Below are 71,281 nucleotides of genomic sequence, written 5' to 3'. Positions count from 1 at the left end.
TTTTTCCTGAGTAGATCTAATGACGATCTACATTTTTTACACACACAAAATTGTCGTGGGATTAACCCCCAGGGTGCTACGGTATCGTTCACTTTATTAGGTACACCCGTTTTCCCTCATATGCGCCGTGTTAAATACGGCGTTTTCAAAAATATACAAAAAATACTAAATATCAAGCTAAAATCTTTTTCTTGGTGCCAAAAGATGCAGAATTTTTCAATCTTTATGAATTTAAAGAATGATTTACAATAAAATCAACTCAGAGAACCCTTCCCTATACCTCAAGGTTTTCCACTTCAAAATTTTTCGAAATTTCTAATGCCTATGGTGGCGACAGTGCAAGTGTGTAGTAAAAAGTACAAATTTTGAAGTAGAAAACTTTAACTGGTCTAACTGTACTATTTTCGCATATTTCTGACTTACTGCTACAAGTTCCTCAAAAGAAAAGACTTTTTGTAGCGTACAATATGTTGTAGCTCATACTCTAGGCCCCTTGCAAGAATTTATGACGGATAAAACGTAGCTGAGTCGCTTTTTCTTCCACCGACTCAAGTTTGTTTGAAGGATAAGCGCGTTGATATATTGTTTTTAAACGAAACGCGTAGTTTAAAATATTTTCTTTAGGCTTTCTTTGTATTTCATCGAACTTATTCTGATAATAGTCGGAATCTTCGTCGCCATGAAAGTTTTCTTGGAAAAGGGATTTGATACTACTATATTCTTGGTTGCCACTTTCCATTATATTCTGTAATAGGTCGTATGCTTCTCCTGACATTTTAGTCCATAGCATATTGACTATATCTGCGTTATTCCAATTTAACATTGCGACTATCTTGTCAAATGATTTAATCCAGCGATTAAAACGAACAGCTGGACTTCCAGTATAATTGTGATTCAACATGGTCATAGCTCCTCTTCCTTTATGAGTATCCGAAAAATTTTGGCTTGATCTATTGGGACTACTAGCTTTTTTGGGAGAAGGGCTTCTTATTGAAGAAGAATTATTATTGCCTTTTGGTTTGAGGCTTTTAATATCGTCACGAGATGGCTGATATTCAACGGAGAAGGTTGATTCGTCGGTATCAGATGATTGTGTGTCAGACTCTCTTGGTCTATAATAATTACTTCCTCTACCTGCCCATCCGCTGGGATTTCTTTCGTCGCTTCTTCTTTCATAGTCTCCTTCCTTTCTAGACCTACGGGGAGGTTCATCGACTGTTTGATGTTGCTCGAAAAAACTGGGTTTTGGGCGAGTGGAATCGGCAGCCATTTTCTCTGAGCTATATTTCCCTTTATTGATTCTTTCTTCCCCCCCCCCCCCGTAACTTGTCTTTTTGATACCAGTTTTACTGGGCTTTGTTGGTCTATTTGTTTGCTCTGTGTTGCAATTCCTCTCAACAAAGTCTCTATCCGTATTTGGATTTCTGCTCTCTGTTTGTGCAGCGAAAGAGTCGAATCTGCCGATATTGTTGCAGAAATTAAATACTTTTTCTGAAACTGTATCTTCGTCTGGGGATTTTTGATTAACTTCGCTTGTCGCGCAAGCGCCTGATAGATAATTGGGAGTGTCGATGTCGGAAGAATGCACTCCTGATCTTGGATAATTAGGCTGAAAAGGCGCAGTAAATTCGCTCCCAAAAACGACGGAAGAATACGGCAATCGCTCAGATTTATTGTGTTGATTGTCAGATTGTAACGCAAAATTAACTTTTCTTTCGGTGCGTGGTGGTATCGACGATAGCCGTTTGAGTGGGTGGTAAAGAGAGAAAATTCCCTGCTGTTTCGGGACCCAAACACGACTGATCGTTTCTATTTTGGTATTGAATATCCTCACTTCCTGTAGGAATTCCCAAGTCGCGTTGATGAATTCGATTATCGTTATAAGCTCGGTCACTGCACGATTCGCATATAATGCTAAATGGGCTGTCGTGTCTAACGCTTGAGTCAAAAGCCCCGTCGGCTGGTCGTTTAAACGGATTAATCTCGGAAGGATTTGGAAAACCGGAAGAGGAAGAGGGAAATGGGAAAATCGGTCGAATCGATTCCTGATAGCTGTTTTGAAAAATTCCCGAAGTGGGGAAATATCTGTTACTACTGGCCCCTTCTTCAAGATAACCGTAATTGACTTTATTATCTCTAAGCTCGTCGTGTAATTTTGGCGGGGCTTTTTCAGCTCGTTCGTCACCAAATATTCGTATTTGCTGCGAATTGATTGTATTTCGGCCGTCCTCTTTTCCATTGGAAATTGTTTGTTCAATGGGAAATTTGATAATATCCTCAACTGATTTTTCCTCTCCCCCTACAGCGATACTATGCTTTCCCAGTTCACTTATAACGTTATCGAAATGAATATATACGGTGTGTAAGTTATCGGGTTATGAATGGCCTCGATAGTTGAATTATTAAACGCTAGTGGTGTGGTCAAAATTGTGGGGGGGGGGAGATTGCGTATTAATCCACTAATACGATTAAGAAAGACAAAAAAAGAATCTTCTTCTTCGACAGCTGATTGACAATCGATGCCGTTGGCCGTCGTGATTAAATTGTGATTAGTTACTGAAATCTCCGCGTTATTTTGAATAAAAAAGGTCTTATTTTCAGTATTTTTAACAGGAAAATTTGAAATTTCGTTTACAGTTAGATCTTCTGGTATTTCAATAATAGTATCAGTTGCGCCAGAAGATTTTTTAATTATATTAATTTGCCCCATACTAGTATGATTAGACTGAACGGTCTCTGGTGATTTAATTACTGAAGGAACAGAAATAATCGGCTCAATTTCTTTTTGAGAAATGGAACAGTCAAACGCAAGCTTCTTAATCGGAGAAATAGTCGATTCAACTTTAGATTTTTTCGGCGACGGGGAAAAAAAACTAACGAATTTTTCCGCAAAAGATTTTGAAGTTCCCTTATTTACGTTTCGTTTAAACAAATATTCAGGATCGGGAATACTTTTTAGTTGGACATAATTCTTATTTGATCGAGTAGGTCTATTAAAAACACGAGTGTCTATTGTTTGGCGCTTCTGAACGGTAGATGCGAGCGGAGTGAAAGTAATTTGGGACAGAAAGAGCAAGTTTAGTTAGAAGAATCGGTATCAGTAGAAATATCGTTTAAATCTTCCAAGTTTATACGAAAAATACTTTTAGTCTTAGGCCTAGCACCGTACGATGACATTGTAAGTGAGTTCAAAAATCGCTGCCACCAGATGTAAAGGTCGACACAACGGAATCATTGTGTCACCGATACGAAGAACTTAAATACTATGAGGCGACTTTACTTACAATGTCGAAGTGAAGTGTCTAAGACCAACGGGAATAATTAAGGCTAAACAATGTATTGATAACGGACAGATCATACAATAAGGTGAACTAATAATATTAAATAGTGAGACGATAAATAAGTGAGACAATACTACTTGTATGGAGAAAATGTGGTAGCGGGCTGAGCGGTTAGGCTTGTCGAGAAACGGCAAGTTTCGAGGTACAGTTGGAAATGGCACTTAGCTTAAATAACAGGCACTTAGCACAAGGGAAAATATAACTAATACAATACCAAAAAGGAGAGTGCGACTGGAACACAATGTGTGCGGCGGCACTAAATGCGCGTCGCTAGAGTTTTAGATTTTAAATGAAAAATAGATTCGCCACTAAATCGCTTCAAAGGTTTTTATTGTCGACAAGACAGAGAGTGACTTTTGCCAAGTTGCCAGCAAGGCGAGATACAATTAACTGTTTCGCGAGAAAACAAATGATGAAACAAGAAAAGGATTGTGGAATACGGGCCTCAGGTATAAGGGAGGTATTAGGGGGCAAGATAAGGGACGATGGCGGGGATCATTTTGCGGAAGCCCCATCTGACCCGGCGGGGAGAATCGGGCTGTCCGTCACACAATGGTAGTGTGAATGCCGTGGGAGAATGCAGTCCAGAATAATATTTACATACAGTTTTTATACTAATTTTGGCTGCACGGTTAGCATAGACCTAGAGAGGAAGTATAGGGAGCAGACATGTTTAGGCCTAGAGAGGATAGTATAGGGAAACGTGAGCAGACACGTTAAGACATGGGCAGAGCGGAGTTGGACGAAAAGGGAATTTGTTATTGAAAAGCGTTGAAGGAAAAAGGAAAATATATTTAGATAGTGTCATAAAAGATAAAAGTACGCCTAAAGTTAATATAGCAAAAAGGGAAAGGGGATAGTAAAAAGGGAAAGGGATGGGGCGAGTTGGCGGCAGAGACGGGGCGAGTTGGCGGCAGATGGGGCAAGTTGGTGGCAGAGATGGGCGAGTTGGCGGCAGATTCAAATGGTAGCAGCCTCCTCTGGTATGAGATGGAGTAAAGCGGAAGCGACATCTAGTCGTCGACGTTAGAGATTGTCTTGTAGAAAGGGAAAGTAACAATGGAAATGGATGGGGCAAGTTGGCGGAAGAGATGGGGCGAGTTGGCGGAAGATTCAAATGGTAGCAGCCTCCTCTGGTATGAGATAGAGTATAGCGGAAGCGTCATCTAGTAGTCGACGTTAGAGATTGTCTTGTAGAAAGGGAAAGTAACAGAAAAACGGGAGTCGAACGAGCGTTCTGTTACAGTACTCTATTTAGTCAACATACTTTATTTTAATTAAGATACTTATTATGAAAAGAAACTTTTCATTAAGTACTTTTACCTACTTTTTTCATGTTCTTGCGTATGCTATATGTATACGTAAATGTCTAAACATACGCTAACATGCATAGCACAGTGCGTGGAATGGCATATACATTTGGTTTCTCCGTCGATATATAGTTAGCTAAGAATATATATGTATCGAGAGGGTCGCCAAATGGCTCACATCATGTTTTTTAATTCATTTGTGTGGTGTTTGTGATGGGTGGTAGGAAGCGAATTGGAAGTGATGTTCTGACATTCAGAAAAATGTCTAAGTCCCAACGCCCATTGTCTAATACCATAGGATTGTGAAGACATTAAAATATATCTAGAATGGCGCAGTGGATGAGTATCCGAATGCGACCCGGGAGTCCCGTGTTTAATAGGGGAGAGTGGGGCGACTGGCTCACATTTTTTCTCTTAGCTCCCATTCCCTTATTTTCCAACGTATTTAGATCCACTAAACCTTAAAAGAAAGAGAATCCTCCCTGCTTTAAATGGTGATTTTTTCAATCCGATCTAAATAAATTAAGACTAGGTTATTACCGATCTAAAAAAAAAAAAAAAAAAAGCAAACCCGCCTCTGATACGGGATCACTTGCTCACACCGCCGGGGTGTCTCGGCCCCTGTAATTCTTACGGAAAAAACGTTGACTGACATTAGAAATTAAAAATTTTAAAAAATAACCCAATAATGCAACCCACCAACGGAATATCAATAAGAAAGCTTAAATAAGTATGGTAGTTGACTAAAAACACGAAAAAAGTTGACCAAAAATAATTTTAATGCTATCATATGCAATTTTATGTAAGCCAAAAAGCCCCGACGCTGTGTGGCCAATGCGCCCCCAACAAAGGGGTCTTGGTATATTATTGAATATATCTTATTTAAACTATTGTAAATATAAAACAAACTAAACAGGACTAAAGAGGAGATAACGTAGAATATTTTCCATATTTTTTTATAATTTTAAAGTAATCGGGAAAGCCGATATTTGATTCAAAAGTCAAGGTAGGACGACCCAATTTTAAGACGAAAAATTTATTTCATTTCTCAACCGTTCGTCGTACTGCCATGAAATTTGGTTTTAAGATGCGCATTACTAACATCTACATCTCCTGATTTTTTCAATATCTTATTGCAATTCTAACCCATCAAGAAATCAATTGAGCCATCCGACCCGAACGCCAGATCACCCCACTCTCCCCTACCCATAGCAGCCTTATCTTATATTTCAGAAATAGGTAGGTATGTTAACCTACTTATCTGCACAGAATACTGATCTGTAAATTACAGATAAGTAGGAACAAAATTTAAGTGCTATAGAAAAATAAGTGTAACTGGCCTTTTATTAAGTAGCCTATGTTGAATAAGTACTCTACCGCCGCTGTGTGACATTACAGTCAAATTTCTCCACAATACAATGAATTTCGATAGGTTCTAACCGTTCTATCTCAATGAAAGAAGGAAGTCGCGATCGGCATGAAATTGGTTTTCCAATAACTCAACTAAGCTAACCATGGGTGACGTCATTCCGAGTGACAGCGAGTCCTACTTCACCTCATTAAATGATTAAAATGTCTATAAATTAAGAAACAAAATGTCTACGTCCAGTGACGACAAAACCTTGGAAGTGTGCCATTTACTGCCATGCACGGCGAATTGAGCTTAATTTGGAGGTAGAGAGCAGACGTTTTCAATCTTATTGGGAAAGTCATGGTGGGGGGGGGGATAGGATTCCCCGGGATTCCGGTTCTTGGTGAAACTTTTTGTAAATTTATTTTACGTCTGGTCGAAAACGCCAAACTTGGCCAAGTTAACAATAAATCCACATCCGGCGGTACAACTTACATCCAGGAATGGCAACACAGAACAAAGTAAAATATTCACAGTGCATTCCAGCCGCAGAGTAACTACTATAATACGACAATTAACCGCCGTATAAACTCGCTAATAAGCATAACTCACCAAATATTTGGGATAATCCAAATCTGTCACCCATGCAGTCTGAGTCAGAAGGGTCAATCACTGGGCTACATGTACAGAACAAGTCAAGCTTTTCAGCAGCAGCCATCATGGATATACTTTCCTATATTATAGTCATTATGGGACGACTCCATCTTGTTCAGATTTGCATTGACGCCGCTTTCGCACAAACAACACAAATATTTTTTGAAACTTTTATACGGAATTCCTTGGTATTTTAGACCAGTATGATCGATCACGTATTTTCTTCACAGATACAAAAAGCAACTTTCTAATGCATCACTGTGCATCTCCGACAAGTAGTTAATTGCTTGCCAAAGATAGACGAACTGCGGGGATTTTTTAGTCATTTGGCTATTGCGTGAAATTGTTTTTGTTAGATCTTTTAAACTTAAAAGACGTCACTTTTTCCCCCCTCTCCTTTCTCTTATGTTTAGAAAGCATCATCAAACCGTAAAGATGAATCGATTTTGCCAACACAAACAAAAAAGGAGCAGAATTAACACTTTGTGACAAGGCAATCTGAGAAAGTTGCGCTCAGCTGGCACTGTCGGCTCAGCAGCTCCAGGGTCGCAGATGAAACCTGTTGAGAAAACCAAACTCCTATATAAAGGATATGAAACTGTTGAATCTAGCAAGCCAGTTCTTGGACAGAGTTTGCCTCACAGTCACCTGTTGCACGCGTACTAGACTAAACCAACTTCGCTTTGTAAGTTCAACACATATGTTTGGGGGTCCTTTGCATTTTCAAGCACGTCAATCGTTCAAGTTTATTTAGTCGTCGTCATAACACATATTTCAAGGCATTTTTTACAGGAGGGGGAAGAGCTGATGTTTAGAACTCTTATTTAATTAGTGATGGGATTATGGGAATTTGGTTCTTGATTTAAAATTTTTTTTACTTCAAAGTAAAAAAAAAATTGTAATGTGAATTGTAAAGTGTAATTGTGTGACTGCATTTACCGTGTGGGTATATCGTCAAGCATTCTTTCAGATCACTATATGCAAAATGGATAGTGATCACTTCTTTGAGGGGACGTAGAAGGGCAATCAGAAAATACTAATTCACTTAGTCCAAAAATCAACGAACGAACATCATTCCTAATTTATTATCGCTTCCCTGCTTTTATTTATTTATTTTAGTTTGATAAAAATGGCTGACCAAAAAACAAATAATGGACTGGCCATTTCCATCGCACAGCAATGCACCGATTTCAGACACGAGAATCAGATGAAGTTGTGCACATTACCATTGGAAAATACCTCCAACTTTTCAGAGGCATCCAACATAGTCAAGCGATACTCTTTTGGCAAACCCAACCAATTGAAATGTAATACGAGCAAAACGATTTTGGTGATGGGAGCCACGGGGTCGGGAAAAACGACGTGGATCAACGCCATGGTCAATTATGTCCTGGGAGTCCAATGGGACAATCCTTTCCGCTTTATTCTCGTCGAAGAAAATCTCAGAGGAGGCTCACAAGCCAACAGCCAGACTCAAGAAGTCACAGCCTACGACCTCCATTACCAAGATGGATTCCGCATTCCATTTTCGCTGACGATCGTCGACACGCCGGGATTCGGAGACACCGGCGGAATTGCGCGAGACAAGGAAATTACTACGGCCATCGAAAAACTCTTCAGAGACGAAAACGGCATTGTGGTATACATTTTTATTAAACCTTAATCTATTCAATCTATTAAATATCATTGGGGAAAGAGATAATTAAATTGAAAATAATTGAAAATATTTATCATTCAAGGAATTGAACGCGGTTGGATTCGTGGTCCAATCCGCACTCGTCCGTTTAACCGTTTCTCAAAAATACATTTTCAATTCGGTTTTGGGAATTTTTGGCAAGGACGTCAAAGAAAATATCCGATTCCTCGTCACCTTTTGCGATGGAAGAAAACCGCCAGTCTTGGAGGCCATCAAAGAAGCCGAGCTTCCTTGTCGGATCGACACGAAGGGGCTGCCATGCCACCAGAAATTCAACAACGGCGCCATTTATGTGGATAACCAAGATGAAGAGGACAGGATGTCACCCATCGAATGGAAAGACGGATTGACGAATTTCAAGTCGTTTTTCGTCGGCTTGTCAGAAATGTCGATTTCATCGCTGCAAATGACCAAAGAAGTCTTGGCAAATAGACACCAATTGGAAATGAAACTCAAGTGGATGCAGGGCGTCATCCCGCAACATTTGACACAAATGGAGGAGTTGCAGAAGAAAGAAGAAATCGTCAGGATGCAAAACGTGGCAATCGACGCCAATCAAAACTTTGAGATTAAAGTGAAAGTCGCCAAGAACGTCAAAGACCCAATCAATTTGTACGCGCTGAGCTGCAAAAGTTGCGAGAGGACTTGCCAGGACCACTGCAACGCCAGTACTGAAATCGCTCATTGTGAAGCCTTCTGTGCAATTACGGAACAGTGCGCTGCCTTTCCGTTTTGGGGTTGGTTCGCGCTTGCTGCTCAACATCTGGTAAATGCGACCACCGATCCGTTATGCAAAATCTGCAAGTGCGTGAGCTCAAAGCACGAAAAAGGACAATTCCGCTGGATCTGCAAAGACGTGGAGGAGACTCAGACGCTGGAGGAGATGCGGAAAAAATACGAAAAGGCCAAAGGAAAGAAGATGGACGCCGAAGGGCTGGTGACAGCCCTAAAAAACGATGTCGAGATCCAGAAAAAGAACATCGTTGAAAGCATTGACATAATCAAAGAAATTAACAATTGTCTGAAAAGGAACGCGCTGCGCGGCAATCCCCTCACGACTCCCGAGTACATCAGGATGATGATCGATAATGAGAAGAACGAACGTAAAGACGGTTTTGCAATTAGAATCAAGAGCTTGGAGGAACTGTTACCGCTGGCCAAGATGACCAAAGACATAGTGGAAAATGCAACCGAATTTCTTAAGGATAAGTTGAGAGTCTGATTCTTGCGGAATAAACAAACATGTCTTATCTTCAATTATTATATGTTGGAACCCTATTTTTCTGAATACAATGTGAAATCGCTCTGCTTGCGAACGCTGCAATTGGAAAATAAACACCATTTTACAGTTATTTGACACCATTCGAGGTTCACTGACTCTTCTCTCCATGTTGTCCATGTCCATACTCATCAAGTTTATCATAAACAATTAAATAAGTTATTAGCAAAGTAAAGATACCCAATCTTTAGCCCGGCATGTGAAAATCAGTTCATTAGTCTTTTTTGGAATTTTGGAATTTTTCAACCACTTAACTCTTAGCAGGAATTTCAATTTCAAGTTATTGAATGCATTTCATTGAGAAGGGATAAGAGAGAACTTGATTTCTGATTGCAGACGATGCGACGAGATTGAGCCAACATCTCCTATTTCGCTTGATTGTGCTGCAATGCAAAAATGTGACAACTTTTACGAGATCAAATCGGGATCAACTAACTAGAAATACCGGGGTACTTCAACTGATTTTTTAACTCTAAAATGAGAATGGGAGGTGGAAGGGGGGAGGGGAATGGGATTCCCCGAGGATCCGGGTTCTTGGTGAATGTTGTTTTCTTTGGGACGGACGATAGGTATTGCCAAGTATAGTTGTAAATATTCCCTTTTTTCATCCTCGCGTCAATGGAAATCACAAACGTTGTATATATATGGTCAGTAATACCAATTTGGAACACTGAATTTTAAAAGCTTGGCAAACTAACGTCACTGGCAAAAGCTGCCGCCTACCCCTCCCCCCCCCCCCCCCCAGTTAAATAACTCGTTCACCGGCTTCGGGATCCCGCGATCCCGATGATGAAACCTGTTTCAGTCAAATCTAGTATATATATATGTAAAACTCTTTTAGCGTTTCGTCGGTCTATAAAAGTTAGTCGCAAGTCGATTTAGGCCACAGTCGCGAGTCGCCATCGTCTCCTACCGTACACTGCCAACTGGACTACTGCAATTTCACTGCCGAAATACTTTCACCGCGCACGCGTGCAGGTAGAAAATGAATGGCTGGAAAGAGCATCACGTCGAGCATCTGGAAAAACTCTTTCAAGACGCAAGTGTCGACACCAGCGAAATCATCAGAAGCTACTTTGACATCGTCAAAGAAAAAAGTTCAAGTTCGTTGAATGACATCATTCCATTTCTCAATCAAAAAGCCGTTCGTCTACTCTCACCCGAATTGGTCGACATCGTCAAGAACAATCGAATCGGAGCCTACAGTTATTTGCTAGTGGCCAACAATTTACTTGACTCGGAAGACGTCAAAGATGATTTACTCTACGGAGATGTCCTGGCAAACGCTATTTCTCCCAGCACTATCCGGCGGTTAAAAGCCGAACTGGGTCTGTTGACTACTGATGTGCTGGTTCAAGTGGCTGCCTCAGTTTCAAGCATCACCACACCACAACCCATTCAACTGCCACAAAAACCAGTGGAAAACTGGGCAGACTCCGGTAGCCAGCGCAATTCACTCACTTGCGAAGATATGAAAAGACTGCCGATTAAATTGAAAAACCAATGCACCGAGTCTATGGTCGTCGAGGGTATGACTGTGTACAAGTTAAAAGTGAAACAAGTCCCAGCTTATGTTGGGTCATCTTCCATCATCAAGAGATTCTCTTTCGGCGAACCCAGCGACATTATTCTAACGGGTGGAACATGTAAAACAATTCTGCTGATGGGCGCGACGGGATCGGGAAAGACGATGTGGATCAACGCCCTGGTCAATTACGTCCTGGGAGTCGAATGGGACGATTCATTCCGTTTCATGCTGATCAAAGAACATCTCAGAGGAGCATCGCAAGCCAATAGCCAAACGCAAGGAGTCACCGCCTACGACCTGCACTACCGCGAGGGATTCCGCATTCCTTTCTCACTGACTGTTATTGACACGCCGGGATTTGGCGACACTGGCGGGATGGAACGTGACGAGGACATCTCTTCGGCCATACAAGAGTTTTTCAACCATGAAAATGGCATTCAGGTATATGCAACACGATTATTTCTTTTGACACGTAAAATCAGTTTCTTCAAATTGTATTTAAAAAATCTGCTTGTCGATTTTTATGGCAGGAATTGGACGCCGTTGGATTCGTCGTTCAATCCGCACTCGTCCGTCTAACAATTTCGCAAAAATGTATTTTCAGCTCAATCTTCTCCATTTTTGGCAAAGACGTGAAAGAAAATATCCGATTCCTCGTCACTTTTGCCGACGGACAGCGACCGCCAGCCTTGGAGGCCATCAAAGAGGCCGGACTTCCGTGCCGGATGGATTCCAAGGGATTGCCATGCCACCAAAAATTCAACAACGGCGCCATCTACATCCAGCCAATGGATGACGAAAACGACGACATGTCACGTATCGAATGGATGAGCGGAATGAATAATTTCAACATGTTCTTTGCAGAAATGAACGAAATGCCAACCAAATCGCTGCAAATGACCAACGAAGTGATCGAACACCGAAAGCAACTGGAAATCTATCGGGATTTTATGCTCGGCGGCATCAATAATCAACTCATCAAGATGGAAGAATTGCGCACGACCAAACAGCTCGTCGCTCTGAATAAAGACAAAGTCAACGCGAACCAGAATTTCGAGATGAAAGTGCCAGTCGCCAAAAAGGTGAAGAAGAACATGGACGGTTCGTCAGCCCTGAACTGCACAAATTGCCAAGTAACGTGCCACTACCCTTGCCACCCCAGTTCGTGGACGGGATTCTGCCCGGTATTTTGGCAGTTGGAGGAGATCATCTCACCAAAGAAAACAGTGACGTCTTTATTGAGTAATCCCAGCGAGGATTCCGTCTTGAGCGCCGTCATGGACACGGTGGTGAAAGCTGCCAAAAATATAGTAACCAACCTCATGTCGCCCAAATGCAAGATCTGCCCTGGCGCATGTTCCAATGGCCACCACAAAAACGAAAACTTTAAATGGGTCTTGATGGTGGAGGATGAGACGCGGACCTTCTACGGCGTTCGCAACAACTACCAAGGCGCAACGAAGAAGATGATGGACGCAGAAGCCATGGAGAGGGTCCTGCAAGCGGAAGTTGATCAGCTGAAAGACGAAACCATCAAGAACATGAATGTCATCACTGATTTGCAAAACAAGTTGAAGACTATTGCGCTACACGGCAATCATCTCTCGACATATGAATACATCCAAATCATGATGGACACTGAAGAGAGAGTCCGAAATCCTGGATGCGAGGAAAGAATCAATAACTTGAAGGAACTGCTGGAATCGGCTAAAGGCAACAGCAACGACATCGATGATGATAACAAATTCACCAAGCAGTTCACTTCATCCAGCACGGCGTGCTAATGATGCTGCGCATCAAAAGTTGTGAAATCCACGAATCGCATATTGCCATATTGGAATTGTATTATCAATTGTTAATTGTCTTTAATAATAAAGAGGCGACATGCACCAAAAATTCCCAGTCTATTACAACCAGTATATAATGCCAACGCAAATTCAAACGAAAAAGACCTAAAAGATGAGCTTCCATCAAAGTATTCTGTCTTAATTCGCACCTAACTCGGGACGCCAAAAGATACATTTTGATTTGTTCTAGATCAAAAGATACGGGCAAGGAGGGAAAACCTATTTAAATTCAACATCGCCGTAAATAATAAATCTAAGACCCTGTCCGCATCTCACGAACGCATGACACAGGGCAATTGAAAAAAAATAATAATAATTTAAATTTCACCCTACCTAATTTAAATTACACGCTAACCCTATAAGAATTGCTGCCGGACATCTCTAGGTGTTCCGTCCGCAGAGATCTACAGTTGGGCCGGAGTTGGGCGATCGGTGGTCCCAAGATGGAGAAATCGGGAGAAAAAGCACATCCTCGTCGATATACACTCACATGAGTGTACACTGGGGATTCAAGGATGGGCAAAGAGAACAGCAGCCCGACATCCGTATTATTAGAAGAACCAGTCAAATGATGTTGTATAGCCCTAGATAATAATATTGTAGTAATTAGCAAAGGGAAAATCTGAAAATTAATCCAAACGTAAGGAAAAGAGATGATTGGCGTATACAGTCACAGTGAACCGTCAAAATGACTAAAAAAAATGTGGGCAACTGGGAAGGAGCCACAAAGAAATGTAGGCCTACAATTACTTGTGCAATAGTCACATTAATAATAAAATAAATAAATACACTAATCATGAAACTGCTGCCGAGTACAGGTTATCAAACCGGACTTGCGATGGGTGGTCAAGCTGCTCTTTTGTGTTATTTTCAGTCAAATGAAATTTATGTGGCGCTCTAACCACCAAATATGAAACTTTTTTTCCAAAAAGGAATCGACGCTGCAAAAGAACGTGCGCAGCTGCCCTCCTGGAACTGCGATTGCGAAATCTATTAAAATATCTGAAAACTCGGTGGTATTCGCCTTGCTAATGAAGAATATGAAATTATTCCTTACGCGCCTCCCCATCCTTTTGCAGCAGTGCAGATTTCTCGGACGGTGATAGCCAATACGAGTCCATCACAACTAACAATGACGTCGCAATGATGACGCAGCTTCAGCATTGACACAATAAAAATAAAATCTGCATATCCATTGACGTCCAAAACTTGAAAGCGCACTGTTGTATTGCCATGTTCGGAAGATTTCGCTCATTTCGGAGCTTCCTTGAAATGGGTGACATTTGACGCTTATAAGGAAAGTGGCGGTAGGGGGGAATAGGATTCCCCGCCAAACTGGTTCTTGGTGAAAGTTGTTTTCCTTAAGGCGAATGCGTCATGTATCTAAAAACGGAAAACCCCTTACAGTCCCTTTTCCCACCACAAAAGCGGAACAGCCACTGAACCATTACAAGGAAAACTGACGTCAATGATAAAGCCACTTCTTACAACTTCATCAGAATTTTATTTTTTTCTTAATGATAATGAAAAAAGCTTGAAAAGTCAAATTGGCAGTCATGAAATTGTTACTCCTTTGCTCGCTCAAATAGAAAGACTATTTCATTTTCGCGATATTTGATTATACAATCACATTTTTCAACATCCTAAATTATAATAGGTTTCGAGTCCGACAGGGGCAATAATGTGACTTGGTTACGCCAAACAAGTTTTAATTTGTCCTGTGAATCTTTGGATAGGTTCCGTTAGTCATTCTGATTCGTTCGAAAGCTATCGAGCATGACAACATTGAAGCACTTTTTGAATTTGGTAAGAAAATCTTAACATGTGCAAAGAGCAATGGAAGATAAACTTGAATGCAATTACAGCAGCTTGATTCTTTGCCGTGATCTTGAACATGATGAGAAGTTCACTATTTTTACTTGGCAACCGGCTGGGAAAGTGGGCACAGCTGATAAAGGGGGTCGTGATTAAAACCTGTTTCGACGAAAAACTGGTACAAAAGCAATGGGATTGAATGGACTAACTTTCAGTCTCAAATCTGCCTTCGACACAATCAGTTAAACTTTAGCCATCGCCCCTTGCTGGTACACTACCACCAACTCCGCTTTGTAAGCCGTACTTTAGTTTTACATTCGCATTTCACGCACCTAAATTGGCCAAGAATCTTACGTCAATCATTGTACTGATACAATCTGAGAAGAATTGAAGTTTATGTTTTTATAGATAAGTATTTAAAGATTCGCTTCCTAATTTTATCTTTCTTGTTTTTAGTTGGCAGATAAAAATGTTGAACCTAAAAACTAAGAGACTTGCTACTACCATCGTACAGCAATGCACCGATGTCAGACACGAGAATCAGATGAAGTTGTGCAAATTACCTTTAAAAGACAACTCCAACTTTTCAGAGGCATCCGCCATTGTCAAGCGATACTCGTTTGGCAGAAAGAATCCATTTGAATGTAATACGAGCAAAACTATTTTGGTGGTGGGAGCCACGGGGTCGGGAAAGACGACGTGGATCAACGCCATGGTCAATTATGTCCTTGGTGTCCAATGGGACGATCTATTCCGCTTTATTCTCGTCGACGAAAATCTCAGAGGAGGGTCACAAGCTCACAGTCAAACCCAAGAAGTCACTGTCTACGACCTCCATTACCGAATAGGATTCCGCATTCCCTTTTCGCTGACGATCGTCGACACGCCGGGATTTGGCGACACTGGCGGAATTGCGCGAGACAAGGAAATTACTACGGCCATCGAAAAACTCTTCAAAGATAAAAATGGCATTGCGGTATGCATTAAACTCATTCTATGTGCTTGAGCGGGGCGGGAAAATGATGAAATTAATGACGCTATTTTAAAATTTATAAAATCAAGGAATTGGACTCCATTGGCTTCGTCGTTCAATCCGCACTCGTCCGTCTGACAGTTACACAAAAATACATTTTCAATTCGGTTTTAAATATCTTCGGCAAAGATGTGAAAGAAAATATCCGATTCCTCACCACATTCACCGACGGAAAGCGACCGCTAGTCTTGGATGCCATCAAAGAGGCCGGGCTTCCTTGCCGTATCGACTCAAAGGGGCTGCCATGCCACCAGAAATTCAACAACGGCGTCCTTTACGTGGATAACCAAGATGAAGAGGACGACATGTCACCCAGCTTGTGGAAGAACGGAATGAAGAATTTCAAGACCTTCTTCGACGAGCTGTTACATATGCCAACTACATCGTTGCAAATGACGAAAGAAGTCTTGGAGTACAGAAAAAAATTGGAAATGAAACTCAAGTGGATGCAGGACGTCATCCCGAAGCATTTGACTAAAATGGAGGAGTTGAGAACGAAAGAATCCTTCATCGAGTTGCACAAAATGGAAGTGGACGCCAATCAGAATTTTGAGATCAGAGTGAAAGTCGCCAAGAACATCAAAGACCCTATTAATTTGAACGCGCTGAGCTGCAAAAATTGCCAAAGGACTTGCCAGGGCCACTGCAACGCCAGTACTGAGATCGCTCATTGTGAAGCATTCTGCGAAATTACAAAGGGATTTGCTGTCATTCCAATCTTTGGTTGGATTGCGCTTGGTGTTCAACATGCGGTCAATGAAGCAAATTATCCGGTGTGTAAAATGTGCAACTGTTTAAGCACAGAGCACGAAAAAGGACAGTTCCGCTGGATCTGCAAAGACGTGGAGGAGACGCACACGCTGGAGGAGATGCGGGAAAGGTATGAAAAGGCCAAAGGAAAGAAGATGGACGCCGAAGGGCTGGTGACAGCACTGAGAAACGATCTTAACATTCTGAAAACGGACATTGTCAAAAGCATAGACTTGATCAAGGAATTGAACAACAGACTCAAAAAGAATGCGCTGCACGGCAATCCGCTCACGACTCCAGAGTACATCCGGATGATGATCGAAAACGAGAAGAGAGAATGTCAAAAAGGATTGGCAGAAAGAATCAAGAGTTTGGAGGAACTGTTATTGCTGGCTAAGTTGACCAACGACATAATGGAAGATGGAGACAGATTTCTGAAGATGCAAATACAAGTCTAATTCTTTCAAGATGTGTCGGAAGGTGAAAATTAAGCATACTCTACACGCAACTTGTAATTATAATAGTATGAAAGGCATGTGGTAATATTCTGTACATGTTAAACCTCTAAATTACTGAATAAAATATGTAATCACTCTTTTTTCTAATTCGCCATAGAAATTTTAACTACTATCACTTTCGGTATAATCTCGATCAATCAACGAGTGGGATAAGCAAAATAATTTGTAACTGGGTCCCACAGGAAGAGGAGAGACGACCATAATTGATGCCAGCATGCTTTAATAAATTTGGGGAATCAAATGGAGCATTTCTGGTTTCTTGTTGGTTTCCAACGAAACAAAGATCTGTGTTCGTTAAACTGATACTATAGCTCAACCCACTTCACCACCACCAAAATGAATAGTCAACATTAATCAAGGGTCATTATCTAATCTTTCAATCCATTTTTACTTCCTCATTTAACCTATTCATTTTCCTGTAAAAAACGTGCGTCAAAACTTCGTTCAAACTGTTGGTGGTTTTAGCTGAAAAGAGGGACTACATGACGAGTAAACATTTTCGAAGCTCGGCAATCGATTGAATGAGAAAAAAACAAACGTTTGTGAAATGTAACAAAAATTCACCTTGAATCAAAACGCCACACGACCGTAATAAATCTGGAATCAGCAAATAGAAATCGTCCCTCGTCCATCAGCTACAACTAAATTTCAAGCGAAATCACCAAGTCACAGACACGAACAATTAAGCAGGCCAGGATAAATCATTTGAAAAAAGGGCATTTGCTTCAAACTCGGCGGCCTAATAAATCGAATCAAAATGCAAAAGAAAAACGCATTCCCGAGTCTTAACCCTATCCGCACTGCGAATGAAACAAGACAAAGACTCGCACCAGTCAAATGAGAAGGGTGGGGTGAGAAAGTAGTGCGGCCATCATGGATTTTTTGTTAACCTCTCCGGTAACACAAATGGCTGACGAAAGCCATTCCCTACTACTACTGCATGCACCGGTAAAAAAGGTAAATGACTAGAAAATTACGTCTTGCAAATCTGACATTATGAAGCGCTTGATGGTCGACAACAGACGTTAGCTACCTAGGCCCTTTCCAATAAACCAACTGTCACATCTACTCAACGATGAATTTAAAAACTCGAAGCCACTTGAAAGAAAACTCACAAAAGAAACTTTTCGGAAATAGAACTGAACAAGTTACGATACTGGTGAGTCAAAGAATAAACAAAGAAAAATAAAAATACGCAACTTACTTGTCGTGTCAAGAGCGATTACCGATTAGTGCTAAAATCTCGTCGGCCGTGTTCAATCCGCCATGGAGTTCCGTTTTCGGGTGCGTCGTTCTGTTCAAGGAGCTCTTATTCCGCGACGACATGTAAAAGGCGTTGATTTTTTTTAAATCCAGCCCATGGCAAACTCGTCCCACATCCGGCTACTTCCCCATCCAAATTTGTAACTAGATTCAACAAAGAAGATAAATATCTGTGCAATAACTGATTAAATAAAAAGATTACGGCGTAAAATTGCAATGTTTGGCAAGGAGCAGCAAGTCGAGGTTGGTAAATCAGGCGATGTAGACGGGGCAGTTTGAAGTTGAAGTAGGCAGGAGATGATAAGAAGCAACGGCTGCAGCTGGTGTCTTTAGATGGATGACTTTGGTATGGTCGGCTGGTCTTCTTAACCTATAATCAATCAATGTTACTGACCTGAGAGCAGGTTTTAAACATTGCTATGGAAACAAATTAAATGTCTTACCTTTTTCGTTTACTTATAAGGGAGTTGGCTCAATTCAAATCAGTTGATGGAGTTTTGAATAATAAGGGGGCGGTCGGTCCCGCAGTGCATCTTGAGCTCGTCTTGGCTCCCGCAATAAAAACGGAAGCCCAGCTCTCAAGTGAATCACCAGTGTCGTTCAAGTTGAAACAACGCAATCAGCTCCTCTGCAACAATCTATCTAGCTAGTAAAAAGAAATAAGGAATTTCATTTGAAATTGCACAATTTAGAAGCTGAATTTGAGTCAAAATTAACTAAATATTTGTTTTCATTACTGCATCATCTCAACAGAAATACGATGGATGAACACAATTTCTATTCAATAATGAGTCTTAACCGAATCTGATTTCAGACAAGGATGGGCGATCAAAAGGGTTTGAAAATGGTCTTTTTATTTGCGGTCGTGAGTCTGTTGAGTTGCTATGCCAGGCCTCGAGTTTCTTCCTTCCTCTTCGCTTCCCTCGTGGTTGCTGACGATCATCGATTGCACATAACAAAATCACTTGCCTTTTCACATTTGTAAATATTGACTGTATCTGTAAATCTGTAAATATACCAATTATCTGAAATGGAGCTTTAGCTAGCTCACGAGGAAAAAGATAAGCTCACAGCTTAGATTTTGAGTTGGCTATACACGTTTCGCAAGTTCTACAATCTTCTTTTACATCAGGCAAAATTGTCGGCCAATAATAACTAGTTTTAATTTTTAAATAAGTGCGTAAAAATGCTAGATGACCTCCTGAAAGTGGGCTATCATGCATTTCTTTTAAAATAGTAGGCCTAAGAATGAGAGGAAGAACGACCTGTTGGCAAGGAATATTTCGCCTACTTTTTCCGTCGGTTCATCGATCCGATTGAGTATGCAATTCTTTACAAAATATAGCTCAATTTCTTTCGCCCATATAGGCCGTTTTTTGTCGTCTTTTTCTGAGAGAACTCCATTCTCAAGATAATTATTTATTGCTTGCAAAGAGGGTCAGCTGCTTGGCTAGCCCAAATATCAATTTCTGAATTTTCTATTCGAACATGAGAAACGCGAAGGCGTGAAAGGCAATCCGCATTTTGGTGAATACGGCCAGGCCTATACTTTATTTTTTAATTAGTGCCCGCAAGCAAAATAGCCCATCTTCCCAATCTCCCATTATTGTCTTTTTGATTTTCTAGCCACTGCAAGGGTTGATGGTCACTAATGACGGTAAAAGGTTTGTCAAGCAGGTAGTGACGAAAATGTTGAATAGAAAATACGACGGCTAAAGCTTCTTTTTCTACTGTAGCATATTTTTTCTCCGACGGCTTTAGCTGTCTACTAGCGTAAGCAATCGGTTTTTCAACACCATCTTGTATTTGTGAAAGAACTGAGCCGATTCCGTAATCGCATGCATCAGTAAATAATAAAAATTCAAGGTTGAAATCAGGATATGCCAAAACGGGAGGCGTGACGAGACAAGTACGCAGCGTGTCAAACGCCTTTTGGTCAATATCCGCCCAAATAAAAGGATTTTTTAACGCATCTTTATGTGTTTTTGCCGTTAAAGATTGCGCTATTTTGCCAAAATTTGAAATAAAGCGCCTATAATAACCAGCAAGCCCTAAAAACGATCGTACTTCGTCGGCAGATACCGGCGTTTTATAATAAGCTATCTTTTCTATTTTTTCTGGATCTGGGTCTATTCCATCTCGTGAAATAATGTGACCCAAATATTTAACAGATTTCTTGATAAATTGACATTTCTTTAATTTTAATTTTAATCCCGCATTTTGTATTAATGTAAAAATTTCTCTTATATCTTGAATATGGCTTTCAAACGTATCGGAATAAATAATTACGTCATCCAAATAGACTAAAGCTTTAACTCCCGAGACGTCTCTCAGAATATAATTCATTACTCTTTGAAAGGTGGCTGGCGCATTACAAAGCCCGAACAACATTCTAATAAATTCATAAAGGTTATTTTCTACGTTAAAAGCAGTTTTTTCTATCGACGGGTCATCTAACTCAATCTGCCGATACCCTGAGGCAAGATCAAGTGTAGTGAAAAATTGTTTCCCATAAAGTCTATCCAACGTACTGTCGATGCGTGGAAGCGGAAAAGAATCTTTTTTTATTAAGCTATTAAATTTACGATAATCTATGCAAAATCTTAGTTCTCCACTTTTCTTTTCAACTAAAATAACTGGCGCCGCCCACGGAGAGGTGGAGTGTTGAATAACATTTGTAGCCATCATTTCTTTAATTTGTCTCTCTAGCTCCTCCTTCTGTTTCCTCCCCGTCCGATAGGGACAAAGTCGAATAGGCCCTTTCCCTTGGGTGTAAATTGAATGTTTTGTCAACCCAGTACTACCAAGTTCAGAATTTTCCGTCGCAAAAAATTTCGGAAAATCGCGGTATAATTCACCAATAGGTTTTTTAAATTCAGCATCTACATCTGGATCAGTCTTTGATTCTTCAATTATAATATCATTCTCTTGCTCGGCATCAGCTGATTGCTTGCTGGTGGAGACTTTCCCCACCTTTAGGCAAGAGTACTCAATAGTTCCAAGAATAAATTTCCTTGGCAATAGAATCGATCGATTATTTTTATTTCCCAGCTCTATGAGGTATTTCCTGTCTATACTAACATTATTAACGAAACTTTGAATACAGATTCCCTCCGGCAACTGTGCATTCAGAGAGAATTAAAAATATTGAGAGGGGAGCTATCACATCGGATTGCCCTTGAATCTCAGCCTCCACCACCTGAGAGGTGAGGGGGGGGGGCTATCCTAACATTTCCGACTGAGGTCATTAATGTCTCGGATATTTCTTTTTCAACAGATACACGCGCCCCTTGATTAATAATCAAATGATCCTCTGATTTATCACGGGCTAAAAATATTGTCTTTGAGCGGTTATGGAACACAAATTCGTGATTAATGGCGGCATCTTGACCCATTACACATAACTTAGAAATACCGTTGGTGACGATAAATTCCTGATTTAATACATGATTGCCATATACAATTGGTAAAGTAATAACCCCTTTTGTTAATAAGGGCTTATTATTTATATCGAACAAATCGACATCTGATTCGGAGCAAATTAATTGTTGGGGCGACATCGCACCTGATTCAGAGCAATTAATTTGGTCCGAAACAATTTTATTGAATACATTTATATGGAGCAGACTTCTTGCTGCGCCCGTGTCAAACAAGGCTTTAAACGGATAATTAAAAATTTTCATAGAAATCCGGGGTGCTGATTTTTTGCTGAAAGCGGCAACTTGTGCCATTAGTCTAGGTTTTTGGGGAAATTTTAGCCTAATTTCGACTGCCCTATTACAGTCGGCTCTTACGCGTTTCCCTGAGTCTGTAAAAACCCAGGCGGCGCAGGTCGAATAATATTTGGTCTATTTGGACATCCATTAGCCCTGTGGCCAGTATTCTTACAATAATTCAAACGTTTGCATCTAAGGCCTGCCGTTGATTACGGTAGCATGTTTCTATGTTATGATTTGTCAACCCGCAGTTTGTACATTTCATTCCACTGTACTGTGGGCGAATTGGTTGCTGAAACGTTGGTTGGAGGGGGGGGGGGTTGAAAAGGACGGGACGGTTGCTGAAACCGTTGATTCGTCTGCTGGGGTGGCTGCTGAATAGCCTGAGGAAAGTGCGGGCTGCGGAAACTGCGGAACTGGGGGTTGGAGGGAAAAGTCTAACGGTGGAAGATTTAGATTTGGATAATGGGAAGGCTGACAGTCAAAAAGATATGTTTCCCTTCCGACGGTTGATGAAATCCAGTGTTTGGCCGTTGCTTATTAAAATTATTTCTGGGGGCGGAGCTTTGATGATTTTGCTGATTAGATTGCCCAACGCTATTCTGATTAAGAGAATTATTTGTTTCCATGTTTGCTTGCATTAGGCCTCCAAGGTTAATGATCGATTCAGTTAATCGGTCCAATCGATTATCCAAATTTGAATTTTGGGCCGAATTATTATATACATTTGCCTCAGCAGGCGGCTGTTCCCTAGCAAGACAAGTTTTCTTCTATCAAGTTTAACGGGGCTGACGCGCTGCCCAAGCCGGCCTAAAGGGGGGCAAAGCTGAGGGGACTGCGCGCACCCCTGGGAGAGGGGTGAGTGAAAGAGGGGCATACCTGGGCCATTCCATACGCGACCATGTTTTCCCCTGGCCATCATATCAACGGTGGTCAGAAGCCCAGGCTGTAATGGCAAAGGTTCGATGTTCGAATCTCGGACAAGTCGAAATAAAAATTTGAATATATTTGAAATTTTGAAATTTTATAAAGACAACTGCACCAGTCAATTCTATATCATGCGGTGACATGTTCATTACATTAGTCAATTTCTTAGCTAATCGATGGCTAGCTACCATACGGCTCATGCATTCCTTACAATCCATTCCTTACAGCACATGTCAAAGGTAGTATAATGGTCAGAAATCCGTGCTGCCTTACAAAGGACTGAGGTTCAAATCTCGGTCAATTAAAAAACTAAATTCAAATTTTGAAAAAATTTATCTTAAAAATCCGGAGTTAATGAAAATGGAAGATCGGTGGTCGAACATTTCAAAAATGTTTGATTACACTCATTTTGAAGCTTATGGTCATTTCTATCTTCTTACCATGATATCGGAAATAATGGAAGTAGAAGACAAGATTTCTTCGGTAATATCCTTCGGTAATTTTTTTAAACGTTTAAGAGACAGAAAATAAAGGTTATGGTAGATTAATACATACTATAACGTTTGGAAAATTCTTTTTCCCTTTATTCTCTTTCATAATTGATTCTTTATAACTAATTGACTAATAATCTGTTAATATTGTGAGTGGTGCGACTTAGGTGTGGCGGAGGCTTCGCCCCGCCACCCCACGTCGCACTTTATGTTTAGATTAAGTTTTAGCAACATTTATTACTATAGTAACATGGAATTGGAAAAATTATTAGTTACATATAAACTATAAAGAAATGGATGTGGTCTTATAGCAGTTAGATTAAACCACCGCTGAAAAAATCTTAATTCAGGCATATAACCTAAGTGATTTATGATCGGTTCCGAAATCGATACCGATGGTAGCGTCGCTAGCGATATTACCATAGCTTTACTTCGTCTTTCGTTACATTGTTTGGTGTACACACCAACCGGACCACGCTTTCCCTTAGACGTTATGTCAATGTTGGTCTAATGGTTAGCAACCCGAGCTGCTACTCGTATTGTTTGGGGTTCGAATCTCGATCAAGTTGTTTAGAAAATTCAAATTTGTAACTTTTGAAAAATTACACTTATAAAACTTTCGGAGGTAAATGGAAGTGGAAGATCGGTGGTAACTATTCACGACCGCCAAAAGATCTTGATGACCGTAGAGAGGACAAGGGAAGAAGAGAGAGATGACCCAGAGCTTCAAAATGAGTATGATCAAACATTTTTAAAATGTTCCTCAACTTCTTGGTTGATGACTAACTGTTAAAAAAAGGGGAATAGAAATTTTACTTGATCAAAAAATTTATTAAAATCAAGATCATCATTTATTAAAAACAGTAAACAAAAAGAGGAAATAATAAGAACAATAAAGACGAAATCGAACAAGAACAATAAAAATCAAATCAAATATCATCAAAATATCAATATCATATCATGAAAACTTGTCTTGCTAAGGAAGATTCAAACTTTTTTTATTTTTGTTTACACTGTTGAGCACTCACTGCACTGACAGTTGGAAGGTTAAGCAAACAAAGCGAATTCACTAACTAGGATTCGGCAACCAGCTAGGTAACAAATACGCAAATTAAATTTTTAAAACAGGAATTAAAACAAATGAAAAAATCGTTCCGCAATGTATCAAATTTTGACAGAATTATGTACAACATTTGGTGACGATTGGTCATTCAGGGAAGAAACGTATAAAGGAACACTAAATGGACATTATTAAAACCCTCTGAATTTCACTACTAGCTACTACTACCCTACCCCCTATACCCCGCACCCTATATTGTTAAGGACCTTCGTATATAAATATACCTCAGGGATACCTATCTTCCACTAACTCCGGAAGCTTTACAAAATAAATATTTCAAAAATTGAACTTAGTTTTCCCCCGACTCGTTCGAGATTCGAACCTCTGGCCTTTAGCATGTCAATCCGAGTTGCTGACCAATAGACTACCGTTGACATGAGATTAAAAGGAAAGCATTAGCCGTATGGTAGCTAGCCGTCCATTAGCTAAGACTTTGACTTATGCAATGCAACATGTAACCGCATGATATACAGTACCCACCAAGCTGTTAGGTACACCCCCCTTTTTTCAGTGCATTCTTATGGCACTACGTGTCGTAAAAAAAGTGCAAATACTACCCGAACGGCTTGGTCTAGATTTTTTTTCTTTTTTTCCTGAGTAGATCTAATGACGATCTACAATTTTTACACACACAAAATTGTCGTGGGATTAACCCCCAGGGTGCTACGGTATCGTTCACTTTATTAGGTACACCCGTTTTCCCTCATATGCGCCGTGTTAAATACGGCGTTTTCAAAAATATACAAAAAATACTAAATATCAAGCTAAAATCTTTTTCTTGGTGCCAAAAGATGCAGAATTTTTCAATCTTTATGAATTTAAAGAATGATTTACAATAAAATCAACTCAGAGAACCCTTCCCTATACCTCAAGGTTTTCCACTTCAAAATTTTTCGAAATTTCTAATGCCTATGGTGGCGACAGTGCAAGTGTGTAGTAAAAAGTACAAATTTTGAAGTAGAAAACTTTAACTGGTCTAACTGTACTATTTTCGCATATTTCTGACTTACTGCTACAAGTTCCTCAAAAGAAAAGACTTTTTGTAGCGTACAATATGTTGTAGCTCATGCTCTAGGCCCCTTGCAAGAATTTATGACGGATAAAACGTAGCTGAGTCGCTTTTTCTTCCACCGACTCAAGTTTGTTTGAAGGATAAGCGCGTTGATATATTGTTTTTAAACGAAACGCGTAGTTTAAAATATTTTCTTTAGGCTTTCTTTGTATTTCATCGAACTTATTCTGATAATAGTCGGAATCTTCGTCGCCATGAAAGTTTTCTTGGAAAAGGGATTTGATACTACTATATTCTTGGTTGCCACTTTCCATTATATTCTGTAATAGGTCGTATGCTTCTCCTGACATTTTAGTCCATAGCATATTGACTATATCTGCGTTATTCCAATTTAACATTGCGACTATCTTGTCAAATGATTTAATCCAGCGATTAAAACGAACAGCTGGACTTCCAGTATAATTGTGATTCAACATGGTCATAGCTCCTCTTCCTTTATGAGTATCCGAAAAATTTTGGCTTGATCTATTGGGACTACTAGCTTTTTTGGGAGAAGGGCTTCTTATTGAAGAAGAATTATTATTGCCTTTTGGTTTGAGGCTTTTAATATCGTCACGAGATGGCTGATATTCAACGGAGAAGGTTGATTCGTCGGTATCAGATGATTGTGTGTCAGACTCTCTTGGTCTATAATAATTACTTCCTCTACCTGCCCATCCGCTGGGATTTCTTTCGTCGCTTCTTCTTTCATAGTCTCCTTCCTTTCTAGACCTACGGGGAGGTTCATCGACTGTTTGATGTTGCTCGAAAAAACTGGGTTTTGGGCGAGTGGAATCGGCAGCCATTTTCTCTGAGCTATATTTCCCTTTATTGATTCTTTCTTCCCCCCCCCCGTAACTTGTCTTTTTGATACCAGTTTTACTGGGCTTTGTTGGTCTATTTGTTTGCTCTGTGTTGCAATTCCTCTCAACAAAGTCTCTATCCGTATTTGGATTTCTGCTCTCTGTTTGTGCAGCGAAAGAGTCGAATCTGCCGATATTGTTGCAGAAATTAAATACTTTTTCTGAAACTGTATCTTCGTCTGGGGATTTTTGATTAACTTCGCTTGTCGCGCAAGCGCCTGATAGATAATTGGGAGTGTCGATGTCGGAAGAATGCACTCCTGATCTTGGATAATTAGGCTGAAAAGGCGCAGTAAATTCGCTCCCAAAAACGACGGAAGAATACGGCAATCGCTCAGATTTATTGTGTTGATTGTCAGATTGTAACGCAAAATTAACTTTTCTTTCGGTGCGTGGTGGTGACAACTCAGTATCGACGATAGCCGTTTGAGTGGGTGGTAAAGAGAGAAAATTCCCTGCTGTTTCGGGACCCAAACACGACTGATCGTTTCTATTTTGGTATTGAATATCCTCACTTCCTGAAGGAATTCCCAAGTCGCGTTGATGAATTCGATTATCGTTATAAGCTCGGTCACTGCACGATTCGCATATAATGCTAAATGGGCCTTCGTGTCTAACGCTTGAGTCAAAAGCCCCGTCGGCTGGTCGTTTAAACGGATTAATCTCGGAAGGATTTGGAAAACCGGAAGAGGAAGAGGGAAATGGGAAAATCGGTCGAATCGATTCCTGATAGCTGTTTTGAAAAATTCCCGAAGTGGGGAAATATCTGTTACTACTGGCCCCTTCTTCAAGATAACCGTAATTGACTTTATTATCTCTAAGCTCGTCGTGTAATTTTGGCGGGGCTTTTTCAGCTCGTTCGTCACCAAATATTCGTATTTGCTGCGAATTGATTGTATTTCGGCCGTCCTCTTTTCCATTGGAAATTGTTTGTTCAATGGGAAATTTGATAATATCCTCAACTGATTTTTCCTCTCCCCCTACAGCGATACTATGCTTTCCCAGTTCACTTATAACGTTATCGAAATGAATATATACGGTGTGTAAGTTATCGGGTTATGAATGGCCTCGATAGTTGAATTATTAAACGCTAGTGGTGTGGTCAAAATTGTGGGGGGGGGGGGAGATTGCGTATTAATCCACTAATACGATTAAGAAAGACAAAAAAAGAATCTTCTTCTTCGACAGCTGATTGACAATCGATGCCGTTGACCGTCGTGATTAAATTGTGATTAGTTACTGAAATCTCCGCGTTATTTTGAATAAAAAAGGTCTTATTTTCAGTATTTTTAACAGGAAAATTTGAAATTTCGTTTACAGTTAGATCTTCTGGTATTTCAATAATAGTATCAGTTGCGCCAGAAGATTTTTTAATTATATTAATTTGCCCCATACTAGTATGATTAGACTGAACGGTCTCTGGTGATTTAATTACTGAAGGAACAGAAATAATCGGCTCAATTTCTTTTTGAGAAATGGAACAGTCAAACGCAAGCTTCTTAATCGGAGAAATAGTCGATTCAACTTTAGATTTTTTCGGCGACGGGGAAAAAAAACTAACGAATTTTTCCGCAAAAGATTTTGAAGTTCCCTTATTTACGTTTCGTTTAAACAAATATTCAGGATCGGGAATACTTTTTAGTTGGACATAATTCTTATTTGATCGAGTAGGTCTATTAAAAACACGAGTGTCTATTGTTTGGCGCTTCTGAACGGTAGATGCGAGCGGAGTGAAAGTAATTTGGGACAGAAAGAGCAAGTTTAGTTAGAAGAATCGGTACAGTTTTATCAGTAGAAATATCGTTTAAATCTTCCAAGTTTATACGAAAAATACTTTTAGTCTTAGGCCTAGCACCGTACGATGACATTGTAAGTGAGTTCAAAAATCGCTGCCACCAGATGTAAAGGTCGACACAACGGAATCATTGTGTCACCGATACGAAGAACTTAAATACTATGAGGCGACTTTACTTACAATGTCGAAGTGAAGTGTCTAAGACCAACGGGAATAATTAAGGCTAAACAATGTATTGATAACGGACAGATCATACAATAAGGTGAACTAATAATATTAAATAGTGAGACGATAAATAAGTGAGACAATACTACTTGTATGGAGAAAATGTGGTAGCGGGCTGAGCGGTTAGGCTTGTCGAGAAACGGCAAGTTTCGAGGTACAGTTGGAAATGGCACTTAGTTTAAATAACAGGCACTGAGCACAAGGGAAAATATAACTAATACAATACCAAAAAGGAGAGTGCGACTGGAACACAATGTGTGCGGCGGCACTAAATGCGCGTCGCTAGAGTTTTAGATTTTAAATGAAAAATAGATTCGCCACTAAATCGCTTCAAAGGGTTTTATTGTCGACAAGACAGAGAGTGACTTTCGCCAAGTTGCCAGCAAGGCGAGATACAATTAACTGTTTCGCGAGAAAACAAATGATGAAACAAGAAAAGGATTGTGGAATACGGGCCTTAGGTATAAGGGAGGTATTAGGGGGCAAGATAAGGGACGATGGCGGGGATCATTTTGCGGAAGCCCCATCTGACCCGGCGGGGAGAATCGGGCTGTCCGTCACATTGCCGGCCCTGTTTTTAGTGGTGAAAACATCTTCTGGATCATCCGCCTCGAGTAAACAAAGTTTGTGTGCTGAACGGATGTAGCGGGTTTTTTTCGACTTGATGTCGGAAAGAGTTTTTCGGCCCTTTTTGCCAGGTACAGCGCGAGTGACTTCTACTTCGGCGGACCGGACAGCTCCATCTGCACCAGCTTCTACACGAACAATTCGGTCGATTGGCCAAGTGCTTCTTTTCGGGTTGGGCATTTCCATGAGGACGACATCTCCGACAGCTAGGTTTCGCCGTGGGCGGAGCCATTTTGTCCGTTCAATTAGAGACGGGAGGTACTCGCGCATCCAGCGATTTCAGACGTGGTTGACGATCTCCTGCGCGTCCATCCACCGCCGCTTGCTGAGCAACTGCGGTTGAGCGTCGAAGTCGGAGTGCAGTTGAATGTTTGGCCGTCCATGAAGAAAATGATTAGGGGTAAGAGCGTCGATTTCGGTTGGATCACTGCTCACCGGGGTCAATGGACGGGCGTTCAGCAAAGCTTCGATACCGGTCATGACGGTAGACAGCACCTCTTGAGTGACGACTCGCTCCTTTAAAACAATTCGCATGGCGAGCTTGGCGGACTTGATCATCCGTTCCCATGATCCGCCAAAATGAGGCGAAGCGGGAGGGCTAAAGCGCCATTCGATGTTTCGATCAGCCATATTTTTGGCCAACGCTTCCGGATTCCATTGAGCGATCGCATCCCGGATCTCTTGTTCGCCAGCCACTAGATTGGTTCCGTTATCACTATAACAGACAAGAGGAACTCCACGGCGGTCTGTAAAACGGGAAAACGCCATCATGAACGAATCGAGGTCCATGGAATCAGCCAGTTCAAGGTGGACGGCTCGACAATCCAGGCAAGTAAACATGACTCCGTACCGCTTCAGAGTCCGTGGGAGCATGGAGACGTACAACGGACCGAAGTAGTCGATTCCGACGTGAGAAGACGGCCACTGGTGTGTTTTAATTCTGCTGGCCAGCAAGGGACCCATGAGTGGACACACCGTCTGGCTGTCGCGTCGCTTGCATTCGAAACAGGGACGAATCACTCTTTTGATGGTGGCCCGCGGCTGCAACACACGATACGTCGCCCGAAGGTTATGTAACAAACGCTCCGTTTTTGCGTGAGTCAGTCGATGGTGGAGGTCGAGAATAATCATCGTCGCCAGCTGGCTGTCGGAAGGCAAGACGATGGGATGTTTTGTGTCTTCAGGGAGACAAGCATGTTGAATCCGGCCACCTACCCGGATAATTCCGGACGCATCTATAAAGGGGGTCAACGTGGCCAGCTTGGATGTGACTGGCACGGGTTTTCCTTTGCGTAAAAAACGAATCTCTACGGCAAAATGATGTTCCTGATCGACCCGAATCAATAATGTTTGGGCATCACGCAATTCCGGAGCTGTGAGCCATCGAGATAACGGGATGACACACTTTTTCAGCGAAAGAGAATGATTCCGAAGGAAGCGCAGCTGCCAGGCGACGATCCTTTTGATTTTGATGAAGTCGGAAGAACGTTGAATCAACTCGAAAATGGGATGAGGCGTCGGAACTCGAATAGAACCAATCCATTTGGCGGGTGAGACTTCCGGGTCGTCATTTGCCGGCTCGGCAATGTTCATCGGTGGCGACCAGGCCATTTCAGGCATCAATAAAAAATCAGGGCCGCGAAACCAGCGATGTTGGGTGGTGAAGAAGGCATCGGACACACCTCGGGATCCGTCGTCGGCGGGATTAAGCTCACCGGGGATGTGACGCCATTAAGTCGCTTCACTTTTATCCAGAATGTCTGTCACTCGATGGGCGACAAAGGCGTGGTATTTACACGTTTTCGAGTGTATCCATTGTAGCACTGTCTGTGAATCGCACCAATAATAAACGGCGGATGCGACCGGGCCAAGATCCTTGATGACGGTGGCACATAATTGGGCGCCGAGAACTGCGCCTTGAAGTTCCAGCCGCGGAATTGACAGTTGGCGGAGAGGAGCGACTCTTGATTTTGCCATAATCAGAGTGAGGCCAACATGGGATTCGCTGTAAGACGCGCGAAGAAATACGCAAGCGGCAAATCCTAATTCCGAGGCATCCGTGAAGACGTGCAGTTGATATTCCGACGGCAGGGTCGATCGACGAAAGCATCGGGGAATCTTCAGGGTTGAGATGGCGGGAAGGTCAGCGACCCACCGCTTCCAAACATCGAGAAGGGCCTGTGGGAGCTGATCGTCCCATTCGACTCCGGATCGCCAGATATCTTGCATCAAGATTTTTGCTACCATCACGATTGGGACAAGAAATCCCAATGGATCGAAGATCGAGGCGATCTCTTGCAGGACTTGCCTCTTCGTTTTGACATCGAGTCGAGTGTTGGAATTAAACGTAAACGCGTCGTCCTGGCAATCCCAAAGAATTCCGAGGGTGCGCTCGACGGGCAAAGGATCGGTGGTGATATCCAGCGCTCTTGCTCGATCAGCCTGATTGACAGAGGCCAACACGGGACGGGACGATGACATCCATTGCACCATATTGAATCCTCCGTGCTTGAGAAGATCGGTTACTTCCTGGCGCTGGGCGATGGCTTCGGCTTCAGTGTTGGCTGAATCCAGATAATTATCTACGTAGATGTTCTTCAATACTTTCTCAGCGGCTCCTGGGTATTGGGGTCCAAAGTCTTCGGCGGTCCGTCGCAGAGCATAAATGCAGCTTGTCGGTGAGGAGACAGCTCCGAAGACGTGAACGGTCATCTGAAATGTTTGTGGGTCTTCCGTGCTGCCTGGTTCTCTCCAGATAAATCGCAATAATGATTGTTGATGTTCTGGCACTTGTACCTGATGGTACATTTTCTGAATGTCGCCAGAAATTGCGCATGGGTGCAGCCGAAAGCGCAATAATACTCCGATGAGAGAAGTTAGTAAATCCGGACCCTTGTACAGCTCTTCATTTAATGATGTGCCGCGGAAGCGCGCCGACGGATTGAAAACTACCCGAACTTTTCCGGGCTTGCTTGCCGCTGTGACTCCATGGTGCGGCAGATACCATACATGTCCGCGAGTGAAAGGAGAGTTGGGGACGACTAATTTTGCATGGCCGGCCGCGATGTACTCGTTGACGACGGCCGCATAACTCTTAGCAAACGCCGGATCCTTTTTAAAGCGGCGCTCCAATGACGCGAAATGACGGAAGGCGACTTCGGCGTTGTTCGGAAGATTTAATTCCGGATTCTTTAACATTAATCCGACTTCGTAGCGCTCGCCAGTGTACCGGATGGTATCTTGGAGGATGCGAAGCGCTTTTTGATCATCGGGTGGTAGGTTTTGATGAGAAGAAAGTCCGACGCCGTACGATTCCGTTCTCCAGAACCGCTGGACAGCTTCATTTAAGGACTCGTCGGATTGTTGACGTGAAATGTGCATAACTGACATGGGCCGATAAGTTTGTCGCTTCAGAAGTGACTCTGGAACGGGACCTGCGATGCTCCATCCAAAATGAGTTAAGATTCCGTCTGGCGCTTCGGTTCCGTCGGGTGGACTGCGATGCTCCAGTACATCATGGACGCGCATAACGTCTCTGCCTATTAGGATGGTCACGTTGTTGGTGTCGATATACTGCAGGTCCACGTCTTGAAGATAGCCCCATTCACGCTTTGTGACTGGCCATTCAATCTGCTGGGCGTTGATGTTAAGCTTGGGAACAGAAAACGCCTTTTTTACAGGAAACGATCGGCTTCCGTCTCTTGGTTGGATGTTGAACTTAACTTTCTTCATTTTGATGGTCGGGTCGTCTCCATGAAACGTTCCTAGCTTTATCATTTCTTCATCGCCGTCGAGGTCGAGCTGTTCTGAAGCGCGATCTAAAATCAAAGTCGTTTGGCTTCCCGGATCGAGGAATCCAAACGTTTCTAATGTTTTTCCGTCCGCTTCGAGGGTGACCGGTACTATTTGCATTACCGTGCATGATTCGTCGTCGTCGACGGAGACTGTCGCTACATTTAAGGGTAGCGTGACTGTCTTCTCTGGTTTTAGGATTGATTTTGGTTCGGTTGGGGCCAAGCGCGGAGCGTCGTGTAACAATGAGTGATGCGGTTGACCGCAATTGTTGATGATGCATTTCTTCCGGCTTGTGCAGTCCTTGCTCATGTGTCCTTTGCTTAAGCATCGGAGACAGCATCCATTTTCTTTGATGATTTTTATTCTTTCTTCGAGCGACATTTCTACGAAAGTCTTGCACTGTCCCAGGCGGTGGTCGCCTTTGCATAGGAGGCAAATAAGCTTCTTTGGAGGCGCCTCCGCTTGCTGCACCGTCTTCGATTTTGACGATGATGATCCGCCGGAGGTCGCTGGATGCGTGACTGCGTTTATAGTCGGTGAAAAACCGGATTTGTTGTCGGGCTGCCGGCCCGGTTTTGATCCGCTTTTCGGTTTTGCTGGCGTGATTGGTGTCAGAGAAATCTGACTGTGCTTTGCCATCATTTCGCCTTTGACGAACTTGCTGAACCAGGTAGCAAAGTCTTGGAGTGTTTGACTGACAGGGTTATTCTTCACGATTTGTCTCCCCCACCTGCTTTGTACCTCGGAAGGGAGCTTGGTTACGATGATGTCCAAAAGGCCGGATGATTTTAATTCGTGTTGGTAGCCGCCGCTTCTCAGCGAGGCTACTGCCCCGTTTACAGCTTGCGAAAATTTCAATAACGCCTTGTAATCATTCGCGCTTACTCGCTGGAGCTGAATTAGGGACTGAATGTACGTCCTCGACACGATCTGGGGATGTCCGTATGTTGATTCCAGCTCTTGTAATGCCTCTTGGTACAAAGCCGGACTGCTCAGTGAATCACCAAGTCCGTCGCGTATTTCGCTGGTCAGACAGCGCTTGAGAATGGCCATTTTTTGAGTCGTTGTCAGACTGGAATTATTGTGAACCAAATCACGAAAAATGGCGATAAAGTCTTGCCAATTCTTCGGATCGCCGTCAAACGGCTTGAGGTCCATCTTTGGGAGACGAAAGACGGAATGCGCCGAGCCATGAATTCCTGTTGGTTGTCGATCTTCTTTGCCATTCAGATTGAACGACCAATTATTTCCATCGCTATCTTTGTCTTGATGAGACGACTGTACTGATTCCGCGTAGATTGAAACGTCATCTTCCGTGTAAGGTGGCGGACCGGAACCTCGGTTGCCCGCGGAGGCTGGTGGTTTCTTGGGTCTTGCTCCTTGGTGCTGTCCATGTGATTCCGTGTTGTGCGCTGCTTTGTTGGTGGATGTCGCCTCATTATGTTGCGCAAAACGCTCGTCGACGGCGGACCTAAATTTGTCCCAGTCGCTTTCTTTTTCCCGTTCGTACCGATACTTTTCAGTCTGACGGGCGAGTTTTTTTTCTTCCAATTCTCTTTTTTGTTTTTCGATGTCGCCCCGTAAGGACTTTTCCAGCTTGATGCGGTTTGCCATTTCTGCATCCTGGATCTGCTTCCATTGATTCATCTGTAGCCGGAGGTTTTGTAATTCTTCTGTCAATGCTGCGGTGGCGGCATTGTCTTCGTTTTCAGGACCGACTTTTTCTTTCGCTGCCATATCTGTCTGTAGCTGTTGCAATCTTCTTTCTAAATCTTCTCTCGCCAATCTTTCGTCATCCAGCCGCTGTCTTAAATCATCTTCGTATTCAATGTCCGACGGCAAATCGTGTATTTCGCTGATTGAAGCTGAGGCTCGGTCGTCGAAGGGATTTTCATTTTCTCGTTGCTGAAAAGCTCCAGGATGGTTTGGGTCGAGCCACGTCGTATTGCTCCGGATGCTTTGCCTGCTTCGGACGGATGGATTGCTGGGCACGGCTGAAGGGGGTCGATTGACCGTGCGGATGTATTCGTCGATACGTCCATACCAGATTGCGGTGACGTTTTCTAGCTGGATGATCCAGTCCTCGGATGGTACATGATCTAGGTCGTTCGACTGGCGGTACTGTAATTCGGTTCTGCTACCGCGTTCTGCCATGTGTTTTTCAATCCTTTTTGAAAGATTCGTCAGCCTTCTTTTTTCATTCGACCTAAGTTGCTTCCTCGTTCTAGCTTAAAACAATGGCGGGAAATCTTCGTGATTCTCGGTCTGATTATCCGCGTTACGACTTGGCGGCCTGCTTGGTGCTTCCGCCATGATGAGATGAAAAAAATCTTCGGAATAATGATGAATGCTGGGCGATAAAAGACCAACCAAGCGCTGGACCAATGAGCCTTGCGACTTAGGACCAAGCACCCTAGGACTATTTATGCCGACTACCTAGTAGCGAGCCCAACCAAGCACTGGACCAACGGACCTTGCGGCCTAGGACCAAGCACCCTAGGACTACACCGACTTGGCAGATATAGAGACGCGAAATTTATTGCTCGGGGACCTCTTCGCTGATTTGAAGAATAAATTCGTCTTCCTGCTGGAGAGAGTTTGGAGATATGGCCAGCTGTTGACTACTGCTGGGCTGAACTGGGGTCTTCTTCTTTTTATCGGCTATCAGTTGACGCCAAATTCTTTCCGCTTCTTCAATCGCTGCTTTCTTTCTTTCGGCTGCGTCTCTGGCTTCTTGTTGGTTTTCCGCCAAAAAACGAGCTTCCACTTCTCTACGCTCTGCAATCTAGGCTTCTCGCTTTTCGTTCCTTCTTGCTTCGTGCCCGGCGGCTTGGACGGCCCTACTGATTGGACTGTTACGATTGCGCGGTAGTTTTGTACAATAGGCCCTGTGGCCGCTCGATTAAAGAAAAAAGGACGAGAATGTGTAATGCACAGCGATGAATGAAAAAGAAAAAGACGGGAGGGAGAACAAAATTGCTAGACACGCGCGCTTCGATACGCGACTACAAAGAGACACGCGCGGGGTGTGGGGAAAAATTTCGTGCTGGACACGAGCGGCCTGTCTCGTTTTTTACACGAGGCAAAAAAATGTCTAGGGGAGACTGGAGTAAAATGGGACACCGGGTCAAAAGGGACAGTGGGGGGAAAAATAGTAGATGTTAATAAAACTTTAACAAATTTTAGTATGTTATGTAAATCTGTATAATCTACTTGGCATGAAATTTTGTTGATTTTTGTCAATAACTGCATGAGTTATTGACAAAACTAAAAAAACGGTTTTTATTTATAAATTTTTGTCTCCGCCATTTTATGTTTATAGAAACAAATAAACGGTAATGGCATGTAAATTTAATATTGAAATGAAGCTGATTCATTTCTTGGTCGTTTAAAACACAAATTAGAATTTTAGACCAATTTGTTTAGACGGTATGAACTTTTTAAAAAAAGAGTCATTATCGGGTTGTTTGGGACAGCCGTTTTTGCCTAAAATGGGACAGTTACGGACCAATCAGCGTACAGCATTTTTAAGAGGCTCGATTTCCTGACCTAGCAACGCAGGATGTCCTACAGCTCCATAAGGGTTTTTGTATATATAAGAAAAAAGGTTCATTAACACAATAATTTAATTGAAACATTTATAAACTCAAAGAGTCTATGCAGTGGAACACTTTTTCAATTTTTTTCAATTTTATTAATGAATTATAAGGCGAAAACGGAGGACGTCCCTTACCACCCACCCCAGTGTCCTCACTTACCCCAAAAAATAGGCTCCTCCCATAAATCTGAGTAAACTTTAAAGGTCTTTTATGGGGAAATGGTTTATTATAAAATTATAAAAAAATATGGGGGGTACATTACAATAAAGAATACATAAAAAAAAAACTTTAACGAAATTAAAGAATTAGTTGGGGAGATATAGGGGGCAAACGAAAACCGTCCCGTTTTACTCCAGTCTCCCCTACTGTTAGCTACTCAGGGACAAGTATGCACACGGGATAATTACAGGGCCTATCAATGAACAAGCGCGAATGGTTTTTTTCTTTTTTACAAATTTTTCTGACAAATATTTCTCCCTTATTTATTTGGACTGTCTAGATAATCAAATAGTTTAACTACGCCTATCGCAATTTTACAACAGGGAATAATTAAACAGGTGTAATACTTGACGAATGACTACCGAACGCGTTACGGGAAGCGTCAACGCCGTCGTGTTACAAATACTATGCCAGTCGGGAGCACCTTAAAAAGGTGTCGATACAAAAAAGAATAATCGGGAATGCTATTTGCTTACCAGAAACGCAAAAGAACGATAAGATGCCACGGGTTTACTCGGATAACAGTTTGCGGACTGGGGGGCAAATTCGGGAAACCGCACGAGGGACGCCACGAGAAGCTCCGATTTTCTTTCAAATGCACCAGGTGTGCATCAGATTTTCACGATTTAGATTTCAAGTTCGAATGCAAGGTCGATGCACCAAATGTGCGGCGGCACTAAATGCGAAACGCTAGAGTTTTAGATTTTAAATGAAAAATAGATTCGCCACTAAATCGCTTCAAAGGTTTTTATTGTCGACAAGACAGAGAGTGACTTTCGCCAAGTTGCCAGCAAGGCGAGATACAATTAACTGTTTCGCGAGAAAACAAATGATGAAACAAGAAAAGGATTGTGGAATACGGGCCTCAGGTATAAGGGAGGTATTAGGGGGCAAGATAAGGGACGATGGCGGGGATCATTTTGCGGAAGCCCCATCTGGGGAGAATCGGGCTGTCCGTCACACAATGGTAGTGTGAATGCCGTGGGAGAATGTAGTCCAGAATAATATTTACATACAGTTTTTATACTAATTCTGGCTGCACGGTTAGCATAGACCTAGAGAGGAAGTATAGGGAGCAGACATGTTTAGGCCTAGAGAGGATAGTATAGGGAAACGTGAGCAGACACGTTAAGACATGGGCAGAGCGGAGTTGGACGAAAAGGGAATTTGTTATTGAAAAGCGTTGAAGGAAAAAGGAAAATATATTTAGATAGTGTCATAAAAGATAAAAGTACGCCTAAAGTTAATATAGCAAAAAGGGAAAGGGGATAGTAAAAAGGGAAAGGGATGGGGCGAGTTGGCGGCAGAGACGGGGCGAGTTGGCGGCAGATGGGGCAAGTTGGTGGCAGAGATGGGCGAGTTGGCGGCAGATTCAAATGGTAGCAGCCTCCTCTGGTATGAGATGGAGTAAAGCGGAAGCGACATCTAGTAGTCGACGTTAGAGATTGTCTTGTAGAAAGGGAAAGTAACAATGGAAATGGATGGGGCAAGTTGGCGGAAGAGATGGGGCGAGTTGGCGGAAGATTCAAATGGTAGCAGCCTCCTCTGGTATGAGATAGAGTATAGCGGAAGCGTCATCTAGTAGTCGACGTTAGAGATTGTCTTGTAGAAAGGGAAAGTAACAGAAAAACGGGAGTCGAACGAGCGTTCTGTTACAGTACTCTATTTAGTCAACATACTTTATTTTAATTAAGATACTTATTATGAAAAGAAACTTTTCATTAAGTACTTTTACCTACTTTTTTCATGTTCTTGCGTATGCTATATGTATACGTAAATGTCTAAACATACGCTAACATGCATAGCACAGTGCGTGGAATGGCATATACATTTGGTTTCTCCGTCGATATATAGTTAGCTAAGAATATATATGTATCGAGAGGGTCGCCAAATGGCTCACATCATGTTTTTTAATTCATTTGTGTGGTGTTTGTGATGGGTGGTAGGAAGCGAATTGGAAGTGATGTTCTGACATTCAGAAAAATGTCTAAGTCCCAACGCCCATTGTCTAATACCATAGGATTGTGAAGACATTAAAATATATCTAGAATGGCGCAGTGGATGAGTATCCGAATGTGACCCGGGAGTCCCGTGTTTAATAGGGGAGAGTGGGGCGACTGGCTCACATTTTTTCTCTTAGCTCCCATTCCCTTATTTTCCAACGTATTTAGATCCACTAAACCTTAAAAGAAAGAGAATCCTTCCTGCTTTAAATGGTGATTTTTTCAATCCGATCTAAATAAATTAAGACTAGGTTATTACCGATCTAAAAAAAAAAAAAAAAAAAGCAAACCCGCCTCTGATACGGGATCACTTGCTCACACCGCCGGGGTGTCTCGGCCCCTGTAATTCTTACGGAAAAAACGTTGACTGACATTAGAAATTAAAAATTTTAAAAAATAACCCAATAATGCAACCCACCAACGGAATATCAATAAGAAAGCTTAAATAAGTATGGTAGTTGACTAAAAACACGAAAAAAGTTGACCAAAAATAATTTTAATGCTATCATATGCAATTTTATGTAAGCCAAAAAGCCCCGACGCTGTGTGGCCGATGCGCCCCCAACAAAGGGGTCTTGGTATATTATTGAATATATCTTATTTAAACTATTGTAAATATAAAACAAACTAGACAGGACTAAAGAGGAGATAACGTAGAATATTTTCCATATTTTTTTATAATTTTAAAGTAATCGGGAAAGCCGATATTTGATTCAAAAGTCAAGGTAGGACGACCCAATTTTAAGACGAAAAATTTATTTCATTTCTCAACCGTTCGTCGTACTGCCATGAAATTTGGTTTTAAGATGCGCATTACTAACATCTACATCTCCTGATTTTTTCAATATCTTATTGCAATTCTAACCCATCAAGAAATCAATTGAGCCATCCGACCCGAACGCCAGATCACCCCACTCTCCCCTACCCATAGCAGCCTTATCTTATATTTCAGAAATAGGTAGGTATGTTAACCTACTTATCTGCACAGAATACTGATCTGTAAATTACAGATAAGTAGGAACAAAATTTAAGTGCTATAGAAAAATAAGTGTAACTGGCCTTTTATTAAGTAGCCTATGTTGAATAAGTACTCTACCGCCGCTGTGTGACATTACAGTCAAATTTCTCCACAATACAATGAATTTCGATAGGTTCTAACCGTTCTATCTCAATGAAAGAAGGAAGTCGCGATCGGCATGAAATTGGTTTTCCAATAACTCAACTAAGCTAACCATGGGTGACGTCATTCCGAGTGACAGCGAGTCCTACTTCACCTCATTAAATGATTAAAATGTCTATAAATTAAGAAACAAAATGTCTACGTCCAGTGACGACAAAACCTTGGAAGTGTGCCATTTACTGCCATGCACGGCGAATTGAGCTTAATTTGGAGGTAGAGAGCAGACGTTTTCAATCTTATTGGGAAAGTCATGGTGGGGGGGGGGATAGGATTCCCCGGGATTCCGGTTCTTGGTGAAACTTTTTGTAAATTTATTTTACGTCTGGTCGAAAACGCCAAACTTGGCCAAGTTAACAATAAATCCACATCCGGCGGTACAACTTACATCCAGGAATGGCAACACAGAACAAAGTAAAATATTCACAGTGCATTCCAGCCGCAGAGTAACTACTATAATACGACAATTAACCGCCGTATAAACTCGCTAAAAAGCATAACTCACCAAATATTTGGGATAATCCAAATCTGTCACCCATGCAGTCTGAGTCAGAAGGGTCAATCACTGGGCTACATGTACAGAACAAGTCAAGCTTTTCAGCAGCAGCCATCATGGATATACTTTCCTATATTATAGTCATTATGGGACGACTCCATCTTGTTCAGATTTGCATTGACGCCGCTTTCGCACAAACAACACAAATATTTTTTGAAACTTTTATACGGAATTCCTTGGTATTTTAGACCAGTATGATCGATCACGTATTTTCTTCACAGATACAAAAAGCAACTTTCTAATGCATCACTGTGCATCTCCGACAAGTAGTTAATTGCTTGCCAAAGATAGACGAACTGCGGGGATTTTTTAGTCATTTGGCTATAGCGTGAAATTGTTTTTGTTAGATCTTTTAAACTTAAAAGACGTCACTTTTTCCCCCCTCTCCTTTCTCTTATGTTTAGAAAGCATCATCAAACCGTAAAGATGAATCGATTTTGCCAACACAAACAAAAAAGGAGCAGAATTAACACTTTGTGACAAGGCAATCTGAGAAAGTTGCGCTCAGCTGGCACTGTCGGCTCAGCAGCTCCAGGGTCGCAGATGAAACCTGTTGAGAAAACCAAACTCCTATATAAAGGATATGAAACTGTTGAATCTAGCAAGCCAGTTCTTGGACAGAGTTTGCCTCACAGTCACCTGTTGCACGCGTACTAGACTAAACCAACTTCGCTTTGTAAGTTCAACACATATTTTTGGGGGTCCTTTGCATTTTCAAGCACGTCAATCGTTCAAGTTTATTTAGTCGTCGTCATAACACATATTTCAAGGCTTTTTTTACAGGAGGGGGAAGAGCTGATGTTTAGAACTCTTATTTAATTAGTGATGGGATTATGGGAATTTGGTTCTTGATTTAAAATTTTTTTTACTTCAAAGTAAAAAAAAAATTGTAATGTGAATTGTAAAGTGTAATTGTGTGACTGCATTTACCGTGTGGGTATATCGTCAAGCATTCTTTCAGATCACTATATGCAAAATGGATAGTGATCACTTCTTTGAGGGGACGTAGAAGGGCAATCAGAAAATACTAATTCACTTAGTCCAAAAATCAACGAACGAACATCATTCCTAATTTATTATCGCTTCCCTGCTTTTATTTATTTATTTTAGTTTGATAAAAATGGCTGACCAAAAAACAAATAATGGACTGGCCATTTCCATCGCACAGCAATGCACCGATTTCAGACACGAGAATCAGATGAAGTTGTGCACATTACCATTGGAAAATACCTCCAACTTTTCAGAGGCATCCAACATAGTCAAGCGATACTCTTTTGGCAAACCCAACCAATTGAAATGTAATACGAGCAAAACGATTTTGGTGATGGGAGCCACGGGGTCGGGAAAAACGACGTGGATCAACGCCATGGTCAATTATGTCCTGGGAGTCCAATGGGACAATCCTTTCCGCTTTATTCTCGTCGAAGAAAATCTCAGAGGAGGCTCACAAGCCAACAGCCAGACTCAAGAAGTTACAGCCTACGACCTCCATTACCAAGATGGATTCCGCATTCCATTTTCGCTGACGATCGTCGACACGCCGGGATTCGGAGACACCGGCGGAATTGCGCGAGACAAGGAAATTACTACGGCCATCGAAAAACTCTTCAGAGACGAAAACGGCATTGTGGTATACATTTTTATGAACCTTAATCTATTCAATCTATTAAATATCATTGGGGAAAGAGATAATTAAATTGAAAATAATTGAAAATATTTATCATTCAAGGAATTGAACGCGGTTGGATTCGTGGTCCAATCCGCACTCGTCCGTTTAACCGTTTCTCAAAAATACATTTTCAATTCGGTTTTGGGAATTTTCGGCAAGGACGTCAAAGAAAATATCCGATTCCTCGTCACCTTTTGCGATGGAAGAAAACCGCCAGTCTTGGAGGCCATCAAAGAAGCCGAGCTTCCTTGTCGGATCGACACGAAGGGGCTGCCATGCCACCAGAAATTCAACAACGGCGCCATTTATGTGGATAACCAAGATGAAGAGGACAGGATGTCACCCATCGAATGGGAAGACGGATTGACGAATTTCAAGTCGTTTTTCGTCGGCTTGTCAGAAATGTCGATTACATCGCTGCAAATGACCAAAGAAGTCTTGGCAAATAGACACTAATTGGAAATGAAACTCAAGTGGATGCAGGGCGTCATCCCGCAACATTTGACACAAATGGAGGAGTTGCAGAAGAAAGAAGAAATCGTCAGGATGCAAAACGTGGCAATCGACGCCAATCAAAACTTTGAGATTAAAGTGAAAGTCGCCAAGAACGTCAAAGACCCAATCAATTTGTACGCGCTGAGCTGCAAAAGTTGCGAGAGGACTTGCCAGGACCACTGCAACGCCAGTACTGAAATCGCTCATTGTGAAGCCTTCTGTGCAATTACGGAACAGTGCGCTGCCTTTCCGTTTTGGGGTTGGTTCGCGCTTGCTGCTCAACATCTGGTAAATGCGACCACCGATCCGTTATGCAAAATCTGCAAGTGCGTGAGCTCAAAGCACGAAAAAGGACAATTCCGCTGGATCTGCAAAGACGTGGAGGAGACTCAGACGCTGGAGGAGATGCGGAAAAAATACGAAAAGGCCAAAGGAAAGAAGATGGACGCCGAAGGGCTGGTGACAGCCCTAAAAAACGATGTCGAGATCCAGAAAAAGAACATCGTTGAAAGCATTGACATAATCAAAGAAATTAACAATTGTCTGAAAAGGAACGCGCTGCGCGGCAATCCCCTCACGACTCCCGAGTACATCAGGATGATGATCGATAATGAGAAGAACGAACGTAAAGACGGTTTCGCAATTAGAATCAAGAGCTTGGAGGAACTGTTACCGCTGGCCAAGATGACCAAAGACATAGTGGAAAATGCAACCGAATTTCTTAAGGATAAGTTGAGAGTCTGATTCTTGCTGAATAAACAAACATGTCTTATCTTCAATTATTATATGTTGGAACCCTATTTTTCTGAATACAATGTGAAATCGCTCTGCTTGCGAACGCTGCAATTGGAAAATAAACACCATTTTACAGTTATTTGACACCATTCGAGGTTCACTGACTCTTCTCTCCATGTTGTCCATGTCCATACTCATCAAGTTTATCATAAACAATTAAATAAGTTATTAGCAAAGTAAAGATACCCAATCTTTAGCCCGGCATGTGAAAATCAGTTCATTAGTCTTTTTTGGAATTTTGGAATTTTTCAACCACTTAACTCTTAGCAGGAATTTCAATTTCAAGTTATTGAATGCATTTCATTGATAAGAGATAAGAGAGAACTTGATTTCTGATTGCAGACGATGCGACGAGATTGAGCCAACATCTCCTATTTCGCTTGATTGTGCTGCAATGCAAAAATGTGACAACTTTTACGAGATCAAATCGGGATCAACTAACTAGAAATACCGGGGTACTTCAACTGATTTTTTAACTCTAAAATGAGAATGGGAGGTGGAAGGGGGGAGGGGAATGGGATTCCCCGAGGATCCGGGTTCTTGGTGAATGTTGTTTTCTTTGGGACGGACGATAGGTATTGCCAAGTATAGTTGTAAATATTCCCTTTTTTCATCCTCGCGTCAATGGAAATCACAAACGTTGTATATATATGGTCAGTAATATCAATTTGGAACACTGAATTTTAAAAGCTTGGCAAACTAACGTCACTGGCAAAAGCTGCCGCCTACCCCTCCCCCCCCAGTTAAATAACTCGTTCACCGGCTTCGGGATCCCGCGATCCCGATGATGAAACCTGTTTCAGTCAAATCTAGTATATATATATGTAAAACTCTTTTAGCGTTTCGTCGGTCTATAAAAGTTAGTCGCAAGTCGATTTAGGCCACAGTCGCGAGTCGCCATCGTCTCCTACCGTACACTGCCAACTGGACTACTGCAATTTCACTGCCGAAATACTTTCACCGCGCACGCGTGCAGGTAGAAAATGAATGGCTGGAAAGAGCATCACGTCGAGCATCTGGAAAAACTCTTTCAAGACGCAAGTGTCGACACCAGCGAAATCATCAGAAGCTACTTTGACATCGTCAAAGAAAAAAGTTCAAGTTCGTTGAATGACATCATTCCATTTCTCAATCAAAAAGCCGTTCGTCTACTCTCACCCGAATTGGTCGACATCGTCAAGAACAATCGAATCGGAGCCTACAGTTATTTGCTAGTGGCCAACAATTTACTTGACTCGGAAGACGTCAAAGATGATTTACTCTACGGAGATGTCCTGGCAAACGCTATTTCTCCCAGCACTATCCGGCGGTTAAAAGCCGAACTGGGTCTGTTGACTACTGATGTGCTGGTTCAAGTGGCTGCCACAGTTTCAAGCATCACCACACCACAACCCATTCAACTGCCACAAAAACCAGTGGAAAACTGGGCAGACTCCGGTAGCCAGCGCAATTCACTCACTTGCGAAGATATGAAAAGACTGCCGATTAAATTGAAAAACCAATGCACCGAGTCTATGGTCGTCGAGGGTATGACTGTGTACAAGTTAAAAGTGAAACAAGTCCCAGCTTATGTTGGGTCATCTTCCATCATCAAGAGATTCTCTTTCGGCGAACCCAGCGACATTATTCTAACGGGTGGAACATGTAAAACAATTCTGCTGATGGGCGCGACGGGATCGGGAAAGACGATGTGGATCAACGCCCTGGTCAATTACGTCCTGGGAGTCGAATGGGACGATTCATTCCGTTTCATGCTGATCAAAGAACATCTCAGAGGAGCATCGCAAGCCAATAGCCAAACGCAAGGAGTCACCGCCTACGACCTGCACTACCGCGAGGGATTCCGCATTCCTTTCTCACTGACTGTTATTGACACGCCGGGATTTGGCGACACTGGCGGGATGGAACGTGACGAGGACATCTCTTCGGCCATACAAGAGTTTTTCAACCATGAAAATGGCATTCAGGTATATGCAACACGATTATTTCTTTTGACACGTAAAATCAGTTTCTTCAAATTGTATTTAAAAAATCTGCTTGTCGATTTTTATGGCAGGAATTGGACGCCGTTGGATTCGTCGTTCAATCCGCACTCGTCCGTCTAACAATTTCGCAAAAATGTATTTTCAGCTCAATCTTCTCCATTTTTGGCAAAGACGTGAAAGAAAATATCCGATTCCTCGTCACTTTTGCCGACGGACAGCGACCGCCAGCCTTGGAGGCCATCAAAGAGGCCGGACTTCCGTGCCGGATGGATTCCAAGGGATTGCCATGCCACCAAAAATTCAACAACGGCGCCATCTACATCCAGCCAATGGATGACGAAAACGACGACATGTCACGTATCGAATGGATGAGCGGAATGAATAATTTCAACATGTTCTTTGCAGAAATGAACGAAATGCCAACCAAATCGCTGCAAATGACCAACGAAGTGATCGAACACCGAAAGCAACTGGAAATCTATCGGGATTTTATGCTCGGCGGCATCAATAATCAACTCATCAAGATGGAAGAATTGCGCACGACCAAACAGCTCGTCGCTCTGAATAAAGACAAAGTCAACGCGAACCAGAATTTCGAGATGAAAGTGCCAGTCGCCAAAAAGGTGAAGAAGAACATGGACGGTTCGTCAGCCCTGAACTGCACAAATTGCCAAGTAACGTGCCACTACCCTTGCCACCCCAGTTCGTGGACGGGATTCTGCCCGGTATTTTGGCAGTTGGAGGAGATCATCTCACCAAAGAAAACAGTGACGTCTTTATTGAGTAATCCCAGCGAGGATTCCGTCTTGAGCGCCGTCATGGACACGGTGGTGAAAGCTGCCAAAAATATAGTAACCAACCTCATGTCGCCCAAATGCAAGATCTGCCCTGGCGCATGTTCCAATGGCCACCACAAAAACGAAAACTTTAAATGGGTCTTGATGGTGGAGGATGAGACGCGGACCTTCTACGGCGTTCGCAACAACTACCAAGGCGCAACGAAGAAGATGATGGACGCAGAAGCCATGGAGAGGGTCCTGCAAGCGGAAGTTGATCAGCTGAAAGACGAAACCATCAAGAACATGAATGTCATCACTGATTTGCAAAACAAGTTGAAGACTATTGCGCTACACGGCAATCATCTCTCGACATATGAATACATCCAAATCATGATGGACACTGAAGAGAGAGTCCGAAATCCTGGATGCGAGGAAAGAATCAATAACTTGAAGGAACTGCTGGAATCGGCTAAAGGCAACAGCAACGACATCGATGATGATAACAAATTCACCAAGCAGTTCACTTCATCCAGCACGGCGTGCTAATGATGCTGCGCATCAAAAGTTGTGAAATCCACGAATCGCATATTGCCATATTGGAATTGTATTATCAATTGTTAATTGTCTTTAATAATAAAGAGGCGACATGCACCAAAAATTCCCAGTCTATTACAACCAGTATATAATGCCAACGCAAATTCAAACGAAAAAGACCTAAAAGATGAGCTTCCATCAAAGTATTCTGTCTTAATTCGCACCTAACTCGGGACGCCAAAAGATACATTTTGATTTGTTCTAGATCAAAAGATACGGGCAAGGAGGGAAAACCTATTTAAATTCAACATCGCCGTAAATAATAAATCTAAGACCCTGTCCGCATCTCACGAACGCATGACACAGGGCAATTGAAAAAAAAATAATAATAATTTAAATTTCACCCTACCTAATTTAAATTACACGCTAACCCTATAAGAATTGCTGCCGGACATCTCTAGGTGTTCCGTCCGCAGAGATCTACAGTTGGGCCGGAGTTGGGCGATCGGTGGTCCCAAGATGGAGAAATCGGGAGAAAAAGCACATCCTCGTCGATATACACTCACATGAGTGTACACTGGGGATTCAAGGATGGGCAAAGAGAACAGCAGCCCGACATCCGTATTATTAGAAGAACCAGTCAAATGATGTTGTATAGCCCTAGATAATAATATTGTAGTAATTAGCAAAGGGAAAATCTGAAAATTAATCCAAACGTAAGGAAAAGAGATGATTGGCGTATACAGTCACAGTGAACCGTCAAAATGACTAAAAAAAATGTGGGCAACTGGGAAGGAGCCACAAAGAAATGTAGGCCTACAATTACTTGTGCAATAGTCACATTAATAATAAAATAAATAAATACACTAATCATGAAACTGCTGCCGAGTACAGGTTATCAAACCGGACTTGCGATGGGTGGTCAAGCTGCTCTTTTGTGTTATTTTCAGTCAAATGAAATTTATGTGGCGCTCTAACCACCAAATATGAAACTTTTTTTCCAAAAAGGAATCGACGCTGCAAAAGAACGTGCGCAGCTGCCCTCCTGGAACTGCGATTGCGAAATCTATTAAAATATCTGAAAACTCGGTGGTATTCGCCTTGCTAATGAAGAATATGAAATTATTCCTTACGCGCCTCCCCATCCTTTTGCAGCAGTGCAGATTTCTCGGACGGCGATAGCCAATACGAGTCCATCACAACTAACAATGACGTCGCAATGATGACGCAGCTTCAGCATTGACACAATAAAAATAAAATCTGCATATCCATTGACGTCCAAAACTTGAAAGCGCACTGTTGTATTGCCATGTTCGGAAGATTTCGCTCATTTCGGAGCTTCCTTGAAATGGGTGACATTTGACGCTTATAAGGAAAGTGGCGGTAGGGGGGAATAGGATTCCCCGCCAAACTGGTTCTTGGTGAAAGTTGTTTTCCTTAAGGCGAATGCGTCATGTATCTAAAAATGGAAAACCCCTTACAGTCCCTTTTCCCACCACAAAAGCGGAACAGCCACTGAACCATTACAAGGAGAACTGACGTCAATGATAAAGCCACTTCTTACAACTTCATCAGAATTTTATTTTTTTCTTAATGATAATGAAAAAAGCTTGAAAAGTCAAATTGGCAGTCATGAAATTGTTACTCCTTTGCTCGCTCAAATAGAAAGACTATTTCATTTTCGCGATATTTGATTATACAATCACATTTTTCAACATCCTAAATTATAATAGGTTTCGAGTCCGACAGGGGCAATAATGTGACTTGGTTACGCCAAACAAGTTTTAATTTGTCCTGTGAATCTTTGGATAGGTTCCGTTAGTCATTCTGATTCGTTCGAAAGCTATCGAGCATGACAACATTGAAGCACTTTTTGAATTTGGTAAGAAAATCTTAACATGTGCAAAGAGCAATGGAAGATAAACTTGAATGCAATTACAGCAGCTTGATTCTTTGCCGTGATCTTGAACATGATGAGAAGTTCACTATTTTTACTTGGCAACCGGCTGGGAAAGTGGGCACAGCTGATAAAGGGGGTCGTGATTAAAACCTGTTTCGACGAAAAACTGGTACAAAAGCAATGGGATTGAATGGACTAACTTTCAGTCTCAAATCTGCCTTCGACACAATCAGTTAAACTTTAGCCATCGCCCCTTGCTGGTACACTACCACCAACTCCGCTTTGTAAGCCGTACTTTAGTTTTACATTCGCATTTCACGCACCTAAATTGGCCAAGAATCTTACGTCAATCATTGTACTGATACAATCTGAGAAGAATTGAAGTTTATGTTTTTATAGATAAGTATTTAAAGATTCGCTTCCTAATTTTATCTTTCTTGTTTTTAGTTGGCAGATAAAAATGTTGAACCTAAAAACTAAGAGACTTGCTACTACCATCGTACAGCAATGCACCGATGTCAGACACGAGAATCAGATGAAGTTGTGCAAATTACCTTTAAAAGACAACTCCAACTTTTCAGAGGCATCCGCCATTGTCAAGCGATACTCGTTTGGCAGAAAGAATCCATTTGAATGTAATACGAGCAAAACTATTTTGGTGGTGGGAGCCACGGGGTCGGGAAAGACGACGTGGATCAACGCCATGGTCAATTATGTCCTTGGTGTCCAATGGGACGATCTATTCCGCTTTATTCTCGTCGACGAAAATCTCAGAGGAGGGTCACAAGCTCACAGTCAAACCCAAGAAGTCACTGTCTACGACCTCCATTACCGAATAGGATTCCGCATTCCCTTTTCGCTGACGATCGTCGACACGCCGGGATTTGGCGACACTGGCGGAATTGCGCGAGACAAGGAAATTACTACGGCCATCGAAAAACTCTTCAAAGATAAAAATGGCATTGCGGTATGCATTAAACTCATTCTATGTGCTTGAGCGGGGCGGGAAAATGATGAAATTAATGACGCTATTTTAAAATTTATAAAATCAAGGAATTGGACTCCATTGGCTTCGTCGTTCAATCCGCACTCGTCCGTCTGACAGTTACACAAAAATACATTTTCAATTCGGTTTTAAATATCTTCGGCAAAGATGTGAAAGAAAATATCCGATTCCTCACCACATTCGCCGACGGAAAGCGACCGCTAGTCTTGGATGCCATCAAAGAGACCGGGCTTCCTTGCCGTATCGACTCAAAGGGGCTGCCATGCCACCAGAAATTCAACAACGGCGTCCTTTACGTGGATAACCAAGATGAAGAGGACGACATGTCACCCAGCTTGTGGAAGAACGGAATGAAGAATTTCAAGACCTTCTTCGACGAGCTGTTACATATGCCAACTACATCGTTGCAAATGACGAAAGAAGTCTTGGAGTACAGAAAAAAATTGGAAATGAAACTCAAGTGGATGCAGGACGTCATCCCGAAGCATTTGACTAAAATGGAGGAGTTGAGAACGAAAGAATCCTTCATCGAGTTGCACAAAATGGAAGTGGACGCCAATCAGAATTTTGAGATCAGAGTGAAAGTCGCCAAGAACATCAAATACCCTATTAATTTGAACGCGCTGAGCTGCAAAAATTGCCAAAGGACTTGCCAGGGCCACTGCAACGCCAGTACTGAGATCGCTCATTGTGAAGCATTCTGCGAAATTACAAAGGGATTTGCTTTCATTCCAATCTTTGGTTGGATTGCGCTTGGTGTTCAACATGCGGTCAATGAAGCAAATTATCCGGTGTGTAAAATGTGCAACTGTTTAAGCACAGAGCACGAAAAAGGACAGTTCCGCTGGATCTGCAAAGACGTGGAGGAGACGCACACGCTGGAGGAGATGCGGGAAAGGTATGAAAAGGCCAAAGGAAAGAAGATGGACGCCGAAGGGCTGGTGACAGCACTGAGAAACGATCTTAACATTCTGAAAACGGACATTGTCAAAAGCATAGACTTGATCAAGGAATTGAACAACAGACTCAAAAAGAATGCGCTGCACGGCAATCCGCTCACGACTCCAGAGTACATCCGGATGATGATCGAAAACGAGAAGAGAGAATGTCAAAAAGGATTGGCAGAAAGAATCAAGAGTTTGGAGGAACTGTTATTGCTGGCTAAGTTGACCAACGACATAATGGAAGATGGAGACAGATTTCTGAAGATGCAAATACAAGTCTAATTCTTTCAAGATGTGTCGGAAGGTGAAAATTAAGCATACTCTACACGCAACTTGTAATTATAATAGTATGAAAGGCATGTGGTAATATTGTGTACATGTTAAACCTCTAAATTACTTAATAAAATATGTAATCACTCTTTTTTCTAATTCGCCATAGAAATTTTAACTACTATCACTTTCGGTATAATCTCGATCAATCAACGAGTGGGATAAGCAAAATAATTTGTAACTGGGTCCCACAGGAAGAGGAGAGACGACCATAATTGATGCCAGCATGCTTTAATAAATTTGGGGAATCAAATGGAGCATTTCTGGTTTCTTGTTGGTTTCCAACGAAACAAAGATCTGTGTTCGTTAAACTGATACTATAGCTCAACCCACTTCACCACCACCAAAATGAATAGTCAACATTAATCAAGGGTCATTATCTAATCTTTCAATCCATTTTTACTTCCTCATTTAACCTATTCATTTTCCTGTAAAAAACGTGCGTCAAAACTTCGTTCAAACTGTTGGTGGTTTTAGCTGAAAAGAGGGACTACATGACGAGTAAACATTTTCGAAGCTCGGCAATCGATTGAATGAGAAAAAAACAAACGTTTGTGAAATGTAACAAAAATTCACCTTGAATCAAAACGCCACACGACCGTAATAAATCTGGAATCAGCAAATAGAAATCGTCCCTCGTCCATCAGCTACAACTAAATTTCAAGCGAAATCACCAAGTCACAGACACGAACAATTAAGCAGGCCAGGATAAATCATTTGAAAAAAGGGCATTTGCTTCAAACTCGGCGGCCTAATAAATCGAATCAAAATGCAAAAGAAAAACGCATTCCCGAGTCTTAACCCTATCCGCACTGCGAATGAAACAAGACAAAGACTCGCACCAGTCAAATGAGAAGGGTGGGGTGAGAAAGTAGTGCGGCCATCATGGATTTTTTGTTAACCTCTCCGGTAACACAAATGGCTGACGAAAGCCATTCCCTACTACTGCTGCATGCACCGGTAACAAAGGTAAATGACTAGAAAATTACGTCTTGCAAATCTGACATTATGAAGCGCTTGATGGTCGACAACAGACGTTAGCTACCTAGGCCCTTTCCAATAAACCAACTGTCACATCTACTCAACGATGAATTTAAAAACTCGAAGCCACTTGAAAGAAAACTCACAAAAGAAACTTTTCGGAAATAGAACTGAACAAGTTACGATACTGGTGAGTCAAAGAATAAACAAAGAAAAAGAAAAATACGCAACTTACTTGTCGTGTCAAGAGCGATTACCGATTAGTGCTAAAATCTCGTCGGCCGTGTTCAATCCGCCATGGAGTTCCGTTTTCGGGTGCGTCGTTCTGTTCAAGGAGCTCTTATTCCGCGACGACATGTAAAAGGCGTTGATTTTTTTTAAATCCAGCCCATGGCAAACTCGTCCCACATCCGGCTACTTCCCCATCCAAATTTGTAACTAGATTCAACAAAGAAGATAAATATCTGTGCAATAACTGATTAAATAAAAAGATTACGGCGTTAAAATTGCAATGTTTGGCAAGGAGCAGCAAGTCGAGGTCGGTAAATCAGGCGACGTAGACGGGGCAGTTTGAAGTTCAAGTAGGCAGGAGATGATAAGAAGCAACGGCTGCAGCTGGTGTCTTTAGATGGATGACTTTGGTATGGTCGGCTGGTCTTCTTAACCTATAATCAATCAATGTTGCTGACCTGAGAGCAGGTTTTAAACATTGCTATGGAAACAAATTAAATGTCTTACCTTTTTCGTTTACTTATAAGGGAGTTGGCTCAATTCAAATCAGTTGATGGAGTTTTGAATAATAAGGGGGCGGTCGGTCCCGCAGTGCATCTTGAGCTCGTCTTGGCTCCCGCAATAAAAACGGAAGCCCAGCTCTCAAGTGAATCACCAGTGTCGTTCAAGTTGAAACAACGCAATCAGCTCCTCTGCAACAATCTATCTAGCTAGTAAAAAGAAATAAGGAATTTCATTTGAAATTGCACAATTTAGAAGCTGAATTTGAGTCAAAATTAACTAAATATTTGTTTTCATTACTGCATCATCTCAACAGAAATACGATGGATGAACACAATTTCTATTCAATAATGAGTCTTAACCGAATCTGATTTCAGACAAGGATGGGCGATCAAAAGGGTTTGAAAATGGTCTTTTTATTTGCGGTCGTGAGTCTGTTGAGTTGCTATGCCAGGCCTCGAGTTTCTTCCTTCCTCTTCGCTTCCCTCGTGGTTGCTGACGATCATCGATTGCACATAACAAAATCACTTGCCTTTTTACATTTGTAAATATTGACTGAATCTGTGGATATGCTCCTCCCTCCTTCCTATCACGGCAAGACGTTGAATAGCCAAATTACCAATCCTGAATTCATTCCGGTGCCATCAGCATTCAATCCCTACTATCCAACAAAGTATCGCCAGCAGCAGAAGCCGATATTGTACATTATAGAGGGTCTGGATATGGAGGAAATATTTTAGTCCTAATAATACCAATCAAAGTGTCCCATCTACGAGTCAGTTTGATGCCGAACATGACGAGGAATGAACAAGTCGAAATTTGCCCAGCAAAGCGTCTGATTCTAATCAATTGGGTAAAAATCAAATAACCAGCGAGTTCAGCGAGAACGGGAAAAACAAATTACTTGAACTGAATATTTATCGATTCTTATTCAATTAAACGTCGTCATAATTATTATTAACACAGTTCACAAAAAAAGGACAGAAAAAAGTTTCAATGTTATTATATAATAGTATGAACACTTGTATGAAACCCATTCCCAATTCAACACGACGGAAACAAGGCATTCAACCCAATGACTGCGCAAATAAGGGCACTTTGCTCTACCTTACCTCTACCTCTTGCTATTATCCCACTTTTCATTCGCCTTTTGCGCCGACTGAGGAATATTAGACCGATCCCAATATCAACGAAAACGTCCCCCAGCCAACCCTTCCGAGTTCCCTCTCCAGCAACAAGTCACGGGGTCTATGTGACGCCAAAGTGGCGCCAGAGCGGATGTATGACCAACCAACAATACTCACCACGGGGTTCGAACCCTGGTCCCTGGTTTCCAGGTGCACCACTGCACTTATTCCTAAATGACGCCTTAACCCATACACCCACTCGTCCCCTTTTATTAATGTAAAAAGAAATTGTTTTTAATAATTTTAAATTTCAGTGGATCATCATCGGTCTGAAATCTTGTGTATCGATGATGAATCGTTGCTGGTTAACTTTTTTTGACAGACGTCGAGAAAAATAAAAGCGACGAATTAAAAAAGATGAGCACAAAAAGCCCAAACTGTTCTGGCAATAGTCGATCATGACCATTGAACCGGATCTGTTACTGGCAATTTGTGCCGATTAAGAGAAACTTTTCTTTAATTTGTCTTTATTTCTATGTTTTCCCCCTACTTTAACCGAATTTGAATGACAATTCTTTCAGTTGTCCCTTTCGATTTTTTTGCCACTTTACTTTATTCTGTTGAAATTTTTTGCGGTTCTCTATTCAAGCAAATTAAGGTTTAAAGTTCCATCAACATTAAAAAAATCGAAAGGATCGACAAGTTGACATTCGCAAATTCAACTGGCGCCTGGTAAAAACAATCTGAACCTCAATTGAAATGACTGGCAACGCGAGTACTTCCGGTGAGTCTTCCGGATGAGGAAAATAAAAAACATTCCAACACAGGAAGGAGAAAATCAAAAAGTAGATCCCACTCACCAGCATAATAATGTGCTGCTGCCTCTGTATCGAACGCGACGAGTTGTCAGGAGTTGTCCACTCCAAAATGATTAGGGAAGGCGGTTGTTCTGTCCATCGGCCGTTGACATCTCCATTCACGTATCCAGGCAAAACACCACTGAACTAAACCTGGGGTAAAAATAAAAATGATTTAGTAAAATAGTTGGGCTAATTAAAAACATTTGAACTATCTGCTCAGAGTAAACAAGGACACAAACCAAAGAAAAACGACCGATATAAAAACCAACTGATACAATCAGTTTCAGCTGGCGGAGAGATGTGCTTTCTTTTATGTCGAGTCGACTCTATTCAGTTAGACTTTAATGATCCCGACTGTTTAGCGTTTTGCGTCTGTAGAAGCGCCAGGTGAAAAGGAAAAACGCCACAACATAAACAATGGACGTTGCATAAATAACTTTAAACGGAGGCATCAAAACTCCAAAGCCCTGAATTGTGGTTAAATTATTAATTTCATCATCGATTCGCAGACGACGGCGTCCAGATGGCGTTGATAAAAATTCGAATTGACCAATGGGAAGGCGCGGATTCGGATGGACCCACTGGGACATGCCCGTTTGAGACTTGATAAACTCGTTTTATTCAATGATAAACATAATCAAGCTCGTTGAAATTGATTGAAATAGGTGGGTTTAAATGTGTTGAAGCCATGGTTGAAATGTTTTCCTCCAACGGGAAAATTTCTACATTGAATAAAATGGTCCGTTTGGCACTTGCTACTCAAAGAAACGGGTCGGTCGTTGATTTAAAAGCAGCACCAATCATCGCAACATGTATTCGTGTATTCTAACTTAAGCGATCCATTTGCAAAAGTAAGAAAATGGGAAAGACAAAAAAGCAACTTGCAGTGAGCAACGCCCAGCCGGCGCCTCAGAAGAATGGTGGAGTGACGAAAGCGAAAATGACTCTTCTTGAATAAAGGACTTTCAATCCACGATCCATAAATCCTGTCCAACGAGCGATAAATCCTATACACCGACCCATACAAACCGTCCAACAATGCTTACTGGCGGCGATACAGTTAGTCCCCTATTTCCCCCTGGCGGAACCAGTCAAAATACGAACATTGAAAACTGCATATATCCAATTGCATATTCTGAACCTCTCGCTATTCGTTATGCAGCAGTTCGTGTGCGGTAAAGGGAAGGGGAAAGGAAATGCGACGGATCAAGACGTAGATATGCAGCTGTTATTGAGAGTGATCAAGTTAGAAAACATCGCCGACACTCTCGGATTCTTGTCCGTACCCATGTCCGAGAGCGACGTCAACAAAGTCATCTCGGTCAGGAACAAAACAGCCCATATTAATCTCAACGAAATAGACCAGACTTGTCAGACGGACCTGCCCGCCTTGGTAATTGTCAACAGGAGCGTCCATCAACCGGACATCGCCAAAGAGATTCAAGGCATCGTCGATCAAATTAACTCGGGCAATTTCGACGGCCTGGTAAAATTTTCGTTTGTATTCACACCGGGGTTCAGCCGTGATAAGGCATTCGGCCTCTCCATGATATTGTACGGCGTCTTCCTCCGATTCTTTGCCGAACCATAGTCAACTTTCCTTGGGTCGAAACTGAATTTACAAAACATCACAGTAGATTTATACGCAAACATCAACTACATTCTGGACCAGATCAACATGAACCAGGATTTCATCAGCCCTGGGGGGGCCTCTAGAAGAGATGCCCAGGTCTTCCAGACAGGATTTGACTGTCGGAACGACAACGCCCACGGAACTACACGCGTGCCTGTACCGATTGGAAACTCCAGTTAGATGCCGTCATTGCCATTTTGCATCTCATAAATAGTCGCACAGAGGCACTCGAAGTACAAGAAGGTTGGTCTGGTCAGTCTGGTGAGGTTGGAGGCGCAAGGCGCAACCGTGACTCAGGACGAGTTTAAGTTCTTGGAGTAAAGAAGATGATGGCGTGGGCCAATAGATCATTCTATTTTGGTGAAAGGAGAGTTTTTCTTTGGTGCGAGAGAAAACAAAGGGATGGGAGCGGAAAAAAGGGGAATTCTACTTTTTCGTTTTTCAACTTAAAATTCAGCTTAGATAATATAAATGAAAAAAATTGAAAATCAGACCTGATATAAAGCTAACGCAGGTCTATTAAAAAAAAAGTCGCGTTTCCCTAGCCTTAGCCGTTCAACTGCAAAAAAAGGCAAAAGTGGGCTAATTTGCATAAGGTCCTCTCGGCTTACCAAAGACTTTTAGAACGGGTCAAAAGTACTTCGGAAAATGAAAACAAAAATAAGAAAAAAAATCAGAGGTGTTTTCACTATCTCTATCAATGTACATACCAAATTTGAAAGAATTTGGTTAAAAACTGTAGTACTAAGAGGACTGCAAAAACAGCGTTTTTGCATAAGGTCCTCTCGGGCTTCCAAAGACTTTCGGTAGGTACTGTATATCATTAATAGTTCGACCTAGACCTAGTTACGACATAAAGCTGAAGCTTACAAGCATTTGCATCATCTTGCTATTTCCTATATTAAATGTGCAATCGAATAATCCTGAGGACGTTAAAAAAATATTGAAAGTATAGCTACAGAGATCAAACAGTACGATTACACAAGAAAATTTTGGTTCTCCTCTGCTTTGACAACTGAAATGCTATAAGTAATCATGCGTTATTTATTTCTATTGAAAATTTCATCTTCTTTAAAAATAACGATGAAATGATTCAGGTGTTTTAGTAGAAGGCACTGAGCTCTGAGGCACGTAGCTTACCGATTATTAATTATGGTGTTAATATTGTTATTAAGAAAACTTATTTCTATGTATTTCGAATTTCATTTTTAAAAATTACGATGTATTGATTCAGGTTTTTTAGTAGGAAGCTCGGAAGCCCCGAAATTTCAATCGAGCTATCCACCATCTAGCGGTGACGCTATTCACCGTGAAAATTCAAAAATTCAAAAATTCAATCGGAACAATCGTCCAAAACACCCCCACCATTTTTAGAAGGAATCAAAGTCACTTGCCATGTCTAACTAATACGAAATCATCATATCTATTTACTCTTTTATAGCTTAAAAGTAGTACTGAACGACCAGTATATACGTAGCTACAGACAAGCCGACAAGTTTGCAACGCACAGTCCAAACCTCGACCGCTAGATGGCCTGTAAATCCACAACACAACTCCTTAATAACCCTCTCCCCCGCCTCGCCAAAGTAAGCAACCAGCAGCGCCGGTGCGGAAGGTCTTCAACCAGAGGACCATTTGCTGCGACTGATCGTCAGCAGCAGGGCACCAATCCACTAACCAACCAACCAAGAGAACTTGTTCAGGTTGGCTCAGGTTACTAGTCTTAATGATATTTACCAAAATATCGGATTAAAGGCACCTTTGTACACGGCGAGCTTGTCCTTTTGTGAAATCCTGCGGGAGATGGTATAACCGCTATATTGGCGCTTTCCAGGCCGAAGACTGATTATTTCTTTATCAATGGCCTTTTCTTCTCAGCTATTAGTGCGTTGGTCATGGCTGTGACATCATAGAACGGTTTTTTTTTCTTCCTTGCTGAGAGCCTGTTTTGTATTGATCAAAGTTTAGTTTTAGAAAGAGTAACTGAAAAATAACAATCAAAATCAATTAATCGCATGGTTTATACTACCTTCCATGTTTCTGCTATCGATGAAAAGTGGTACTCCATAACTCTGAAACCTTTATTAGCTAATTTGAAGTCCTCGCAGCGGCATTTGTAGAACGTGCCAAATGCCGTGGATTTGCTAAGTTCCATCCTTTTATACAGGAGTTGACGAATCGTAAGTTTTCCTTTGACTCAAGCAGCAACGTGCTAGTTAAAGGGATGAAAAGATTTTTTTTTATAACTCTGTGGATTAGTAATCGTTTTTTAATTGTTCTTTAATAACAGACGTCTATATGACTTTCCTGAACTTCCACACAGTCTGCTAATTCAATAATAAAAAAGATTTGCTCTAGATGCTTGAAATAACTTGTTCATTTAACAACTTTACTTTCGGTAACTGTACGAATGAAAGATTTCTTCCGAATTATAATTGTATTCAAAGTTATCACTGCAAGTGCTAAGGATAACGGATTTGATTTTGTCAGATGTGATCGTGTGGGTAAAATGTTGTTTTATTCCACGATGGTAACACAAAGGGGGACAGATTTTGACTATTCAGAGTTCACTACAACACGTAGCCTATTTTTAATTTTAAAATGAGAATATGAATAATTCAGCGTATTGTGCCAGTTTCACTGTACGCAATGTGCATAAAAGTAACGTGGGGATTCAAAAAATAGTAATAATTTTCTTTTTTCGCACATTATTTAGATTAACAAATTTTATGAGTCTTCTCCTTTGAAAACCTTTTTTTCACACTTTACTGTTTTTTAGCAAATGATGTATCAATAAATTTTGTCAAAAAAACTTACCTTAGGCATGTTGTGTTATGCTGGAAATCACTAGTGCATGACAAAGACAAAGTTTACAGCAGCGAAATTTATCAGACCAAATGTTGAAGTTCAATGAGATATTTCAAGTTTGTGTGGCGTGGTTCTCTGACGTAGATGTCTTCTGCTAACCACTAAAAAAGGCTATGTTATTCACGCTAGATGGCATTGACGCTGCAAAATTGTGCATGTCATGGAATCTGTATTATTTTTTGCCGCAGCTCTAGTTTGTTTGTCACAAACGAACGGAGACTAATCGATGAAGTGAGCGAAATTGTTTAGGTGAGTGAGTTTTTGCTTATTACACAGTTTTGTGGTGTTTCATACCAAGTAACAATGATGGAAAAAGTGAACCAGTCTTAAAAGTATAATAGGTGCTACTTTCAACAAGGGCCACTACTCTCACCGATGTATGTTCCAGCTCTGTACCACGAATACGCACTGGAATCCATTTCTCGTCCTTCCATCCAGGGCTCGTCCTCGATCCTGCCTTCAACATGGCCGCTCCCGAGTCGCAATAGTGGCTCTCGCACTTTTGCAAGGATATCCGCGACCAGCCCTTTTTCCAGCTGACGCTCGGCCCGCTCCTGGCCAACTGCTTCATCGAAACTTTCAAATCTTGCATGGACAGGCGTTGCGAGGTGATTGCTGCTGCTCTTTCATTAGCTGATAACAACCCCAAAAAATGGGACTCTGGGATAAGCTCCAGGTGCTCCGGGGGTCCAGCAACGTATTTCGGCTGGTCGTAGCCGTAGGAGGAAGATGAAGAAGCTCCTCCTGGTGGGCCGGGTGGTCCAGCGGGACCAGTAGATCCTTTCAACCATGGCAGATAGCTAGGGGAAAAAAATTAATCAGTCAATTAATTTGATTATGACCTAATTATAGTCTTGTATAATTTACTCGAGTGTTTGCAGGCCAAAGACGATACGGTCCTCATAATTTATTTTTATTCATCTTTCGTTAAGTAAATCGCTCGATTCATTCATTTCATCATTCGAAAACCAATACACAAAAACCCCATGACTTTATTATGCCTATATCACGTACGAGTATGGAATAAATTCTGAGAACTTTAGTGTTTATAATTGTTAAAATTATTAAATAAAATATACTTTTTTAACAATTGAAGCTGTTAACTAAAATTATTTATTAAAAAATTGGGTAACGGTAACGTAACCGCAGTGCCGCTTCTTGTTTACTTGCTGTTTGTGTAGCGATTCATGCCAGGATTCTGAATTGGAATTGGTGAATTTTCCTTGAGAAAAGAACAGTTACAATTACAGGCATAAGGAAACGTTTGAGTATTCCGTAGCTTTAGTGTGTAAATACCTGGTGGTTGCTGAGATGGGCCCAAGTTGTTTGTGATAGGATTCATGCCAGGATTTTGCATTGGAATTGGTGAATTTTCTGTGAGAAAGGAACAGTTATAGTTATAGGCATTCATCATAAAGCAAGTATCCAACATAAATTTTGATACCTGGTGGTTGCTGAGATGGACCCAAGTTGGTTGTGAAATTATTCATGCCAGGATTCTCAAATGGAGTTTGGACAGGTGAAATTTCTGTGAGAAAAGAAACAACTACAATTATAGGCATACAGAAATAGGCAGGTAGGATAATATGGCTTTGGAGATTTTACCTGATGGTTGTGGATTGGCAATTCCTTGTAAGAATTGCATAGCCGCGTCAGCGATCGTCCGTATCATTGGTTGGGAAAGCAAATCTTGTATATCTTTAATTCCGTCCATTTTGGACAGTAATGAATCATCTAACTATTAATCGGTTTCAAGTAAACGTTAGGGTCAGGGCTGGTCACGGTGCGTTTAATGTTGTGTGGGTCGTTTTCCTCGTGGGGCGCTATTGTTGGGACGGCGGCGTAACGTACGTAACGACCAGTCTATGCTTGAGTCTGAGAAAGAAAAGCTAAAAACGCCCACTTGAGAAAGTAAAACAAAGTGCAGTCTGAAGTGTTCACGTCTTACGTAAATTTGTGATGTAATTGAAAAATAAAAAAAATTTGTAAGTGTTGTGATTTGAAAAAAATGTCGTTTTTTCAATATTAGGCTACAATGTGCTACAGGTTTGTGAAAGTGAAAAATAGTCTTGGTTCTAGGCCGTCGCAGACATCGTTAACAGTGCCCCCCCCCCCCCAAAAAAAAAACATCTATCTGATCGAAGATGGAAATGGTTCCAAATACGATTACGCGAAGTTCGCTGATAATTACTATTAAAATATAGTAGATTTCCTGCATTTCATATAATTTTACTCAGCTATTACTGGGGTTTTACTGAAAATTACTGCATTGGAATAGCTAGATTACTTTTTTTTTCAAAAAAATTCTTTTTCTTAAGTAATTATGTAGTGTTTTAATTCTATATGTTTTAATTACTATAAAAAAACTTGTTTCGAAATCCTTTCCCTAGTGGTTCGAGATTGCCATCTTGGATGGTTATTTACTCCCTTTTGGTGCAGCGCCACAAAAAAATTAAAATACATTACATTAACACTTTTGCGAACGAAGCTATTGCGTCATGCCCACCATAACAGCCTGGTTATAGAAGATTTGTTTAATGTTTTTATAATTTGCCAAATACTAGTAAATACAAAAATTGAAACAAAACGAATTACCGTGCACAGTAAATGATTCATCAGTCTCGTTGAAGTCTTTGAAAAACTTCTCATTCTTCTTCATCTTTCCAAAAGTTGGTGGGACAGAGCATACAACAACAAAAATAATACAAAAATTTATAAAAAGAAAAATGAAATTCCTAAATGTTCATGAACTGAAATAAGTAGTCAGCATTTGATTCTTATCCATCAGCTGGGACAAGAACTAATGTAAACTTGTTTGCTTTCAATTTTGTGTTTAACTGCTTCTCACTAACAAGAAAGTCTCACATTATTACTTCTTGGCTGCGGATCAATTGAAAGTTTCCAGCCATATCCGGCATCACCACTAAAATTCAAAGATTAGTCAAAGATTTCAATAAAAACCAAATAATTCACAAATTCTTTTAACAGGTGGGAACGCTGGGCATATACTGACGTCCTGATTTTTGGCATGTGCATGGAAGTTGATAAGCATATCAGACTCTGCACAGGGAGTTGTTTTTCTTTGTCGACCCACACTTTTTTGAGAAATCCTCTTTTTTCGTAAGTACCGCTTTTGTATGCTTTCCACAACATTTGCAATGGAATCAGATCAATGAATCACATTGCACGCTCATTTTCTGAAATGGCTTTACGGTCGTAAACACATTTAACCCATGATTTTGCATCTTGATTCTGTTTGTTTCCAAATTAACGATATCAATACACCACCAGACTGTCACGTTGAATATGAACCCGTTGATGAATATAAAGTAGAACGCGTTGTTGACTCACAAGTATGTGGTTTATTTTTTATTTTCATATTGTATGTGGGTTAGCCTAAGCTAAATCTTATGTAAAAGTAAGCTAAATTGCCTTTTGGCCGTTAAGTTGTCCGAGAGAACTACGCTAAGCAAACCAAAACTAGAATTATGCTTCAAACACTTGTTTCTAGTTTGACTGGTATTATTTTTTCGGTGTGTTTGATAGTGTTTAAAGTTTTTATGATTACTAAATAAAATTGCTATGCAGTTCCCGATTGGTAAGAAACATTGTTCACACAGCAAATTGCTAGCAATAAAGAATAACATTGTTTTACAGTTTACGTTAAAGTTATGCATAACGCTGGTTTAGGTGAATCATTATAACGCAGAATTGTTGCGGAATCTGGCACGCAATGTTACCGAAGAGTTGGGTTCCACCATATAGAGACCAGACAGTGCAAAACTAGCTTGCTAAAAGCAATATTTATTCTTTATTTATTTACTCCTATATTTTTTGCACGGGCAGCTCACTCCATCCCGGAGCTTATCCCCCTGGTATATTTAACACACGGTGCACAACTTATACAAGAACACACATTTTCTGGGGTGTTTACAACATTCACCCCCGTTGTTCCGCCCATCACCCCACCTCCCAGCTAGGTCCCCTGACCCTGCGCTGTGTGATGCTGATGGAAATCCTAACTACCACTTGTCGCAAAAAACCATTTTTGATGGCGTTTTTCCCTTTGCTAGTTGTTGCGTTATTCAAGATCAGCTATTCTCTGAAGTGTTGTCAGGTGAAAAAATGTAATTACAAATAAGTCCCACAATTGCGCTATTACACCGTAATACCGGACCTCTTTTAATAGTCCTATGATAAAATTTTAATTATTTCTTCACCCCGTGATTTCACTGGTGACAATTAATTATTGCACTAAAAAGAGTATAAGATGTCGTATGATTTAAGTATACCTTTCGATACCTTGCAACTTTACTAACACAATTTTTTTTTAGTTTGAAAGTGAGAGAATATCCCATCAGTTTATAAAAACTAAAATTAACAAAAAAGTCTCCGGAATTGTTTTTAAATTCATAAAGTCAATGATGAATGGCCACTAGTCGAACTGCCCCGGAACAGTGCGGATACGCAGGATCAAAACTTTAACAATGGATAGAAATATTGTATTGAGACTTGAGAGTGACAGATGGTATACAACGTGATGCGATACAATAGACTGATCCCGGTTGTCTGGCTTGAATGTTCTTTTATGTCTTATCTGGCGGAAGTACCTGAAACTTTCTGTTTGGGTCTGTTCTGCATGCTTCCGTCACGTGCTATGCTATTCGACTAAAGGCTATTTATCTAGCCGTTACAATATATAAAAAAAACAGGTAGGCCTAAAGCTAACGTATACCACAAGGTTTATAAATACATTGCATTGGAATAGGGTCAGAATAGGGTGGGTAACGGACCCATTGTAATATTTTAAGTCTTCAACACCCAGATTATGGGAGAGAGCGCTCGTTACAAAATTCTTGGGTCTGTTTTTGGGGGGAGTGCTCATAACATAAATAATATTCTTTGCATCCAACAAAGTTTTATTTATGTAGTCGTTTCTTTTTCTTCGTCTAGCGTTTGGCTGAACGAATGAAAGAAAATGATAAACCAAAAAATAGACTCAACGTCGACTAAAGAAGAGAAGAAGTTGGAGGCATTGGCATTGGCACCAGCAATTGATTGCGACGAGAAATGTGGCGCTCTCTCTCTTCTCTTTTCTTTCTTAATTCTTCTTCTTGCTTGCTACATTCAAGGTACGTGTAAGTATGTAATAAAGTAAGGCTGGACCATAGCTGCGTCTGTTGAACCTTTTCATAATCAGCAGCGGCCACTGCAGCTCGTCCATCCTTACCCATTTTTCGACGTTTTATCTGGTTTTTCCTATGCTATTCTTCTGGATATTTTATTCTGTTTTTTCTCCTCTTCTTATTCTTATCTTTCTTGTTTTTTTACAAGTGCAGAAGAGACGCTTTCTGTAGCCGCTGCTCTTATACTACCCCTCCCAGCGCACGTGAAAGAAAAAAATAAGAAAGGTGAATCACAATTTATTGTAATTGGTGTTACTGAGGGGTACCACTAGTGCTTTAAAATGTTTAGAGGACACTTTTGTTTGAAAAATATTGTTGGTTCTGCTCGTCTTGAGATTCTTTCCAATAATCATAATGCAGCATTGGTTATGGAAAGATTGAAAAACTTACATGCTTTCGACACTCCCACATACGCATCTCTCACGTCTTCTTCTACTGCCTTGTATTAAGAGAGACATTTTTGAATTTTGTCCACAAATTTGCACCATTTTTTTGTTTTTCCAAGCCTCTGTCTTTGCCCAAATGGTTACCAGCAAACAATCCAGAATTCTTTCCTCCCATTCCAAATTTGATTTCGAAGCTTTTGGTATTTTCTAATTTCTAGTAGAATCGATCTTACAATCAAGAAAGTCCCTTGACTACATCTCGAAAATCTTAAAAAATCTTTACAGAATCTGGTTGAAAAAAATCGAATAATCAAGAATTGACAACTTGTCAAATTTATGCCTGCAGTCGTCAATTAGTTGAAAATGTGAGACGAGAGATGGTTTCGCTTAACAACAGCCTTGTTCCAATTTATTCTTGAATTTTAAGCCAAGTAGTCAAATACATAAATATTCTTTTCCTTATTTAAACAAAAAAATGGTAGATTTACGCTAGAAAACACTGTTCAATTTCATGGCTTTAGAGACGTTTGACTTTAAACGAATCAGTTTTAGCCTTTGTACGATCATTTCTGTTGTTTGTTTTGATATGGAAACGACAGAATTTTTAGTTTTTTGCGAAGATCAAGATTTCTCTTGGGAAAATAAAAAAATATGTTTAATTGCAATTACCACCATGAGGTGTTGATGGCAAAGGTGAAGTTGGTTGTATCTAATATTTTCTGGGCACTGTTTAGTAACATCTCTCTTTCTTACTTGACATTTCTGCTAAATAATGAACGTGTATTGTATCTTGTCTTATACTACACACAAGTATACAACGATATTTCACTTTATTAGTTCTCTATTCCAAAATATTTTCTCTCCTTCTCGATTATTGACATAATCCATCAGACAGCTGTACTTCTCAACACGCAGCTCTGCCTGGTTTTCTCTGATGTATTTCACTCTTTTTGCCTCGATCTTGACGTAAGAGTCAACGATACCATTGTTGAGTGAGGGTGCCTAGCCATAACGTGACTAAAGTAACCGAAGGTTTAACACGATTTAGCTCTTGCTTACCTAACTCTTAAGCGTGGGACTCAATTTTTGTCGGGTTGCAGATCATCGTTCTGCTCAACAACCAGTCACTCTTCTTCATCTTGCTCGGTGTCAAACTTAGTATTTCCATCAGCTGCGGCCATTTCTTCACGAATTAACACACTAAAGGATTGGTTTACAGGGGGATCAATCTGCTCCTCTTCATCCTCATCAAAAATTTTGCAGTTGCTGCCACTTGATCTCTTTCCCTATTACTGGTGGTAGTATAAGGCATATTGGTATGCCAACCGCCGTCACCGTTGTGTAATAGCAGAGGATAACACATTGGATCACACCTCGGCTTTTGTGATGTCGCTTTTTTTTCTGTCGCTGACCGGAATACAGAGATGGACTAGAATATCTCTTTTGGCTGGCGGAGCTCCACCAGAGGTAAGGAAACTACAGCAATCTCTTGAGCTATCGGGTAGTTTTAGTGCAGGTATTCTACATTTCTTCTATCAAAAGTTAATCATGCGATAGTGTAATGAGGAAGATTTTTGGCTTGGCGTCGAATGCATTCTTCTTCAAGAAATCAACGCATGGTCTGGTTAATCAAGGCGTGCGGATTCTTCTCTCGAAGCATAACACCTAACTTTTCCATCAATACCCGACAGCTACCTGATATTGCTTATATATTTGCCTTGTAAACAGTGATGCGTAGAGTCAAGCAAGTGAACCTAGTCCTCCATTTCTTTGTAAGCCATTCGATGTGTTCTTGGAATTCCTGCTAGGTTGCGCTCAAGTTACATCTGCGATGAAAAGTTACTTTTTCTTCGGTTTCAATTGAAAAAAGTTTGGCATGTTCAACCGTATTTCTGGCTCGCATCTCTTGATCTTCTCACTCTCATTGATCTTGAAGTTCTCTGACTTTCCCAGATAATTTTGCAGCATGGTCTGCTCTTCACGAAGCCTTGCTGACTCCTCTGCACCCGATTCATCTTTCCGCAGAGAATTCTTCCGCAATGCCTGCGCTTGAAACCGAGCTCGTTTCTCTTCAGGAGGTTCTCTGTTGCTATAAGCTGCCATTCCTGCCTGATGTTGTTGCCTTGTTTGGCGCTCTTCCAAAGAATCAATAGCAAAGAAATTCTTGGATGATAATATTCTGGTCTCCAGTTTATTGCTCGAAGAATAACTGCCGCTTCTTGTTGACGAAGAACTGCTTGCCGCTCTGTCTCGACTAACAGTCGAGCATAATTTTCATCTTCAGTTTGTTCGTGTCGAAGGAGTTGCTGACGGATTTGTTGATTAAGCAGCCTAGCGTGATGTTTAGATTACTCTCGAAAAGACTGTTATATAAAATATAGTTTAGTAGTATACAATATAGAATGATATACGGCATTCAGAGCTGTAAATCGAAAACAAAGAACATATATCATGGTTCAATTCAAACTAGTGAGTTGAGTAGGAACAATTGTAGTGCCTGGACAACATAGGTATATTGATTTTCGTCTAATTTTTATTTGCTCGTTGTTTTTTTCAGTACAATACAAAAAACCAATCTGACATAAGAGTTACTCACAAGGAAGCAAATATACAGTTTGTAATTTGACGGGATAAAGTTTGAGAAATGAATGTTGTTGATCGCGAACGAAAAATAGCGGACGGCTATGTGTTTACTTCTACGATGTTTTTCAGGATCTTCGATGATACTTCTTGCACTTGCGTTCTCGAAGTTTATAGTGATTGTTCTAAAATTCCCAATTTATCAAATAGTGGATCGTTGCCATTTGCTGCCTCAAAAGTCGATATCGCCATAAAAGTGTAAAATTGAAAGCACATGGGGTCTGTTGCTGTATGCCAGTCCGTCTTCGACGTAGATAATTAGAATGGTATATTCTCCATTTGAAGTCATCCGAAAATAAACACACTCCATGTGTGCCCATTAAGGTAGTAATTGGTCAGGTTTTGGCAAGGCAGGGACCGGCAATCGTTGTCCAGCAATTTGTTCTTATGCTGGGTTCTGGTCGTTCATTTGGATCAGGATTTGTGTTTTGATTTATCGTTCCTGTTCCGTTAGGGAATTGATCCTCTTCTTGCGGAAGGTCAATGCGATTGCCGAGTTGTTCTTCGAGGGTTTCCGAGATTTCCCATCGTATCAGCGTTGTAATCACACTCCATGCATTCGTTGTTGGCTTGAGAACCAGATATTACTTCAGATAGCTGTCCATTTTGCTCGTTATTTTGATTAAACTCCATGCGATCGCCCTTGATTTGCAAGTAGTTTTGAGAAATCAAATTTTCTTCACACTGACCGAACTGTTAGACAAAAGAATATTTCATGCGAGATAAGTGGATTGTAAATAAAACTTAGAGTTACCTGTTCAATGAACAAATCAAAGGTAGATTTCATGAAAGTTTTGGTCTTAGCTTTATTCTTTGAGAAGTCTTCTTCGGGTGACAATCCATTAGGAGATTACGTCAGCTTAAAAAATAGGAAATTCTTTGAGATGTCCTTAAAATCTCAAAATTGATTCATTGGCAATAACGTCTCTACTTATTATTATTATTACTACCATTTCGTGGTGTTACAGAAACCAACCCTAACTCCTCCCTAACTCCAGTTTTTTCCTCTTCTTATGTGGGATATGGTCTTGTACCCAAAATTATTGATGAGTGATACATCTGGCTTCCAGTTGTTCAAAATCTCAATTGGTGAATTGATCCTTGAGCTTGATGGAATCCTGTTTCAATTGTAGACAGTCGCAATTGAAAGCCTCTGCCCAAATTTAGCACTACTAGCAAGCATCGAACTTCACGTGCATGATGTTTACCCTTTCCAATGTTCCGTTCTGCTCAGAGGTATACGTTGCGCTCGTCCATTTTGAAGTCACTACATTCACATATTTGATCCTGCTGTCGGATCTGAGACGCTGGATGGTCTCGCCAGTTCCATTTTTTAAGAAGGCGACGAAAGACTGTAGATGGCATAGCACTTTCGACTTGGACTTCATAAAATTTATCTTGATCAATCCACTTAATTCGTTTTTGAACGGTATATAAAACCTTGCTCCTCCCAGTGATGCGTAAGACATTGGTCATCAAACGTCTGAATGGATTCTTCCACCAATTTGGCCCATCTTTGGTACGCATTCGTGTAGAGTCACCATCTAGAATACAAAAATGAGATATAATTTAATATAAGGAGAGCGACATAAACGGTACATTCCTGTTACGTAACAAAACAACTAAAATTATTTATATTGTATTTCATTATATATCTCATTCAATGGTACACACTTTATTTTTATCTACAGTACTGAAATAAATAAAAGTTGAAATTCTAGCAAGTCGCATTTGTTATTGAGTGATAAGAGTGGATGTAGTGTGCAAAACTGGGATGAGCAAAGACTTTGTTTCAGTGTCATCAGTTTCAATAGGGAAGTTACACATTTTCAAACACTGATCGAATCTCTGTTTTTGGCCAACTTTTTTATGTCGTGATACACCCAGAGAAAACAAACACACAAACACTTTGGCTTTTAGGAAGAACTTGGGAATCGATTAAAAAAAGTTAAAAGGAAATCCTCTTCTTCGAGAACATACTCATATCCAACAGCCGAATGTGTGTTGATAGATTTTTCTTTGACAATAAAATTTTCGGATATCTACAAGTGTTATCACGTGAAGATTTTGGATTAATACAGTGAAACCCAATTGTATTGACATTATCAAATTTGGATTTCCTTAACATCCTAGGTCTGCTGCTTTATTCTCCCATTCTTTTGTAGAAGTGTGCAAGATGCTTTCCTCTTTTTTGTATAATGTGCTTTACTTTTCTAAGCAGGTCTCGAATGGAAATAAGGCCAATTCGTTAAGAGAGCACTTAAAATAGATACAATCATTAGCAAGGTGAATTGGGGAATGAACATTATAAACCAGATGCTCGGCATCGTACATCAAACCGAATTGAAAATCGTAAAAATCTAGACATTTTTTTCTTTTAAGATAAAATCTAGATAGATGTTCGTCATTTGTATAATGTACTATTTATTTGGCACTTTGTTTTCAGGTCTAATAGCATTGAAACATTTTCGAAATATTTTCTTTCGTTCGTTTCTCTAGGCGGCCAAGTCGTTCCTCAATTTTGGCCATCATGCGTTGTTCCACATCCTTGATTTTCTTGTCTATTATAATCTCAATACTGTCAACATTATTCCTATCTTTATCGAATCCTTGCATTAGTGAGGACAGGAAATGATTTGCGCCAGCAGATTGCCCCGAGAGAACTTAAAAACACTAAGAACTGCCTGTCAATCTTCAATAGTGCAATGTAAACGGGCGTATGAGATCTCTGCAGTGACAAAAAAGCCCTGCACCACCTACGCGGGCCATCTTCGAACATTTCCCAAATAAATCATAAATAATAAATCATGTAGAATTTTTCTGATGAATAACATTCATGCTAGAATGTTGTCTACTGGTGCAAATCACGTTTTTTAAGTTTTATTCATTAGGAGAGGAATAAAAAAAGGTGGCCCGTGTGACGGTAAAAACGACGGACGGGCCTAAATTTATGACGTACGGGCCTGTATGTCGCAAATCCATCTAGACTAGGCTTAGGGGAGAGAAAAATACGACACGCAACGTGAAAGAGTAAAAGATTATCATATTCTATATTTTAGAAAAGTGTCTTGTAAAATGACTGGATCAGTCGGAGAGAATCCTTCCAATTCTTTAAATCCCTTAAAGGACGTCCTTTGCGATAAAGTCGTTGCCTAGACCAAAATTTAATTCAACCTATTTCAAGAATGTCTTTTTCATTTAGTTGATGAGTTTTATCAATTGGTCCAACGTTACCGAAAATTAAAATCCAGAGCCATCCATCATTTCAAAACACCGACAAGGATAATGTGCTATATAATCAAGGGGGAATTGTTTGCCCATGTCTAGAAAGTCAAGTCTTTCAAGAGGAGAACCAAATTTGTGGTAAAGACGATCTAAACGATTTTTAAAGTCATTTGATTTTCATTTTTGAAACCACACTGGTTGAATCTCTCGCGACCCTTTTTGCTGGATTAGGACAGGATTAACAAAAGTCAAGAGCAACTTTTTCTGCAATCACGGTGGTAAGCTTGACTAGATGGTGGGAGTCGTTACCATATGGTAGACCTTCTTCATGTAGAATCAACATCTCATCAACAAATGGATTTTTTTTAATTACAGGTGATGTTTGATTTTTGCTCCCACAAAATTCCTACTACATATTCCAATACCTGTTCAATTTATTTTCATATAAAGATCACTTGAAATATGTTCGAAGCATGTCAACTAAAAATAAGAAGCAGCAATCGACTGATCCTTATCTAAAATTTGGTGATCATGCTACAGGTTATAGTCATATTGGTTCAATGTTAAGTCTACGAGAAACTTGGAATGGTACACATCATGTAAATGAATTTAGATTAGTTTTCTTTGCATACCAAGTAAATGTGGCCAATCAATAAA

At 41.0% G+C, this 71,281-nt stretch overlaps 7 protein-coding genes and 1 pseudogene across 7 annotated transcripts; 6 read left to right on the top strand and 2 right to left on the bottom strand.

Annotated features, from left to right (window-relative positions):
* The first annotated feature begins 7,273 nt into the window (after positions 1-7,273).
* LOC124348744 lies at positions 7,274-9,574 on the top strand. The gene is made up of 3 exons (XM_046799016.1): positions 7,274-7,341; positions 7,776-8,295; positions 8,396-9,574. Exons 2-3 carry the CDS (start codon positions 7,786-7,788, stop codon positions 9,572-9,574), a joined length of 1,689 nt encoding a protein of 562 aa, XP_046654972.1. The 5' UTR covers positions 7,274-7,341; positions 7,776-7,785.
* A 960-nt stretch (positions 9,575-10,534) lies between these two features.
* LOC124348506 lies at positions 10,535-12,966 on the top strand. Its single transcript, XM_046798733.1, has 2 exons — positions 10,535-11,600; positions 11,690-12,966. Exons 1-2 carry the CDS (start codon positions 10,617-10,619, stop codon positions 12,941-12,943), a joined length of 2,238 nt encoding a protein of 745 aa, XP_046654689.1. The 5' UTR covers positions 10,535-10,616; the 3' UTR covers positions 12,944-12,966.
* Positions 12,967-15,041: 2,075 nt separating this feature from the next.
* LOC124348366 lies at positions 15,042-17,201 on the top strand. The gene is made up of 3 exons (XM_046798560.1): positions 15,042-15,114; positions 15,278-15,797; positions 15,884-17,201. Exons 2-3 carry the CDS (start codon positions 15,291-15,293, stop codon positions 17,060-17,062), a joined length of 1,686 nt encoding a protein of 561 aa, XP_046654516.1. The 5' UTR covers positions 15,042-15,114; positions 15,278-15,290; the 3' UTR covers positions 17,063-17,201.
* Positions 17,202-29,479: 12,278 nt separating this feature from the next.
* On the bottom strand, positions 29,480-30,811 carry LOC124348743. Its single transcript, XM_046799014.1, has one exon. The coding sequence runs from the start codon at positions 30,809-30,811 to the stop codon at positions 29,480-29,482; it is 1,332 nt and encodes a 443-aa protein (XP_046654970.1).
* Positions 30,812-30,931: 120 nt separating this feature from the next.
* Positions 30,932-35,149, bottom strand: LOC124348742. Its single transcript, XM_046799013.1, has one exon. The coding sequence runs from the start codon at positions 35,147-35,149 to the stop codon at positions 30,932-30,934; it is 4,218 nt and encodes a 1,405-aa protein (XP_046654969.1).
* A 6,008-nt stretch (positions 35,150-41,157) lies between these two features.
* On the top strand, positions 41,158-43,516 carry LOC124348450 (annotated as a pseudogene).
* Positions 43,517-44,929: 1,413 nt separating this feature from the next.
* LOC124348550 lies at positions 44,930-46,841 on the top strand. The gene is made up of 2 exons (XM_046798778.1): positions 44,930-45,475; positions 45,565-46,841. The coding sequence occupies exons 1-2, from the start codon at positions 44,978-44,980 to the stop codon at positions 46,816-46,818; spliced, it is 1,752 nt and encodes a 583-aa protein (XP_046654734.1). The 5' UTR covers positions 44,930-44,977; the 3' UTR covers positions 46,819-46,841.
* Positions 46,842-48,917: 2,076 nt separating this feature from the next.
* Positions 48,918-51,057, top strand: LOC124348382. The gene is made up of 3 exons (XM_046798582.1): positions 48,918-48,990; positions 49,154-49,673; positions 49,760-51,057. The coding sequence occupies exons 2-3, from the start codon at positions 49,167-49,169 to the stop codon at positions 50,936-50,938; spliced, it is 1,686 nt and encodes a 561-aa protein (XP_046654538.1). The 5' UTR covers positions 48,918-48,990; positions 49,154-49,166; the 3' UTR covers positions 50,939-51,057.
* The last annotated feature ends 20,224 nt before the right edge of the window (positions 51,058-71,281 follow it).

This window comes from Daphnia pulicaria, chromosome 7 (assembly GCF_021234035.1).
Source record: "Daphnia pulicaria isolate SC F1-1A chromosome 7, SC_F0-13Bv2, whole genome shotgun sequence".
In the NCBI taxonomy this organism is placed as follows: domain Eukaryota; kingdom Metazoa; phylum Arthropoda; class Branchiopoda; order Diplostraca; family Daphniidae; genus Daphnia; species Daphnia pulicaria.
Note: the sequence above shows the minus strand (reverse complement) of the source record. Positions and strands in the feature narration are given on the sequence as shown.

What these genes read in the sequence shown, in the direction of transcription:
- LOC124348744 (XM_046799016.1), top strand. Translation starts at nt 7,786, where the DNA reads ATGGCTGACCAAAAAACAAATAATGGACTGGCCATTTCCATCGCACAG. An exon ending in GAGACGAAAACGGCATTGTG is followed by an intron (nt 8,296 to 8,395) that starts GTATACATTTTT and finishes TTATCATTCAAG; the next exon opens with GAATTGAACGCGGTTGGATT.
- LOC124348506 (XM_046798733.1), top strand. Translation starts at nt 10,617, where the DNA reads ATGAATGGCTGGAAAGAGCATCACGTCGAGCATCTGGAAAAACTCTTT. An exon ending in ACCATGAAAATGGCATTCAG is followed by an intron (nt 11,601 to 11,689) that starts GTATATGCAACA and finishes TTTTTATGGCAG; the next exon opens with GAATTGGACGCCGTTGGATT.
- LOC124348366 (XM_046798560.1), top strand. Translation starts at nt 15,291, where the DNA reads ATGTTGAACCTAAAAACTAAGAGACTTGCTACTACCATCGTACAGCAA. An exon ending in AAGATAAAAATGGCATTGCG is followed by an intron (nt 15,798 to 15,883) that starts GTATGCATTAAA and finishes TATAAAATCAAG; the next exon opens with GAATTGGACTCCATTGGCTT.
- LOC124348743 (XM_046799014.1), bottom strand. Translation starts at nt 30,811, where the DNA reads ATGGCCTGGTCGCCACCGATGAACATTGCCGAGCCGGCAAATGACGAC.
- LOC124348742 (XM_046799013.1), bottom strand. Translation starts at nt 35,149, where the DNA reads ATGGCAGAACGCGGTAGCAGAACCGAATTACAGTACCGCCAGTCGAAC.
- LOC124348550 (XM_046798778.1), top strand. Translation starts at nt 44,978, where the DNA reads ATGAAAAGACTGCCGATTAAATTGAAAAACCAATGCACCGAGTCTATG. An exon ending in ACCATGAAAATGGCATTCAG is followed by an intron (nt 45,476 to 45,564) that starts GTATATGCAACA and finishes TTTTTATGGCAG; the next exon opens with GAATTGGACGCCGTTGGATT.
- LOC124348382 (XM_046798582.1), top strand. Translation starts at nt 49,167, where the DNA reads ATGTTGAACCTAAAAACTAAGAGACTTGCTACTACCATCGTACAGCAA. An exon ending in AAGATAAAAATGGCATTGCG is followed by an intron (nt 49,674 to 49,759) that starts GTATGCATTAAA and finishes TATAAAATCAAG; the next exon opens with GAATTGGACTCCATTGGCTT.